The following is a 71,271-nucleotide window of genomic DNA, read 5'->3' on the forward strand; positions in this document are numbered from 1 at the left end:
GTTTTGTTGCTCGCCTTCAGGGATGGGTAGCCTGAGTTTCCTCCTGGACTCCTCATGACTTTGGCCCTCCATTCCCAGGTGAAACCTCAAACACCCAGTGGCAGGAAGAGTAGAGTAGGGTGAACGAGAAAGTGTTGGGAGCCAGGGGTTGTCAGAGTTGCTAGGTCTGTGCCGCAGATGGTGAAAGCCAGGGGTAGAGGGAGAAACTGCCCTGGATGGGGAGGTAGGATCTGCTATTAATTCGCTCTATGACTCTGGACCATCCTGAGTGTCCCCTTCCTGAGGTCTCTATCCTGGACCATCCTGCAGAGAGGCCAAGAATGTCCCAGAGCTGAGGCCAGGGCTGAAGCAGCAGGAGACAGAGACGCACCTGCTTGGGGTGGAAGTTGCCATTGCGGTCGCAGTTGGGGATGGGGATGATGTAGAGATCCTCGTGGGTGCGGCTGGGGGAAGCGGCCAGCCGCTCCAGGGCCCGTTGCAGCTCGCTCTGGCAGGCGCCCTGGGGCTGGAGGAGGGGAGGACAAAATAACTCAGCAGAAGGAAGAGAGGCAGGAGGCCCAGGCTGAGGTCAGAGCTAAGTGGGAACTGAAGGCCCTGAAAGGAGCCTTGAGCCCTGGGGGCTGGGCAGGCCCCAGTGAGGTGAGGAGAGGGCCTGCCTCCAGAAGACACAGCAGGGAGAGTGGGAGGCATGCAGGAGAGGGTCTTGAGCCAACAGCTTCTTCAAAGCAGGAGACGGAAGTGAGGGGACATTGTGGGGAATGGGGCTGTGGGAACCTATGCAGTAAGCCAGGGAGGGGCGATTTCTAAGCAGAAGGAACAGATAAAACTTACAACTGGTAACCTGTAAGACCCTCAGAAGGGACATTAGCCAGACCCTGGAGCCAGGTCCCCAGGCCCCCTGCTACGGCCAGCATTCACCCTTTAGTTACTGAGAAGGTCCAGGGTGGGGAATCTAAGAAAGGCCAAGAAACCCCAGGGGGCTTGGGGCAACTGCTTTTTACCAGTCAGTGTAGAAGTTTTTCAGTATTTAACAATCAGCCATCCCCATGTATATAACTGATGAGCAGGAAAGGAATCCCAAGGAAGGGAATGAGGGCTCTCTCTGGGTCCGGATGACTCATAGTAGTTGCATCTTGCACACAGTAGGCATCCTAGAATGTGTGTTGAATGAACACACTCCACATCTGGTGGTGATGGTGTGGGTGTGTGTGTGTGTGTGTGTGTGTGTGTGTATGGGTGTATGTGTGTGAGCGTCTGTGTGTGTGCCTATGTGTGTGAGAGCATGTGTATGGGCGTGTGGATGTCTATGCACATGCACATTTGTGTTGGAGGTCCTTACCAGAGGCCGGGGCTCCTCCCGGGGTGCCCCATTGACCTTCATCTTGCCCCCATTGGTGCTCCGGTCTCGAATTTTGGCCATGTGCTTCTGCAGGCACCTTCTGTCATGGGCACTGCAGGGGTTGAAGCTGCTGTTGGGGTGGTCACCTTCATCCTTGTCTGCAGTCAGGCCGAGATAAGAAGTCAGCACTGGAAGAAGTCAGAGCATCACACCAACCCAGCCTCCCACCTGTGTCCTCCTCCCTGGGGATTCTCCGGCTCGGTGCTGGAGAAGAGCAGAGGGGCTGGAAAGAGGGAAGAACAAGAGCAGCCCCCCCAATCTCCTCCCCGTCCCCTGTATCTCTCAGGAGAACATTCCTCTTGAAGTCCTTGACTTGTCCCTCACCCCACCCAGGCCAGTGCTCAGATGAGTCACCAGCTACAGCTGCCCAGATGGCAGCAGGGTCCCCTGGGCCCTGCAGGGAGGTCTGAGGCAGGCAGGGGGACCCCTCCTAGATCCTGTCCCCTTTCCATTCAACTCCTCCCACCATCCCCCTCTCCATCTGATGTTTTCCCGGTCACCTTTCCTGATTTTTTTTCTATGTCTGGCTAAGCCAGGCAGGGGATCCCCAGGGCTGTGGACTCTGCTGACTCTCTTCCAAATGGCCAGAATCAGAGTTTCCATGAGCAATGAGAACTCTAGCCCAAAAGGTTCTCCCTACTGGCTGGGTGGGAGAGGATTTAGTATATCCGCCTGCATGAGGAAGAGTGAGTGTGTGTGAGTGTGAGAGAGAGAGAGAGAGAGTGTGTGTGTGTGTGTGTGTGTGTAAAATACAACCTGTGTGGCCCCAGGACCAGAAGAACAGCCTCACGCGTTCCTTCAGTCCCCCACCTTGAAGTCTCCCATTCTTAGACTTCAGACTCCATCCAAAGTCCATAGGGGTTGCTCAAAACCAGAACACTGGGGATCTGGAGACGAGAGTGATGAGGCTGGACCTTCAAACCCTCTGTGAGATCTCCTGAAAGTTCTATCTGAGCTCAAGAAAAACTCCATCCAAATAGGGCATGGTGGCTCACGCTTGTAATCCCAACACTTTGGGAGGCCAAGGAGGGAAGATCACTTAAGGCCAGGAGTTCGAGACCAGCCTAGGCAACATAGCAAGACCCCCATCTTTACAAAATATTTAAAAATTAACCCAGGCATGGTGGCATGTGTCTGTAGTTCTAGCTGCTCAGGAGGCTGAGGCAGGAGGATCACTTGAACCCAGGAATTCGAGGTTTATAGTGAGCTATAATCACACCACTGTATTCCAGCCTGGGTGACAGAGCAAGACCCTGTCTCTAAAAAAAATAAAATAAATAAAATACATTTTTTATAAAAAGAAAAACCCCATGCACAAGACCCAGAACTGTAGCCACAGCTCCTCCCTCCACACAGTCAAAACTGGAATGCAGGGCTGAGCTGGAGAAAGAGGTGGGAGGACCTCTCTGCAGATCAGAGCCACCTCTGACATGCTCAGGCTTGGCAGCTCTAAGCGCAAAGCCCCTGCCAGCATTCCAGATGTTGGCAGCCAGACAGAGGTTACATCTGGTTTGCATCAGGGTTTTTTTTCCTGAGGAGTTAGCGGGTTCCTCCATGCGCGACAGCGGTCCCAGAGCTGCCTCTGGGTCAAATGGTATTTTTTTGCTTAGCTAAAGCTGGGGGTTGGTTCTCTTTTCATTCTTCTAGTTTGGGGGGTGTGGGGAGAAATATGTGGATAAAGACAAACCAGACCAGGAGGAATCTAACCAGAAAGTCTTTGTCAATAAGCTTCCACACCAAAAGTTACTGATAAAATTCACCAAGGAGGGAAGAAGATTTTGTCACAGTGGAAGGCTGGCTTAAAAAGAGGAAGAAAAGGGAACAAATAAATAGAGGAGATAGATATAATCCATCCTTCTGCACATTTAAAATCCCAAGAAGGACAGTCCAGAGGGAACTCCAGTACTACATCAAGTTCCTGAGAGTCAACCAAAGAGAAGACATTATAGCAAGAACACCACCCCCCACCCTCAGCCACGGTAGGCAGCAAAAGAAGAAACAGATAAACTTTAGGAGATGAGGATTGTACCAAGGGGACCATAAGAAGATGGACCCTGAGCCCTTAGTTAGGAACCAGAGAAAGATCTGGGATCCAGGCCCTTCCTTGGAGACCCTCCAAGGGAATGTCTCTAGCCAAAGAAACCTAGGCTAGCCCAGTGATCACCTCCCACCATGCCCCCACCTTGCACAAAGCCAGAAAGTTTGAAGATGGAGTCACCGTGTTTCAGGGGTGCAAGAGGAAATGGAAGACCTGAAAGAATTAGAACCAGGCTGGGTGCTCACGCCTGTAATCCTATTTGGGAGGCCGAGACAGGAGGATCACTTGAGACCAGGAGTTCAAGACCAGCCTGGGCAATACAGCAAGACCCTGTCTCTAACAAAAAAATAAAAAATAAAAGTTAGCCAGACGTAGTGGCACACGTCTGTGGTCCTAGCTACTTGGAAGACTGAGGTGGGAGGATCGCTTAACCCCAGTACATCCAGGCTACAGTGAGCTATGATTGCCCCACTGCACTCCAGCCTGGGTGGCAGAGCAAGACCCTGTCTCTTAAAAAAACAATTTAAGAATTAAATAATTAGAACCAAATGTCAGAAGGACAGAAGCTGAGCTGATATGTGAACAAAGGCCCCACCATGTTACCTAGGTAAGGCTGGAGGAGATCACTTGGACTTGTTTGCCTCAGGCCAGGACACTAACACCAGGGGACACCCTTCCAACCTGGAAAGCCTTTGTTTTTCCTGAACATGCTTTTTTTAACGACCACAAAAGAAAGTACTAGGGGCCAGGCGCGGTGGCTCATGCCTCTAATCTGAACACTTTGGAAGGCCGAGGTAAGTGGAACGCTTGAGCCCAGGAGTTCAAGACCAGCCTAGGAAACATAGTAAAACCCCATCTCTACAAAAAAAAATTAGCTTGGTGTGGTGACACACACCTGTAGTTCCAGTTACTTGGAAGGCTGAGGTGGGAGAATCACCTCAGCTCAGTAGGTCGAGGCTGCAGCAAGCCATGATCGCGCCATTGCACTCCAGCCTGAGTGACAAGTGAGACCCTGTCTCAAAATAAAAAGCAAGCGCTATTTTGTACAGTGATTCATTCCTCTCAATAAATGGGCAGAATGTTCTTTGGTTCAAGGAGTGGAGAAGCGTTTTTAGGAGGTAGTGAGCTCTCACCCTGGAGGAGTGCAGCATTAGAGTGGTAGCAGCCTCAAAAATCTCAAGAGATATGGAGTAGGAGCACGACCATGCTTTCCATGTTGAGTTTCTTTTCTTCTCTTTCTTTGTTTTAAGAGACAGGGTCTCACTATGTTGCCCAGGCTGGTCTCAAATTCCTGGCCTCAAGTAATCCTCCTGCCTAGGCCTTCCAAAGTGCTAGGATTACAGGCATGAGCCACAGTGCTGAGTTTTTATGAGTCAAAGTTCACAAACAACTAACTCTCAGAAGATTATTAATGGATATTTGGGATATTTACCATCAAGGAGGATTGGGTACGCTCACTGAAACCTAGGGCCACATGGAGCACAGGGTGAGCCTGGAGGTACAGCTCATGCTCTTGGGTTGGTATGGCCCCATGTCACATCAGGGTTTACCTGGGAAAAGCTGAGCCAGCAGCCTGCCTGGCTTCTCCATTGTTAATTTCCCCACTAGCTATCCTGCTTATTCCCAGTTCATGTCTACACGGAGTAGAACCCACCAGATAGGGATAGTAGCTCCTTCCTTACTCTCATGGGGACACAGGGTAAATTCCTATTTGCCTACTCACACACAGACAGGCTGGGGCTCAAGAATAAGAAATGTGGCCGGCCGGGCGCGGTGGCTCAAGCCTGTAATCCCAGCACTTTGGGAGGCCGAGACGGGTGGATAACGAGGTCAAGAGATCGAGACCATCCTGGTCAACATGGTGAAACCCCGTCTCTACTAAAAATACAAAAAATTAGCTGGGCATGGTGGCGCGTGCCTGTGGTCCCAGCTACTTGGGAGGCTGAGGCAGGAGAATTGCCTGAACCCAGAAGGAGGAGGGAGCGGGGAGCCGAGATCGAGCCATTGCACTCCAGCCTGGGTAACAAGAGCGAAACTCTGTCTCAAAAAAAAAAAAGAAATGTGGCCAGGCGCGGTGGCTCAAGCCTGTAATCCCAGCACTTTGGGAGGCTGAGGCGGGTGGATCACGAGATCAAGAGATCGAGACCATCCTGGTCAACATGGTGAAACCCCATCTCTACTAAAAATACAAAAAATTAGCTTGGCATGGTGGTGCATGCCTGTAATCCCAGCTACTCGGGAGGCTGAGGCAGGAGAATTGCCTGAACCCAGGAGGCAGAGGTTGCAGTGAGCCGAGATCGCACCATTGTACTCCAGCCTGGGTAACAAGAGCGAAATTCCATCTCAAAAAAAAAAAAAAAAAAGAATAAGAAATGTATACAAGCAATCATGTGTCCAGACACACACTTATCTGCATGTGCCTTACCCATGTGCACTTGGGCACTCTGACCCTGCCCTGGTCAGAGATACAGAGCCAGGGCAGGGCACGCTGACTCCAACAGCTTCTCTGCACCGTGGTTTGTTGACTTTCCATGTAATCTGTAACTTTTCCTTGCCCAACCCTGTTTCACTGGCAGACTGAGGAGCTATCCCAGGATCTACCCCTGGGTGCTAGGATTTTGTGGGGGTAAGGGTTATAGCATTGGGTCTGTTGATAACGTCAACCTTCTCATCTCCAAAACTGTCTAAATACTTGCTATTTCCCTGCTCACACAAGAGTTCTAGCCACCTGGTGTTACTCATCCTGGTAGTGCCCTCTGGAGAAATTCCAATGCCTGTGGGTTCCCCTCTGAGCAGGAGTGGAGTCAAACCTATTTCTCTGAAAAGTCTGACCTCCAAAAAGCTTGTTTGGGAGATGCGACTTCCAAGTAGGCTTGGTCCTCCTACAGCCCCCAGCTTGGAGTTAAGCCAGCTGACATCTGGCTACAGAGAAAACCTCAGTCTTTGCTCCAGCAGCAGAGGAAGGGAAGGAGCCAGAGAGAGAAGAGGCCACACAGCTTTGGCACCACTGGCTGCAAAATTCGTGGCAAAGCCAAAGGATTTCCTCTTTCCTGTTGCCTGATTTCACTCTCACGATTTCTCCCCAGCACCAGTCTCTGGCCCCCAAGAGACACTAGCTATGAGCTGAGCTGGCCCAGCCATCCTGACCAGAAGTTTCAGCTGTGATGCAGACCGTCACTCACCTGTCCTGCAAGAAATGTCTTTTTCCCTTTCCCCTAGACTCTGGCTGGAGAAGCCAAGACCACCAGTGCTGGGTACCAGGCCCTTTCTCTGAGGTCTGGCTCAAGGGGTATCCCCCCCACCATTGTGTCACGCTGCCAGCCTCAGCATAAAAAGTCACATAAGGCAACTTGGCCTGTTCTTCCCACGTTGACGACAGCAAAATGCACCAAAGGCTGCCCTACCCCCTCAACTCCTCTGAATGTTGCCCCAAATTTGCTTCCTTGTCCTACTGTTTCCCTAAGTCCTAGCATCAGCTTCTTCTTCATCACCATCCTCATCATCACTCCAGTTTTTTAAGGTCTGACCCCATGCCAGACACCCCAACCCTGTGAGGCAGGTCCTGTTGCCCTACCCACTTTACAAATGAGGAAACTGATATAGACTGGGTGGAAGGCGGGGAGGAGAGACTTAGCTCTGCAGCACTCTGTCTTTAAGTGGAAAGACTCCTGACACCCGAGGCACCAATCTTGCTGGCTTTGCCCGTACTAAAGAAAAAATGGGAGGCAGCCATGCTCCTCCCTTCCCCTCCCCCCACAGCACAGAATTTCTGGGAATGCCCTTGTTCCCATGACATAACTGGACTCCCAGTACTGAAGTAGGGGGGAAATATTTGCTGCCTTGGCTAAAATTTAATCCAGCCTGCCTGTTCCCTGTCCCAAAGGGACTGAGAGCCCAGCTTACGAACTCCCCATCCAAACACTGATCTTTCCATTGTCCACTCCCCCAGATTCTGTGAGTCGAGGACCAGTACCAGGATGCAGAGCTGTGGACTTTTGACGCCTCATCTCTGGTGGCCTCAGTGGTGTTAGGCCACAACCTGGCCAGTTCATGGAAAGCTGAGACAGGAGGGCAAGGGTGGCTGGAGACGGAAAGGGGAGCTGCCCCCTGGGCAAATAGGAGACAGCTGGACCACAGCAGTCAAAGGAGGGGCATGCCAAGTGGTCCCCACCCCCACCACCTGCTCACACTCAGCCCCAAGAGGAATAGGCAGAAAGAATAGATGGGTCCCCTCAACCAAGCTATTCACAGGCCAGTGGGCCCAAGGCTTGGGACCTAGAGGGGACAGTGGCCTACTGACTGTGTAGGCTAAAAAGGATGAGTGGGTAGGGGCTTGGTAGTCTTATCTCATCCACAGACCCTGCAGGGCTGCGGCAGAACTCTAGGGGGTGCCTTTCACATGGTGCCATGTGGCCCGGGTCACAGAAAGGGATTACTTCTATGATTCTATGATGACTGGGAGGTGTGGGAGGGCACAGGCATAGCTTGCTCCACAGGTACCTCCAGCCTTCCCCGTCTCTCTCTAGGTACCTGCATCCATTGCATGGCTGGAGGACAAGGCAAGGAAGAAGGAGGGAGGGGCACTACAGACCTCAGCTGTGTCATCCAAAGGGGACCTAAAGCCTAGACACCTTTTTTTTTTTGAGATGGAGTCTTGTTTTGTCACCCAGGCTGGAGTGCAATGGCGAGGTCTCTGCTCACTGCAACCTCCACCTCCCAGGTTCAGGCAGTTCTCCTGCCTCAGCCTCCCAGGTTCAGGCAGTTCTCCTGCCTCAGCCTCCCTAGTAGCTGGGATTACAGGCACCCACCACTGCACCCAGCTAATTTTTGTATTTTTAGTAGAGATAGAGTTTTACCATCTTGGCCAGACTGGTCTCAAACTCCTGAACCTTGTGATCCACCTGCCTCGGCTCCCAAAGTCCTGGGATTACAGGCCTGAACCACCGGCCCCCACCCCACCCCCATTTTTTTTAAGAGATATAGTCGTCCAGGATGGGCTCAAGTGATCCTCCCATCTCAGCCTCCCAAGTAGCTGGGACTATAGGCATGAACCACTGTGATTGGCTAATTTTTTTTTTTTTTTTTTTTGTAGAGACAGGGGTCTGGCTGTATTGCTCAGGATGGTCTCAAACTCCTGGCCTTAAGCAATCCTCCCAAAGTACTCGGATTATAAGCATGAACCTCCACAACCAGCCCCTAGACACTCCTGGAGACCAGTTCGCCTCAAAGCCAGGGAACAATCACAAATTTTTCATGCCATGCCCTCCCCAAACCCCTAGGGGGTCTTATTTTCCTCCACTATAGGATGGAGTATTCCTACCCAACCAGAAGATGAGGTATTCCTACACAGCCCTTTGTGGGCTCTTCTGTCTTGCGTTCAAAGTGATGAAAGAGGAGGAGGCTACCGACCATCCTTATCTGGTGCCAGATACCCTCTGGCTGATGGATGATGGAGAGTCAAATGGTACGTGACCCTGTTGTACCCCAAGAACCCAAGGACTCGGCCCTGGGTCCCAGTCTCAGTATCCCTCCTCTACCATTACCACTGGCATCTCTGCTCCAACATTAGCGACTTTCTCCACCAGGACCCCACTTCCCAGATGTGTTGGGTGCCAGGCTGGCATTTCTCCTAGAATTTTTTCTGCTGACCCATCTCTCCCTACCCAGGGGCAGGAGGGGCAGAGAGGCCCAAGGCCCAGACCCCTGGGGTCCACCTCCTTCCTGTTTTCCTTATATCCTGCTTGCCTCCGCTAACAAGCTGCAGAGGATTGAGGAAGTGGAGGGTTTGGGACCCAGGACAGGAAGCTTGGGGCTGGAGTCCCAGCATCCGGACTGCAACAATGGAAGCTTCAAGAACCAGGAAAGAGACAGAAACAGACAGAGGCACAGAAGAGCAAAACAGAGTTAGAGAGGGAATGAGAAACAGAGGCATAGATACAGAAAGGCAGACAAACAGATTCCCAAAGAAACAGAGAAAGACAAAAACAGGAACAGAGACACAGAGAAAGAGCAACAGAAAAAGAGGGAGAGAAGCAGAGCAACTGAAACAGAAACACAGAATAAGGTAGAGAAAGAAAGGCGTGATGGGCAGAAGACATTGAGGAATAGAGAACGCATTACTAGTGAAACCAGAGGTTGAGAGACGAATCAGGAAGAAAAAAAGAGCAAGAGAACAAAGGAAAGAGACTGAGAGTCTAAGAAGAAACTGAGAAAGGTTCATTGAGACACAAAGAAAGTGTTAAGAATGAGGGTAGGGCAAGGGCCTTCTCAGAGTCTCTCTCTTTCTGTTTCTCTGCCCTGGCCCCTCATCCCTTTCTCTATTCCCCACCCCACACACATGAGGCTTCTGCAGCTCTAGGCCGGGAGCCAAGATTTTCTGATGCGTCAAATCACACCTGCCTAGAGAAAAGAACAGGAGGCCTGTATAACAAAGCAGGCAGAGATGCCCAGGCCTGGCAGAGGGACTTCTGTCTTCCCATTACTTCTCAAACAGCAAGGTGACATGGCTCTGGGCTTTAGGGAAGGGCAAGTCTAATGCCCCTCACTGCCAAAGTCCCTCAAATTTGTATGTCCCACACCACCAAAGGACCATGTAAAAAGTTCAGGCCCTGGCTCCCCAGACCCCTGGGGTTTCACCCTCGGCCTGGATCAAGAACGGAAAGCTTTTCCCCCTCCCCCATCCTCCCCAACACACACCCCACCACCATCCTCCTGTCCTCTGGCCCTAGACAGCTGACTTAACTGGACCTTAATCTGCCACTCTTGCTCCAGCAGCCAGGTCTCCCACTGGGACACCCTTATCAAATAGACAACCCTTGGAGGTTTGAGATGGAGCGATGGGACAGTCTCCCTTGGTGTTGGCAACAGGCTGCTAGGGACTCGGTAGCAGTCTCCTTTGTGAGCCTGTCCCATGCCAGCTAGGCTCTGCCACGTACCTGCCTTCTCTTCAACTCACAGGGGATTTTAAAGGGCCTTCCAGGGCGGCCGCAATGGAAAGAAGCCGCTGGGAAGGGAGCGCATTCAGGAGGGAATTGGGAGGCCAGGGGTACCTTACCAGAGGGCTGCTGGCTTTGCCGGATGGCCTCGACCTCAGCCAGCTCCATGCACACGCCTTGCCCGAGCATCAGCGTGTGCAGGGGCTTCTCCACCCCCCGGGGCGGGTAGCAGCGCAGGCCCGAGCCGCAGCGGGGGGTGTACACCCCGCAGGGCATCCCCAAGCCCAGGGCGCAAGTAGCACAACAGCCGCAGCCGGGCTCCCGCACCAGCTCAGTGCAGCCCACGGGGGGGCGGCAGCGCGCCAGTTTCTCCTCGGTGCAGGTCGGGCAGTGGATGGCTTCGTCGCCCAGGCTCAGCCTGGGCCCGGCCGCCAGCAGCAGGACGGCCACGAGGCAGAGCGGCAGCATGATCACGCGAAGACTGGGCGCTGGCGCGCGAGCGGGCGGCGGAGGGCACACGGCTGCAGCGCCCGGAGCGCCTGGAGGACCGGACCCGGAGGGCTCGGGGAGATGGGTCGGCCCGGCGGGCGGACGCAGTCGGAACAGGGAAGTCAGCAGGCGGGCGGCGAGGCGACGGGGCCGGGGGCTGAGCGGAGGCCCGGGTCGGCTCCCCCGGACTTTATACTGGTCCCTGGCCACACCCCCAGCGCCTTCCCAGAGGTGGGGGAGCCGGGGCCGGCGACGGGGAGAGGGAGAGGCGGCCGTTAGGGGGAGGGGGCGCTCTCCCGAGTCGCCGCCGCCGCCGCTGCATCTGAAAGCCCTATTCTGCCGAAGAAGGAAGCGGCGCAGTTTGGAAGCCTTGGCAGGCACCCAGAGCGCCTCTGAACCGGAGCCCGGGAGGGGAGGCGAGGGAGAAGGGAAGCCAAGGGGCTGCTGCGTGGCCCCCTCTCCCGACCTCGGAGGAGTCTCGCCCCGCCCCGCCAACGCGGCCTCAGTCTCCCACCGAGAAAGGGACCTCCTAGCCCGGACTCCCAGCCCCTTGGATTCGGTCTCCCTGGGCAGAAGCCTTTCCACCCCACCCCAGTGCTTCCAGTCTCAACCGCTGCAGACCAAGCCTCGTGAGGTGGGGTAAAGCGTACAGGCACTCAGCTAGGGGCACGGAGGGGCCTAGTGGCCCTAAGACGTAACAGGCTCTTTCCCCTTGCCCTTTGCAACCTCTCCCCCCCCCCGGCCCCCCCCCCCCCGCAATCTCCCCAGGGTTCATTTGAGCCCTGGTCCACCCTGCCTTCCCAGGGAGGGAGGGGCTGCCTTGCCTCTTCCTCCTTACTGGACGTTTGCTTCTCAGGTCCACTCAGACCCCCTCCTGCAGGGAGGCAGGCCTGGGAGACTGCCACTTGCAATGTGCACGTTTTTCATTGAACAACTCCAGTGGGGCACCATTCGTGTGGTCATTATATGTTTGTTGAGCTGTTGTGATCATTTCCCAGTGGCAGTGAAGGATTTTGAAGGGCCTGGAGCAGTGGCTCACACCTGTGATCCCAGCACTTTGGAGGCTGAGGCAGGAGAATCACTTGAGCCCAGGAGTTGGAGGCTGCAGTGAGCAAGGATTGTGCAACTGCACTCCAGCCTGGGTGAAAGAAGAAAACTGTCTCTTAAAAAAAAAGGAAGACCAGGAGCAGTGGCTCGCGCCTGTAATCCCAGCACTTTGGGAGGCCAAGGTGGGCAGGTCACATGGTTAGGAATTCAAGACCAGCCTGGCCAAGATGGTGAAACCTCCTCTCTACCAAATTTACACAAAAATTAGCCTGGTGCGGTGGCAGGCACCTGTTTATCCCAGCTACTTGGGAGGCTAAGGCAGGAGAATCGCTTGAACCCCGGGGACAGGGGTTGTTATAGTGAGCACTCCAGCCTGGGAAACAGAGTAAGACTCCATATGAAAAATAAAAAGAAAAGAAAAAGAAGGCCAGCATGGTGGCTCAGACCTGTAATTCCAGCACTTTGGGACACAGGTAGGCAGATCACCTGGGATCAGGAGACCAGCCTGGCCAACATGGTGAAATCCTGTCTCTACTAAAAATACAAACATTAGCCAGGCATGGTGGCGCGTGCCTGTAATCCCAGCTACTTGGGAGGCTGAGGCAGGAAAATCACTTGAACCCTGGGAGGCAGAGGTTACAGTGAGCCGAGATCGCACCACTGTACCTCAGCCTGGGTGAAAGAACAAGACTTTGTCTAAAAAAAAAAGACAAAAAAAATGTTGAGGAAGGTATGCTTTTTTAATTCACCCAGTGTTGCTACTTGGGCTAGTAATGGGCCTGGTTTGACCCTCTGTGAAATTCTACTGATGCCCCTATTACCCCAGCCTTGCCCAATCCTGCCCAAATTGAGAAGAGCCCTGGAGTAGCATTCGGAGCAAAGTTCCATCTCCTAGGTTCTCTCTCGGGCCCCCCTAATTCATATCATCCTCCCCTACAAAGGCTTCTGCTGTGCTAGAGCTGGTTTCAGGATAAGGGTGACTGTCCAGGAATAATCAGTAACCCACCGTGGATTTTTTTTTTTTTTTTTTTTTTTTTTTTGGCTTGGCCTAGAAAGCTGCAGGTCAGCCAAGCTGAAATGCAGTTCAGGGACCCTCTTCCTGCTTCTTCCTCCAGGACAGGGGTCTTTCAGCCTCACAGGGGTTGGGCTACCTCCTACTTTCTCCAAATGCAGACTTCAAGGATGATTGCAGGGAGATTGCAGCCGGACCTGCAGGACAGACCAAAAAGTTGCAAACTAACGGCACCTACTGGCAACCATCAAGACTGCAAAAGGGCTGGAAAGTGACACCCGGGGCCCAGATTCTGGGATTCTCTCCATTCCATCTCACAGATGAAGTGGGGACACTTCTGTCCCACATGCCCTGGAGAAGGGCAAACAGAACCAGCTTCCTCAAGTCCCTGGGGAAGCCCAGCCTGTGCCTGATTCAGAAAACTGCCCCCACGCCATCTCCCTCCTTCATCATCACTAGACCCCATTCTGCCACCAACTTGTGTGAACTTGGAGTTTGACTGACCTCTGCTGTAACATGGAGGTAGATCAACTCTACCCCTCCTGCCTCTTGAAGCTCTTGTGAGAATAAAATGGAATGGAGAAGAATAGTTCTGCTCCCAATGCCAGACATGTACCCTGGTCAGCAAACCCAAGAGGAGTAAAGGTGCCGGAACACAGAGGCAGGAGTGCAGGAGAGGCCGGACAACGCCACACAACGTCCCTGGGATGAAGCATGAGTGCAGGTAAGTGTGGGAAATCTGAAAGGTTGCCAGACGAGACAGATTCCCACACCTCAACCTCAGCCCCTCAATCCATCCTCTGGTGTCCTTCCACCCCTCATCATTGGGTTAATTCCAAGAAGGCAGGAAGATGCGCGGGAAGAGACCTTCCAAGCACCTCCCACCATTCATGCAACACACATTTATTGAACACCTAATACGCTCAGGCTTTATGCTACGTACTAGAGATGCAGAGATGACCAAGATCATGCCCTGCCCTCAAGGAGCTCACTGCTTAATGAGAGAAGATAGTATGTAAATAAAACACATCTGAGAAGTGTGCAGGGGCCCTGGGAGGTGCTCACATGGGGCGCAGTGGAGATCCAGAGCCACAAGTGCTTGGTTCTACAGGCTAAAAGCCTTCCTTAAAGAGATGATCCTGGGGCCAATGACCTTCCACGCTACAGGAATCAGCAAAGTCTTAGCTCCGGATGACCTGGATTCTGACCCCAGCCCTGTCACTGGGCTCACTAGGAAACCTAAAACAAATTACTTGAGCTCTCTGAGCTTCAGGCCCTATCTGGAAAATGAGACTTTGCAGCAAGAACGAGAGAGAGACCTAGCTATTCAGGAGGCTGAAGCAGGAGGGTCCCTTGAGCCCAAGAGTTCAAGACTGCAGCAAGCTGTAAGTGCCACCACACTCCAGCCTGGGTAACAGAGAGAGACCTGGTCTCTTAAAAATAAAAAATAGCTCTCTTCCTTTCTCCACCATCATGATGTGTGCTTGACTCCATATCTCGCCATGTCTTCTCATAGGGCTTTCAGGATTAAGTGATTCCTGGCCAAGAAACAAAAGCAAAATCGTCCATTTCCCAGTGGATTCAGATGAAAACTGGTAATAAAATCAGGTATAACTCCAAAAGGAGACATTGGAGAAGAACCAAGCTGGGTATATAAGAAATCACACATGAGATGGCACACATATTTATGCTGTCTGAAGGTCACAATCATGTTACCAAATCAAGCTGAAAATGTCACCACTCTCTGGAGAATTTTGCACAAAGTTTCCTCTCTGGATCTGTTATGAAGGTGTTGGTTGGCTGAGTCCAGTAATAAATATGTGAGACCTTTCATTTCCAAAAAAAATTTTTTTAAATAGAATTGTTTCTAAAAAAGAGCATGGGGCCGGATGCAGTGGCTCAAGCCTGTAGTCCCAAGCACTTTGGGAAGCCAAGGTGTGTAGATCATGAGGTCAAGAGATCAAGACCATCCTGGCCAACATTGTGAAACCCTGTCTCTACTAAAAATACAAATATTAGCTTGAGGTGGTGGCACAGGCCTGTAGTCCCAGCTACTCCAGGAGGCTGAGGCAGGAGAATCACTTGAACCCAGGAGGTGGAGGTTGCAGTGAGCCGAGATCACGCCACTGCACTCCAGCCTGGTGACAGAGTGAGACTCCATCTCAAAAAAGAAAAAACATGGATTTGGAGTCAGAGGACTTGGGTTCAAGTTGCAACACAGCCGCTTAAGAGCTTGGCCAGGAATTTCTTAATCCTGAAAGTCTTGTGTTGCCTATAAACCCAGAACTTTGGGAGGCCAAGGCAAGTGAATCAGTTGAATCTCAGGGGTTCAAGACCAGCCTGGCCAACATGGTGAAACCCTGTCTCTACTAAAAATATAAACATTAGCTGGGCATGGTGGCATGCACCTATAATCTCAGCTACTCAGGGGACTAAGGCAGGAGGATCGCTTGAACCTGGAGGCAGAGGCTGCAGTGAGCTGAGATGGCACCACTGCACTCCGGCCTGGGTGACAGAGCAAAACTCCCTCTCAAAAAAATTAATTAATTTAAAATTTTTCACATATATATATATAGAGAGAGAGAGAGAGAGAAAGAGAGAGAGAAATGGGCTTACATTCCACAAAACAGTTGGAAGAAAAAACAAGATAATGAGAAGAGGCTCTGGAACCCAAGGAGAGGGTGCAGGTGCAGTGCTGGTTGTTGGTTTTTTCCTCCTGTCTGATGTCTCCTTGTGGACTGGGAGCCCCGACTAGGACCCTTTCCAGGGCAGAAACCCGGCCCTCCTTCCCTCCCATTTTTCTTAGCCCAGGGCTCTACCAAAAAATGAAACCTCCTCTCCCACAGCATCCTTGTCTGTCCCTGCCTCCTGGGCACCCTGAGGACTGGGAATGAATGGATGAAGAAAATGCTACCACCCTCCCAGCCTCCTCCACCTCCCACCCTAGCCGGCTTGTTGCTTAGAAAGTCTCATTGGCTTCCTTGTTGATACAATTTCCAACCTCTGCAGGCTGGGTGTCTTAGAGAATAGATAGAAAGAGGCTGGGCACAGTGGCTCACACCTGTAATCCCAGCACTTTGGGAGGCTGAGGCAGGCGGATCACTTGAGGTCAGGGGTTCAAGAACAGCCTAGCCAACATGGTGAAATCTCATCTCTACTAAAAACACAAAAATTAGCCAGGTGTGGTGGTGGGTGCCTATAATTTCTGCTACTCGGGAGACTGAGGCACAAAAATCGTTTGAACCCGGGAGGCAGAGGTTGCAGTGAGCCAAGATTGCACCACTGCACTGCAGCCTGGGCGACAGAGCGAGACTCCATCTCAAAAAAAAAAGAGAGAGAGAGAGAGAGAAGAAAGATAGGGAAGCCAGGTGCAGTGGCTAATGCCTGTAATCTCTGCACTTTGGGAGACTGAGGCGAGCAGATAACCTGAGGTCAGGAGTTCAAGACTAGTTTTTGTTTTTTTGGGGTTTTTTGTTTGTTTGTTTGTTTTGTTTTGTTTTTGCAGAAATGAAGTTTTGTCCTATTGCTTAGGCTGGTCTTGAACTCCTGCATTCAAGCGATCCACCTGCCTTGGCCTCCCAAAGTGCTGGGATTACAGACATGAGCCACCATGCCTGGCCTCATGGTCTTTATACAGCCTCTCTCAGACACTTGCAGGCTGAAGAGGGACACTAAACCCCATCTTCTGAGAGCCTCTAATTCAGTGGGGAAGACACAGGTCTTGCCACCAGGGACTGTCAGCCATGTGGAGAAGACCAGCCTGACTAACATGAAGAAACCCCGTCTCCACTAAAAATACAAAAATTAGTTAGGAATGGTGGCGCATGCCTGTAATCCCAGCTACTCGGGAGGTTGAGGCAGAAGAATCGCTTGAATCCAGGAGGCAGAGGTTGCTGTGAGCCAAGATTGTGCCATTGCACTCCAGCCTGGGCAACAAGAGTGAAACTCCATCTCAAAAGACAATATAGGAAAAAAAGCAAGCTCAATTCTCATGGGGAAAGACACAGTCCTGCCCTCAGGGAATCCCTGAGTTGATGGCCTGCCCTAGGGAGCATGTTGTCTGATGGAGGAGACAAACCATATATAACAATGAAAGTAAACACAATGCTCATGGACTATATGCAGGACATGGCTCTAGCGCTTCACTCATGCGTGCGTCACAGCAACCTCATGAAGTAGGTGCTATCATCATCCCTTTCTAAGACAGGGAAGAGGAAGCATAGAGAGGTTTGTAACTTACTCCGAATCACACAGCAAGTAAGTGGAAGAACAGGAACGTGAACCCAGGCAGTCTGGCTCTAGAGTCTGTATGATTAGCCCCTGTGCTTTACTGCCTTCCAAAACAGCTGTCAGAACACTCTAATGCCAACGAGGGCAAGGGAGTCTGACACAGAGTACCAGCTGGGTGGAGGGTCAGGGCAGAGGTGGAATTGGTAGGGGACTAGGCCCCAGGCCTCCTCATAACTTTGGCCTCCTAGCCCCTTTCCTGATTGCCCTGGAATGTCCACTGTGCCCACACTGAGTGCGGGAGCTTAGCTCCCCTCCATGTCAGCTGACATCCAGGTCCCAGACAGGGCACCCCCACAGTCACCCTAGGTGTGGGCTGAGCAATGGCACCAGTACAGCTGCCTTCCTGCCCACCAGGACCCCATACTTGGAGAGACCAGATCAGGAGAGTCAGGTTCTCCATAGAAACAACACAGTGCAGAGGGAGGTCTGGTCCAGCCCAGCCCCAGAGTAAGGAGCCTGAGTCTTTCCCTGGGAACACATGGCTTCAGAGGTGAACATCCAGGCAAGAGAGGGGGATGGGAGAGGAGCGCCATCTGCAGTTGGGTTGCCTGGTATCTGGTTTTCTATCTCCAGGCCAGCCAGCTCTGCTACTTACCAGCTTTGTGACCACTTCCCGTTCCTCAGCTTCAGTTTGGCCATCTGTAAAATGGGGGAGGGGAACTCATTGAATTGTGAAGCCCCTTCCAGCTCTGGCAATCTAGGGATCTAGGACCTCCAGAGTCCTTTTGCATGGTCCAAGGCCCCATGCTGGCATGGCTTCCAACACTCCGGAGCCTGCACTGTTTCCAGGCCAACTGGCACCAACAGGAGCGCTTTCTCATTGTCCAAAGCCTGAGCAGGAGACAAGCCAAGTGAATGATGTTGGGCCCTATGAGAGTTCTGTCACCATCCCGAGAAGTGATGAGGCTAACCCAAGAGCATACAGCTAGCAAGTAATCGAGCCAAGACTTGGGCCAAATACATTCATTCACTCCCTACTACAATCTCAGCATTCTATGACAGTGAGCTATGGGCTCAGAACTTGAGAAAGATGGGGATAGGGAGAGAAGAAGAAAGTGCAACCTGGGAAAATCTTTCAGAGGACACTTGTATAAGCAGTGATGCCCAGGGGATTCTGAGCAGAGACAGCCAGAGGTTGGCTGGGAAATCTTTTCCCCTGCTTCCCTGACATGTGTTGAGTCAAAAGGCAGATGACCTGACGGATCAGAGCCCCAAAATCAGAGAAGACACCCTGTCCACATTCCCAAGAGGGCCTCCAGGCCCTGACTCCTGCTTCCCCCACCCTGGGGAACAAAGTGCCACCTTCCCCTTAGGAAATCCTAAAGAGACCAAGGGACCTCTGAACCCAGAGAGACCTCCAAAAGGGCTTTAGGCTTAGAGGGACCCCCACAGAGGGGTCTTCAGACTCCATAAGCAAACTCCCCAGAGTTTGCTGGACCTCCAGAGTGATCTCCTGCACCCATGCACACAGGGCCCTTACCCCTAGCTGCATGCCTCCCCCTTTCTCCACAAGCAATAGAAGCTCCCAGGTAGCACCAGTCATGCCTTCTGCACATTCCCAGACCTCTCTTCTGGTCCCATCATTGCATAGCCAGAGCCAGGATCCTTCATGCCAACATCTCTGCCTCATCCTTTCTCTCCTCCTCACCCCTGCCCACTTCTTCCCAACCTTCCTCTTCTCCCTTCCCAGAAGAACATCCTGACCTGAAGGGCCTCCCAAGATTGGTGGTGACCAGACGTCACAACCCCACTTGGAGAAGTAGGGAAGGGCCTCCAGGAAAGGTGAATGGATTGCAAGAGAGGAAAGGGATTAACTGCATGCCTCCGTTTCCTCATCTGCGAAATATGCAGCTCACAGGATTGTTATGAGAAACTGTACGGAGTGGGTGGAAAGAGTGCCCTGATTCCAGTTATGCCTCATTTAATAAAGACACATGGAAAAACATAATGGGAAACCACTCCATACCCACCAGATGGGTAAAATAATAAAATACTGACAATACCAGAATGTGAAGTAAGGGGACTCTCATATAATGCTGGTAAGAAAACAAATTTGTACAACCACTTAGAAGCAACCAGTAATTCCACCCTTAGTTATATACCCAGCAGAAGTGTATGTGTGTGTATTCCAAAACACATGTTCAAATGTGTCATAGTAGCACTATTCAGAATAGCCAAAAGTGGAACCAATTGTAGAATAGTTAAGTCTTGACTTGAATATGCTACTGATACATCCAACAATATAGACGAATCATATGTTAGCAAAAGATTACTACTGTATCACTCTATATAAACTCAAAAACAGGCAAAACTAATAATATGATTTGAATGTCTTCAAAACTCATGTTGAAATGAATGTAATCATCATTGTGACAGTATTAAGAAGTGGGACCAGCCAGGAGCGGTGGCTCACACCTGTAATTCTAGCACTTTGGGAGGCCAAAGCAGGCAGATCACCCAAGGTCAGCAGTTCAAGACCAGCCTGGCCAACATGGTAAAACCATATCTCTACTAAAAATATTTTTAAAAATAGCTGGGCATGGTTGTGGGTGCCTGTAATCCCAGCTACTCAGGAGGCTGAGTCAGGAGAATCGCTTGAACCCAGGACACAGAGGTTACGGTGAGCTGAGGTCGTGCCACTGCACTCCAGCCTAGTGACAGAGCAAGCCTCTGTCTCAAAAAAAAAAAAAAAAAAAAAAAAGAAGTGGGACCTTTCAGAAATGATTAGGTCATGAGGGCTCTACTCTCATGAATGGATTAACACCGTTATCACAGGAGTGGTTTAGTTATCACAGGAGTGGGCACCTGATAAAAGGATGAAGTTTACACCTGTAATCTCAGCACTTCAGGAGGCCAAGGCAGGAGGATCACCTGAGCCCAAGAGTTTGAGACCAACCTGGACAACATGGCAAAATCCCATCTCTACAAAAAATACAAAAATTAGCTGGGTGTGGTGGCGTGCACCTGTAGTCCTAGCTACTCTGGAGGCTGAGGTCAGGGAATCGTCACCTGAGCGTGAGGAGGTTAAGGCCTCAATGAGCTGTGGTTGCACCACTGTACTCTAGCCTGGGCAACAGAGTAAGACCCAGTCTCAAAAATAAAAAGTGGTGGCGCACTCCCGTAATCTAAGCATTTTGGGAGGCCGAGGCAAGTAAATCACCTGAGGTCAGGAGTTTGAGACCAGCCCGGCCAACGTAGCAAAACCTCATCCCCACTAAAAATACAAAAATCAGCCAGGCGTGGTAGCACATGCCTGTAGCCCCAGCTACTTGGGAGGCTGAGGTAGGAGAATCACTTGAACCCTAGAGACAGAAGTTGCAGTGAGCCAAGATCATGCCACTTCATTCCAGCCTGGGCAACAGAGCAAGACTCTGTCTCCAAAAAAAAAAAGGAAGTTTGGCCTCCTTCTCTGTCTCACACATTTGCTTTTGCCCTTCTGCCTTCTACCATGGGAAGACCCTTGACAGATTTCAGTGCCATGCTCTTGGACTTTGATCTTCCAAAACCATGTTCCAAATAAACACTTTTTTTTTTTGAGATGGAGTTTTGCTCTCATTGCCCATGTTGGAGTACAATGGCACGATCTCTGCTCACTGAAACCTCTGCCTCTGGAATGCAAGTGATTCTCCTGCCTCAGCCTCCCGAGTAGCTGAGATAACAGCATGCACCACCATGCCCTGCTAATTTTGTATGTTTTAGTAGAGACAGGGTTTCTCCATGTTGGTCAGGCTGGTCTTGAACTCCCGACCTCAGGTGATCTGCCCGCCTCGGCCTCCCAAAGTGCTGGGATTACAGGCGTGAGCCACTCCGCCCAGCACTTTTATTGTTTATAAATTACCTAGTCTGTGGTATTCTGCTATAGCAGCAGAAAACAGACTAAGACAACTAATCTATGTTTTTAGAAATCAGGATAAAGTTTACATTTGAGGAAGGAGTGGAGGTAGCCTTATGGGGTATAGGTAATATTATTTAGTTACATGGTATATTCACTAAGTGAATATTTATTGAGCTAAACATTTCTCTTTTCTGCACTTTACTGTATGTATGTTATACTTCCATTTTTTACTGGAAAAAAAAACAGGCTTTTCCTGTTTTGTTTTGTTTTTTAAGTCAGCCTGCCAGGGCTGGATTCCTGGCATTAGAAACCAGGATAAGTTAGCCTGTGCCTCAATGTCCTCATCCCTCGTATTAAATGAATATTATTATAATGTGGCTATGATGACTAAATGAATGAATCTGTATAAAACACTGAGAATGCTGCCTGCCAAATATTAAGTGCCCAGTGAGTGTTAGTTATTAGCCATGACCAGCTGTGGGTGAGATTAAGAGCATGGAGCCAAAAGGCCTGCGCTGAATGCTGGATTTGCCATTTACTAGCTCTGTGACTTTGGCAAAGTGGCACCCTCTCTCTTATCCTCAAATGCTCTCAGTTGTAAGAGAGATAATGCCAGCCCAACCTGATAGGGCTGTGCAGAAACCTGCTTAGACAATGTATGTAAAGCACTGAACGCAGTGCCTGGCACGGAGAAAGGCTGATCACCATGGTAACCCTATAAACCCATTTTATAGATGGGGCTCCAGGTAGTCAAAACATGGGCTTGGCCAGGTGCAGGGGCTCACACGTGTAATCCCAGCACTTTGGGAGACTGAGGCAGGCGGATCACGAGGTGAGGAGATCAAGACCATCCTGGCCAACATGGTGAAACCTCGTCTCTATTAAAAAATAAAAACATTAGCTGGGCAGCACACACCTGTAATCAGAGCTACTCGGGAGGCTGAGGCAGGAGAATCACTTGAACCCAGGAGGCGGAGGTTGCAGCGAGCCAAGATCTCGCCACTGCACTCCAGCCTAGCAACAGAGCAAGATTCCATCTCAAAAAAAAAAAATTGGCTTAAGGTCACATGCAACTGAATGTCATTCAAACTCATTTTTAGGACAACAGAGCCTGTGTTGCATTCACACCCAGTCTCCAACTGGCATCTCCCCATCTCCACCTCCAGAGGCAGCACAGCCTTGGAGAGTTTTCCTCAAACCCAATCAGCCCCTTTTCCTTTCTGTCCAGTGGCCCTGCTACCACCGAGGCCCTTGTCTTTCCAACTCCAGTGGTCAGATTCTGTGTGTCCAGAGAGGGTTGTGTCTTCCCTGCTGGCCCAGCTCTAGCGCCAACCTGAGAACTCTGGTGCCCTCAGTCAGGGTGCCTCCCCGGCCCCAGATCTAACCTCAGCTGTGGGAAGAGAGGGTCTCAGAGAGAAGCCACAGTGCCTAGCAGGCTTTCCTGCTAGGGGCCAGGGGCCTCTTTCACTGCAGCCTCCTTTTGTCTTTGGTCTGAGAGAGGTGAAGATGACTTGTTTTTTTTTTTTCTCGGAATAACAAACACACCTTTATTCAAGTGGAAGTACAAAAGCACATTCCTAAACCAAATGCATACATGTGATTTTTACATATTCTGCTTTTTAGGGATTACATAATCCTGTTTCAGTCACCACACGTGACTACTGGTCTCTTATACATAAGGGTATCCATGTTTGATGGGAAAAAAACACATGCATTTTTCATTTGCTTTTACATTTAGATCAATTCATTTATATATCAATTTCATTTAGATTCCTACCTTGCCTTGATGAGATCCTATTCTTGCTGATGGCAAAGAAGTAAAATATAGTGGCAGAACTATCCTAGAGGTTAGCCATAGGAGGATTATAGAGCAATATATTTTTATACATTTGTTGAGGGTCCCTAGCGAATATCATAACATCTGAACTATGAAAGCCTCAATTGCAAGTTGACAACTAGAATTTTAAATAACACTTGTCTTATTCACAAAATGTTATAAAGCTTAAGATGGAAAAATATAAAATGCTCTGACATTACCTAAAGAATCATGAACTCTTGTTAGGTATATGATGGTGGCCCTGAACTTGAGCCAACATCTGTAATCACTTTCATCAATCAAAAAAGCCATGTTCTTTTATATAGCCTATAGACTATTAAAATACAAAAATGTGATAATGAATAAACAACTATACACAAAGCCCCCACACTTCAAATACTGTCCTGATGAGGAAAGAATACTGGTGGGGGGGGGCACAAAATTCAAACATTTATCTGCAATCCTCATAGTTAAAAACCAGGAACAGACCTGCCACTCTCTTAAAATATTGTCTCTGAGATTAACATAAGAACAGCATCATCTGTAGGAAGGCTACATCTCCTTATGATGCTGACTTTGTGTTTTCTCTTTTTTTTGAGACAGTCTCACTCTGTCACCCAGGCTGAAGTGCAGTTGCACAATCTTGGCTCACTGCAACCTACACCTCCTGGATTCAAGCAATTCTCCTGCCTCAGCCTCCTGAGTAGCTGGGACTACAGGTGTGTGCCACCACACCCGGCTAATTTTTGTATTTTTAGTTAAGACAGGGTTTCACCATGTTGGCCAGGATAGCCTCGATCTCCTGACCTCATGATCCACCAGCCTCGGCCTCCCTAAGTGCTGGGTTTACAGGCATGAGCCACCACACCCAGCCTGAAGACTGAAGGGAACTTGAGGGTAGAGGAACAGGGCTGGGTAGGCCCAGCAGCAAGGCCTGTTATGCCTGGAACTCCTAATCCACATAGCCTCCCAAAGCCTGGATTCACTCCCGTGGCCCAAGCCATTTCCAGAGACTTGATGTTTGGAGCCAGTAATCCTCAAGATCTGTGCAGGCTGTTCCTTATCCCCACCCAGGCACGATGCTCTAAAGAGCAGCAGAAGCCGGGCCCCAAGCCAGGGGAAAGACAGACAGTCTGAAATGGAAAAGAGCTTTGCTCCCAGCTTGGGATGCAAACTTCGGGGCAGTCTGCACTGGTCTTGCAGTGGAAGCCAGGGTTCAAAGCCCAGCTGTGCCCATATTAGCTGTGGGCCTGTCTCTTCACCACTCTGGACCTCAGTTTCCTAATCCGTAAACTGGGGATACTACTTTCTGCTTCACTCTGGGGGATCATTAAGGAGAATCAAATGAGGCTGTCTATAAAAATGAAAGGCATATACCAGAAAGCAGGTTACAAATTGATGGTATTCTTATTACGACTCTCTTGGGTCTCTTTTGATACTAAGATTCTATGATAATTTAGAGGTAGAGAGAAGAGGAGGGAGTACTAGCAAGGGAAAGACCAAGAGAGGGAGGAGCTGAAACAAAGAATAGGACAGAGAGATGGAAAGGCAGAGAAGGGTGAATAGATGTGATGAAATGAAAAACTTAGAGAGATGGGAGAGATTTTTTTTTTTGCCCGGACTGGGCAACAAGAGTGAAACTCCATCTCAATAAATAAATAAATAAATAAGGCTGGGCGCAGTGGCTCACAGTCTCTTTCTGTCACCCAGGCTGGAGTGCAGTGGCACAATCTCAGCTCACTGTAACCTCTGCCCCCTGGGTTCAAGCGATTCTCCTGCCTCAGCCTCCCGAGTAACTGGGATTACAGGCATGCGCCACCACACCCAGCTAATTTTTATATTTTTAGTACAGACAGGGTTTCACCATCTTGGCCAGGCTGGTCTTGAACTCCTGACCTGGTGATCCACCCACCTTGGCCTCTCAAAGTGCTGGGATTACAGGCATACGCCACCTCCCCCGGCCGATGGGAGATATTTAGAAACAGATATGAAATCAAAGATTCCAGTCTAAACTCCTCCTCTCCATGCATTTATTCATTTGTTCATTCTTCAGAGGAAGGAATGAGGTAGTAGCTATCAAGCTTGACCAAGTCTCAGGGCCCACATCTACCCAACAGGCTTGCTCCTAGCAGCAGCCAAGAGCCCTCTGAGGGCAATGGACCGGAGGATGGGTTTCTGCAGTTCCTCAAGTCAGACCCCTGGGTTCTGAGTCCGAAGTCAAAGGTGGGGGTCAGCCACCTGGAATGCTGATCCCCTGCCCCTACTCCCACCCTGACCCCCACTAATGAAAGGGAGTTTCATTAGGCTCTTTCAGGCCACACTGACGTGTACCCCTCAGTACCCAGCTCCTACCCAGACAAACAAGTAAACAGGCATAGGATAGCGGAGGGAGAGAAGGCGGAGAGCCTGAAAAAGTGAAATAGTCAGGGAAACAGGTGGATGCCGGGTAGAGGCACACAGCACTCCACCCCGTCCTACTCCTCTCTTCCTGGGCCCCACCCTAATGCCTCCAGAGGATGTTACGTGGAATGTTAGAGCTAGGGAGACAGTGACAGGTTCAGGTGACCCCATTCCCCACCATATTAGAGGCATTACTGGCTTTCTCACCCCATCCCCCAGGTCAGCTTGCTGCCCCATTGCCGTCATCTATGGCTCTAGGCCTTGGTTTTCCCATCTGTAAAATGGGGAGGTGGGACTTAGTGATCTAAAAGCCAGCCCAAGGGTGGGCGTGGTGGCTCAAGCCTGTAATCCCAACACTTTGGGAGACTGAACTGGGAGGACCACTTAAGCCCAAAAGTTTGAGACCAGCCTGGGAAACATAGCAAGACGTCTTCCCTACAAAAAAAAAAAATTTTTTTTTTAATTAGCCAAGCTTGGTGGCACAAGCCTGTAGTCCCAGCTTCTCAGGAGGCTGAGGCAGGAAGATCGCTGGAGCCCAGGAGTTTGAGGCTGCAATGAGCCATGAGCATGCCACTACACTCCAGCCTGGGCAACAGAGCTGAGACTAAACAGAGGTGTCTCAGAGAAAAAGAAAGAAAAAAGGAAGTCTTCTCTTCCCTCTACCTCCTTACAATTCCTTCCAGATATTCTCAATGCGTGTATATATGTAATTTTATTTACCCAAATAGAATTATGCTCCACACAGTATTTCCTTCACTTTTTTTTTTTTTTTTTTTTTTGAGATGAAGTCTCACTCTGTGGCCCAGGCTGGAGTTCAGTGGCATGATCTCAGCTCACTGCAACCCCTGCCTCCCAGGTTCAAGCAATTCTCCTGCCTCAGCCTCCCGAGTAGCTGGGATTACAGGCATGCACCACCACGCCCAGCCCAAATTTTTGTATTTTTTAGTAGAGATGGGGTTTCACCATATTGGACAGGCTGGTCTCAAACTCCTGACTTCATGATCCACCCACCTTGGCCTTCCAAAGTGCTGGGATTACAGGCATGAGCCACCGTGCCCGGCCAGGGTGTGAACATTTTTAAATTTCTGATGGATAGAGAACTTCTGTGCAGATTTAGGGATTACTAATCTCTCATCCTGAGCTTCTCCCCTCTGTAACCTCGCTTGCTCTCCTCCCAACTTTGTCCACATTTATTTGCCAGGGGCCACCCAGAGGCTGGGCTCTATGGAACATTTTGGGTTTTCCTGGCCTCCTCTAACTAAAGGCTGGTATCCCTGGTAAAAAAATAAATAAATAAACTGACCAGAACCTGCCAGTTGTCAGCCTCAAGGTAAACAGAGCTTCTTGGCCTAGCCCTAACCACCTGAGTACTCTGGCGTTGGCCCAGCCTCATCCAGAAATTCCCAGTGGGCTCCAGCCTAGCCAGCTCCAAACCCCAAATCCAAAGCCACACTTTTAGTCCAGCCTCCTTCTGCTGGGAGAGCCTGCAAAAGAGAAGAAATGCTGCTTTTTCTAGGGGAGCTTCCAGATCCATGAAGGGGACACAGTACATCCAGGATCCTCTCTCCCCTCTCCAAAGAGCAGAAAGAAGGGAAGCACACAACACCCAGGAGAAAACAACCAAAGAATACTTATCAAAGGAACTCATCCGCATATGCAAATATACACTGAACGACTTGAGGAGGTTCAATTTAAAAGACTGTCAGAGAAGACTCCCTAGAGAGGAGAATTTTGAACTGCTTTTGGAGAAGGAATTTGTGGGACGAGCATGGAAGGAAGATCCTGGAAAGGAGCAGAGGTAGTCATTGCTGACATGTCTCGAGCACTTATTACTTGCCAGGCAATGAATGCACTAAAAAAAATTTATTTTTGTTTATTTATTTATTTTAGCTGGAGTTTCGCTCTTGTTGCCCAAGCTGGAGTACAATAGTGCAATGTCGGCTCACTGCAACCTCTGCCTCCCAGGTTCAAGCGATTCTCCTGTTTCAGCTTCCCAAGTAGCTGAGATTACAGGCACGCACCACCACATCCGGCTAAATTTTTTGTATTTTTAGTAGAAACGAGGTTTCACCATGTTAGCCAGGCTGGTCTTAAACTCCTGATCTCAGGTGATCTGCCTGCCTCGGCAACCCAAAGTACTGGGATTACAGACCTGAGCCACAGCGCCCGTCAGAAGTTCGAGACCAGCCTGGCCAACATGGTGGAACCCCCACTCTACTAACAATACAAAAAAATTAGCCTGAGGTGGTGGCACTCTCCTATAAATCCAGCTACTCTGGAGGCTGAGGCAGGGGAATCACTTGAACCCGGGAGGTGAATTTTGCAGCGAGCCGACATCGCGCCATTGCACTCCAGCCTGGGTGACAGAGTGAGACTCCATCTCAAAACAAACAAACCTTCAGTCTTAGGCATTTCCTTGTCAAATCGGAACAGCTGTTCTAAACCGCAGCGTTCTTGGAGGTGTGCAAAAGTAACCAGTCAGAGGGCATCTGGCCAGCTGGCTGCCGAAAAGGTTTCAGCCCCAGACAGCCCGAGCCCACCCTCAGCTCAATAGGCCATAACCACAAGTTATTCCTTTAAATTTGCCAGTTGCAGTCCAGAGCTGCTCTACTGGGAACCTGAATGCTGCCCTCCATTCTGCATCCTTCCATTATATGGGAACCCCAAACCACAACTATAGCACTTTTACTTCTTTAAATTATTTTTATTCTATTTTTATTTATGTATTTATCTCTCGAGACGGTTTCAGTCTGTCACTCAGGCTGGAGTGCAGTGGAGCAATCACGATTCGCTGCAGCTCGATCTCTGGGGCTCAAGCGATCCGCCCTCCTCAGCCTCCAGAACTGCGGTTAGCGGCTATTTTTTTTTTTTCTTTTTGGGTAGAGATGGGGTTTTGCTATGTTGCCCAGGCTGGTCTCCAACTCCAAGGCTCCAGTGATCCACCCACCTCGGCCTCCCAAAGTGCTGGCATTACAGGCATGAGCCACAGCGCCTTTATTTCTTTGAGAGGAGAGGGGGCGGGGTTCAGGCACACGCCAGAACCTGTTCGCTTCAACCAAGCAGCCAGGCGGCCTGTCTGTAAAGCCGGCACTGAGTTTCCTCAGGAAAACGAAACTAAGGCTCCCATTCCCCTCCCTAGCAATCTTAGAACAGAGAACAGTTTTTAGATTTCAGAAATCTTAAATAGACTGTCAGCTCCTGGAGAATAAATACGCTTTGCTTTTCACCTGGACACTTTTGCCTCAGGAAACCCCTTCCCGCTTCCAAGGCCCGGCTCGCCGAGATTTCCACCAGAGAAAACAAACAAACCCTCATTATTAGCCAGATTCCCTGTCAGTCTCTCCGCTACGACGCCGAGTGGTGCATTTTGAAATCTCTCTCTAGTCCCGCCTCCCTTACTTGATTGGTTTATTCGAACAAACACCTGACCAACTCAGCCGTTGATAGGTGGATATAAAAGACCAGCTACGATTGGTGGTTCTAGACAGAGACTGCGAGATCGAGTCAGGGATTGGCTTGTCTGCTTTGGGCGGGCTAAAGGAAGGTTCGAGTGAGCTCTCCTAACCGACGGGCAGCGGTCTGAGGAGAGGCGGCTTGGTCTGAGGTCGTTTCGTGGGTCCTGCCGGTTTAGTCGCTTTCAGGGGTCTCGAGCCCCTTCACGACCGTCATCATGGAAGTGTCACCTTTGCAGGTACGGCTCGTGGGAGGGACTGGCGGTGGTGTGCCTCAGCTCGGCCCGGGCATCTCTCTGGCCGCCCGTGACGGTTGAAGCTCTGGGGCTGCTGTCCGGCCGGCGACCCGCTTGGGAGCCCATATTCTCCACCTCCCGGTTCCGGGGTGATCGTGGAGAGGCGGAAGCCCTTTACGGTGCTAGCAGTGAAGTGTGTCGGCTAAACCGGCTTCCAGGGTGCGTTGCTTTGTTGCCTGTGTCTAGGGGCCGCATTCCGGTGTCCCGCAGTGGATCCGTGCTACAGCGCCCCGGGCGCGATGTTACTGAGTCGCGTGTACCGATGCCTTCCCCTCCTGCCCGCTGCTTGAAAACGGCCTTGAATGTCTCCGATCTTGGAAAGGGCAGAGCCTAGCACAGTGTTCCCCAGAGCAGCTGGCCGGCCTCCAAAAGCGCCCCTATCCTGAGCTCAGAACCTTCGTGTGGCCGAGGGATTGAACTGATAGCCGCCCAAGCTGCTGCTGCCGAGCTAGACTCTGCCGTGTGCTTGGGACACCGTAAATAGTTTATAATAATAGGCACTCGGTAAATAATGCGTGCAGGAGCTGAAAGAGGTGGGTGTATTTTTTCGGTGACATCTACCACATTGCTCAAGAGAAGAGGTTTTCAGACAGACCGACCCACTTGGTGAGATAACATGTGTGTTTAACCTGACACCTGGGGACTTGGCTGCAGCTAATTTAAATTGTCCTCTTTGTACTAAACTGTCAACTCCACCGCTACCTACTAATAGATTCCAACATGTGTTGACATTTCGTTCCTGGTTTTAGGCAGACTTACGATTAAAAATCCCCTTCTCTCTCTCTCTCTCTCTCTCTCTCTCTCTCTCTCTCTCTCTCTCTCTCTCTCTCTCTCTCTCTCTTTTTAATTGCTAGCCCGTAAATGAAAATATGCAAGTCAACAAAATAAAGAAAAATGAAGATGCTAAGAAAAGACTGTCTATTGAGAGAATCTATCAAAAGAAAACACAGTTGGAGCATATTTTGCTCCGCCCGGACACTTACATTGGCTCTGTGGAATTAGTGACCCAGGTAAAATCAAGCTTATCAAAGGCAATCACCGAGCAGTTGAAATGGATACTCTCCCAGCTGACCTTTCTGTACTTCTCATGTACTGAGTGTCACCGGAACTGGCCTCAGTATGGTAATAGTTAATACAGAAGACTTTACGGTAATCATGACAATAAATATAGAGTAAAAATAACAGTATTTCTTTGCCTTATTTCTAGCAAATGTGGGTTTACGATGAAGATATTGGCATTAACTATAGGGAAGTCACTTTTGTTCCTGGTTTGTACAAAATCTTTGATGAGATTCTAGGTGAGTAAATCCTTTAATATAAAGATCTGTTAGTCAAATCTTTCCTAAGAAGTATCATTTCAAATAAAAATCAAAAAAAGGCCAGGCCACGGTGGCTCATGCCTGTAATCCCAGCACTTTGGGAGGCCGAGGTGGGCAGATCACGAGGTCAGGAGTTCAAGACAAGACTGGTAAACATAGTGAAACCCAGTCTCTACTAAAAAATACAAAAATTAGCTAGGCATGGTGGCTCCGGCCTGTAATCCCAGCTACTTGGGAGGCTGAGGTAGGAGAATTGCTTGAACCGGACCTGGGAGCCAAGATTGCGCCACTGCACTCCAGCCTGGGCTACAAAGTGAGACTCCATCTCAAAAAAAAAAAAAAAATCAAAAAAAGATAAAAGTTTAAAAAAAAAAAAAAATATATATATGATTTCTACCAAGCCTGCTGTAGCCAGGGCTCCTGTCATTTCAATTAGTTAACAAAGGTGAGATGGTTTCCTGGAGCCCAGGAAGTTGAGCTTTCTCCTGGAAACAGTACTATGAACAAAAATTACTAAATTAACAGCTTATTAATGCCACTCTTGTACTGTTGGGAACTTTTTTTCTATATCTTAGAGTTATAGAATGTTTTTTAAAACACTAATTTCTTGCTAATGTGTATTTTATTTTCTTACAGTTAATGCTGCGGACAACAAACAAAGGGACCCAAAAATGTCTTGTATTAGAGTCACAGTCGATCCGTACGTCTTTTGATTAGCTTTTGTTTGTTATGTAGCTCATTGTTATTTTAGTTGCATGTATTTTGATTACTGGTGAAGTTGTCTTTTTTTAAACAGAAGTTCACAAAAGTACACACAAGCAGAATGCTAAAATGAAAAACCTATGGATACCCACCACTTAGATCCAACAGTTGTCAACATTTTTCTACATTTTGTCCATGTTTTTAATTAGTTTATTTATTTAGTTAGTTTGTTTGTTTACTTTTGTTTTACTTTTTTCTTAATTTTTTTTTTAGAGGGTCTCCCTTTGTTGCCTGGCCTCAAGCAATCCTCCAGTGTTGGCATTATGGGTGTGTGCCATGGCAGCTGGGCTATTTTCTCGGATCATTTCAAAATAAATTACAGGCATTATGACACCTAATCCCTAAATATTTGAGCAAGCATCTTCAGTAGTTGCTTTAAGTATTCTGGCATCTGGAGTTTTTTTTCTCATGATGCTATTCAAACAGTAAACCAGTAGGTGGTGGTAGATAATAATTTGATCTAACATTTCTGGGTGTCCCTTTATGAGCAATCAGGGTGCTTATTTTGCTTTTTTGTTGTTGTTGATGTTAGTCTGATTAATTATGACAAAGTATACGTGGATTTTCCTAAGAACTCAATGTCATAGTCTTTAAAAACCGTTGAGCTAGTTTTAATTAGTTTTTTATAGATAATAAGTACTTTCTGGAATAAGAACCATAATGTATATCTAGTTATAACTAAAATATATTACCATCCAAGAATTAACTTAAAATAACTGAAATAAATAAGTCCAAACAAGTTTTCAGCATTTTATTTCAGAGCAAGGCAGTTTATGATTGATACTGTTTTTCTATTTTATGTTTGTTTTGCAATGTACTTTGTCGAGTGGGAACAAGAGATGTATAGATGATCCTCTTAAAAGGGGTATAATAGGCATGGTAGCTCAGTCATAATCCCAGCACCTTGGAAGACCAAGGATCAGTCTAGCCCAGGAGTCGTTTGAGAACAGCCTGGGCAACATAGTGAGACCCTCATATCTACAAAAAATTTAAAAATTAGCCAAGTGTGGTGGTGCATGCAGCTATTTGGGAGGCTAAAATGAGAGGATTGCTTGAGCCCAGGAGATCAAGGCTGCAGTAAGCTGTGATCCTGTCATTGCACTCCAGTGAGTGACAGAGCAAGATGCTGTCTCAAAAACGGAGTAGGAGTGGTATATAATAATGTTTCCAGATTGTCCTTTTCTTTCCCTTGGGCATAAATCATTTCCTTTTGTTTATCCTAACATTTTAAAATTTTATATTTTTTCAACATTATCAGTGTCTACACAGGTGTTGGAAAAATTTTTTTTTCCTCTTGACTCCTATTTCAGGAATGTCAGGAACTAAGCATGGTGGGAAATGTAGTTCATGCTGAATTTCAGAAGGTATATATGAAAAGAGTCAAAGAAATTGAGGGTTGGGTGTGGTGGCTCACATCTATAATCCCAATGATTTGAGCAATTCTCCTGCATTAGCCTCCCTAGTAGCTGGAATTAGGTGCACATGACTGGCTAATTTTTGTGTTTTTAGTAGAGACAGAGTTATACCATGTTGGCCAGAATTTCTGGCCTCAAGTGATCCACCTTCCTCAGCCTCCCAAAGTGCTGGGATTACAGGCGTAAGCCACTACTGCGCCCAGCCTGAATATACATATTTTAGAAATAATTGTATTTAAATATTTTTAAATGTTGAGCATTCATTTAATGTGTTGTACAATACAATTTTCAATCTTGTTTTCTTAGGGAAAACAATTTAATTAGTATATGGAATAATGGAAAAGGTATTCCTGTTGTTGAACATAAAGTTGAAAAGATGTATGTCCCAGCTCTCATATTTGGACAGCTCCTAACTTCTAGTAACTATGATGATGATGAAAAAAAAGTGACAGGTAGAGTATTGAGGGGAAATAACATATTTGTTGCTAAAAATATATATATTTTAAGTAACTATCTGTGGCATGAGGGTTAAAAATATGGAAATAAATCTCTATAATTGAATACCTCTGCCAGTGATTAGGAAATAAAGCTGTCAATGAGATAATAACAATAAAATAGTGTTTCATATTTATTTGCCCAGGTGGTCGAAATGGCTATGGAGCCAAATTGTGTAACATATTCAGTACCAAATTTACTGTGGAAACAGCCTGTAGAGAATACAAGAAAATGTTCAAACAGGCAAGTAAATAGGTGTCTTTTACCTTAATGATAAATGGTAGTACTATAGCCATTTATAATGGCATTAATGGCTGGTTTAATTTAACATAATTTATAAGCATGGAAAATTATTCATAGGCATATATTAGGTTATTAGGACTCATAAATTTATGTTATTTACTAGTTGTGAGATGACTTGAATTTTTCATCTTTCCTATTCTTTACTTCCATAGACATGGATGGATAATATGGGGAGAGCTGGTGAGATGGAACTCAAGCCCTTTAGTGGAGAAGATTATACATGTATCACCTTTCAGCCTGATTTGTCTAAGTTTAAAATGAAAAGCCTAGACAAAGATATTGTTGCACTAATGGTCAGAAGAGCATATGATATTGCTGGATCCACCAAAGATGTCAAAGTCTTTCTTAATGGAAATAAACTGCCAGTGAGTATTTTCCTGGATATTAAGGATAATAAGGGACTTTGTAATCATTGTCAAGTACAAAGTTGATTTTCGCCCCCCCCATATATTTTGTATGTGTGTGTGTGTGGTGTGTGTGTGACGGAGTCTCGCAATGTTGCTTAGGCTGGAATGCAGTGGTGCAATCTCGGCTCACTTCAACCTCTGCCTCCCAGATCCAAGCGATTCTCCTGCCTTAGCCTCCCCAGTAGCTGGGATTACAGGCACCCACCACCATACCTGGCTAATTTTTGTATTTTTAGTAGAGACGGGGTTTCACCATGTTGGCCAGGCTGGTTTTGAACTCCTGACCTCAGGTGATTGAACCATCTCAGCCTCCCAAAGTGCTGGGATTACAGGCATGAGCCACTGTGCCTGGCCCATCCCGTATATATTTTTTACCACTTCTCACATATGTTTCTGAAAAGAGAATGTTACTCCACATTTTCTTTTTCTTCTTTTCGACGGAGTCTTGCTCTGTCACCCAGGCTGGAGTGCAGTGGCTCGACCTCGAATGGCTGCAACCTCCACCTCCCAGGTTTAAGCAACTCTCTTGCCTCAGCCTCTCGAGAAGCTGGAATTACACGCACCCACCACCTTGCCTGGCTAATTTTTGTATTTTTAGTAGAGATGGGGTTTCACCATGTTGGCCAGACTGGTTTCGAACTCCTGACCTCAGGTGATCTACCCTCCTCATCCTCCCAAAATGCTGGGGTTACAGGGATGAGCTACCTCACCCAGCCGGTATGCCACGTTTTTTAATCAGCTCATTTTAAATTTACTGAAGGAATTTCTTTCTCAAAGAAACACCTAAAATGCTTTCATGTCCTTTATTTATTTATTTTACCTTTTTTTTTTCTTTTCTTGATAGTCTCTTGCTCTATCACCCAGGCAGGAATACAGCGATGCAATCACAGCTCACTACAGCCTCCACCTCCCAGGCTCAAGCAATCATCCACTTCAGCTTCTGGAGTAGCTGGAAATACAGGCAGCACCACCATGCCCAGTTAATTTTTTTATTTTTTTAATAGAGATGGGGATCTCACTGTGTTGCCCAGGCTGGTCTTGAACTCCTGGGCTCAAGTGAGCCACCCACCTTGGCCTGTCTTTCTTTAATGATCATTCTCTTAAGCCTGTCAGTGAACATCATTCATTGCATTGGTTTTGAAAAGTCCTCATAGTCTGTCATTCAACCTATTTTTTAAATCTAATGCTATCTCCGGATATTTTTAATAGCTTTTTTAATACTATTATCCTTTAATTCTTATACAGGTAAAAGGATTTCGTAGTTATGTGGACATGTATTTGAAGGACAAGTTGGATGAAACTGGTAACCCACTGAAAGTAATACATGAACAAGTAAACCACAGGTGGGAAGTATGTTTAACAATGAGTGAAAAAGGCTTTCAGCAAATTAGCTTTGTCAACAGCATTGCTACTTCCAAGGTAATTTTATTCTTGAATTATTAATCATGATTTATGTTTACATATAGGTGTTCTTACTGTTTTTAATATATAAAGTGGACTTGAATATTGGGCTAGCTTGGTATAAAGGAGGCTAAATTCGTTTTATTTTTTTTTGATGTTTGATTATTAAAATTTTGAGGATACTGAGTTTTACAGTTTGGTGTTTTTCCTTATTAGGGTGGCAGACATGTTGATTATGTAGCTGATCAGATTGTGACTAAACTTGTTGATGTGGTAAAGAAGAAGAACAAGGGTGGTGTTGCAGTAAAAGCACATCAGGTATGTGCTTTTGGCAGTTTTCTTTTTCTAAAGTCAAGGGAGAAAAAAAAGGCTATGAATAAAGCATGAATACATTTTTAGTAACTTAATATCAACTTCTATTGCAGGTGAAAAATCACATGTGGATATTTGTAAATGCCTTAATTGAAAACCCAACCTTTGACTCTCAGACAAAAGAAAACATGACTTTACAACCCAAGAGCTTTGGATCAACATGCCATTTAAGTGAAAAATTTATCAAAGCTGTGAGTACTTAGAGGGAAATAAAAATAAAAGCACCTGACTTTATTTTCCATTGTGCTTCTCAACTCTGCAGAAACAAAGAGTCTTCCCACAGTGCACTTCTCTGAGTCTTCCAGTCTGAAAAGGAAGTAAACAATGGTTTTTTTAATCTGATTTTACTAAGGACTTAATTACTGTCTATATTTCAGTATTTCCCAATTACATATCACCGTTAAGCTTAGATCACTTTTGAATTAATCTAGCTGCTAAACACCCTCACTTTAAATGCCTGAGATTTGCCCTCAGTCAACACATCCAAAACTGAATTCATTAACTCCATAGTCACTGACTTGCCAGTACAGGCAGCTCCCCACCCTCCAATAAAGAAACAACTTCCTATCTTAGTAGAAAGCCCCAACCAACCTCTAGGTGTATAAACAAGAAAACTGGGAGCCTTCTCTTTATCCAGTCAATAACAATCATCTCTGAGGCTGCAGTAGCTTCTCACCATTATCTCTTTTTTGGTTTACTATAATAGGTTCTTAACCTTCCTACTGGTTAAGTCCTTTTCTTGCAATGCTTTTGAATGACCTTTTTGTGTTCAATAAAGCACACATTTCTGTCTTCACTCTTAATTTGAAATCTTTCAATGACTCACTCAGGAAAAGTCCAAATTCCATAATTTGGCCAACAAGAAAGATCTGCTTTAATCTAATTACATTTACTTCTCCAACTCATCTAAGTGCCACTTTTTCCTATATTGTCCTGTTGCTTTTTAAATTTCTGAAAAGCATAGTGCTCTTCCCCTCCCTAGAGTTTATTCACATGCTAATCCCTCTGCCTGAAATACATCCTTTTCACCTAGCTGACTACTTTAGATCTTGTCCATTCCTCAGGAAAGCCTTTACTTTTTACCCTTTTCCCAGCTAAATTGGTCCCAAAATGATATTGATCATACTTTATTGTCATGTAGCAAACTTTTTGTTACCCATAACACTTACACTGTAACTTATTTTATTTCTTTTTTTTAGGCAGAGTCTCGCTCTGTCACCCAGGCTGGAATGCAGTGGCAGTGATCTCAGCTGACTGCAACCTCCACCTCCTGGGTTCAGGTGATTCTCCTGCCTCAGCCTCCCGAGTAGCTGAGATTACAGGCACGCACCACCATGCCCAGCTAATTTTTTGTATTTTTAGTAAAGATCGAGTTTCACCATGTTGGTCAGGCTGGTCTGAAACTCCTGACCTCGTGATCTGCCCGCCTTGGCCTCCTGAAGTGCTGGGATTACAGGTGATCCACATTGCACAGCTTATTTTTATTTTTATTAAGGTTCATTTGTATTCTACGTTTCTGATAGAACCCTTCTTCCCTAATATGAATCTTCTCATTTTCAGGCAATTGGCTGTGGTATTGTAGAAAGCATACTAAACTGGGTGAAGTTTAAGGCCCAAGTCCAGTTAAACAAGAAGTGTTCAGCTGTAAAACATAACAGAATCAAGGGAATTCCCAAACTTGATGATGCCAATGATGCAGGTATGTATTTAATAATACTTCCAAACTTTAAGTCTTAACAGTTGTTATTCGTTAACAGTATTATACCATGGATATTTATTTTTCCCTTGGCAGAATAACTATATTCAACAGAATAACTTTGTTAAAAATCAACCTGTGGCCGGGCGTGGTGGCTCACACCTATAATCCCAGCATTTTGGGAGGCCGAGGCAGGTGTATCACAAGGTCAAGAGATCAAGACCATCCTGGCCAACATGGTGAAACCCTGTCTCTACTAAAATACAAAAATTAGCTGGGCATGGTGGCATGGTCCTGAAGTCCCAGCTGCTAGGGAGGCTGAGGCAGGAGAATTGCTTGAACCCGGGAGGTAGAGGTTATAGTGATTCGAGATCGAGCCACTGCACTCCACCCTGGCACCTGGCAACAAAGTGAGACTCTGTCTAAAAAAAATAACAACCTGTTTCCTATTATGGAACATTTAGGCCATTTTTAATTTTAGCTTGTTATAAATAATATTGAGGTTATTATTTTGGAGTATAAAACAAGAATGTTTACATTATGATCTATTACCTAACAAATAAATTTACTTGTTATATATTGTAAATTATTTGTGTTTTATCACAAGGCTATAAACAGTATGTTCAAATTAGTATATTTGAGGTTGAACTAAATGTGCTAATATTAACTTGTGTATTTTTATTTTAGGGGGTCGAAACTCCACTGAGTGTACGCTTATCCTGACTGAGGGAGACTCAGCAAAAACTTTGGCTGTTTCAGGCCTTGGTGTGGTTGGGAGAGACAGATATGGGGTTTTCCCTCTTAGAGGAAAAATACTCAATGTTCGAGAAGCTTCTCATAAGCAGGTAGAATATAAAACTATCTAAATCTAGTTTATAATGGAAGACTTTATGCTTATATTTTCCCTCATTGGGCTTTTGAAAGATATTTTGTGACTCAAAATAATCACACAATTTGTGATTATTTTGAGACATTGGGTACATTGTAGCCTATCTTTTTTAACACCACATGCAGGTAGTGTTTTATTCTTTGAAGACTGCTATTGCACTATGTCAATCTGAAAGATAAAGTTCAAAATAGTTTTTAAAGGATGTTAAAACATATGTAATGACTGTCCACTGTACAAAATCTTGATCTTAGAACTTATGATACATCCAGTTGGCAGTAGCACCAAGGTTTTCCAAATAGCCAGTCATCATTTTTCTCTTGTATGCATAGACTTCTTCTGATTAGCTGCCTTCTGCTTTTGTTGCATGATCTCAGAATCCCTCTGCGTTCTCTGAGAGGTAGTCAAGCTATCCTCTTTTCTTTTTCCCTTGATAATTTCCTGGGTTTTCTTCATGTTTTTGTGACGGACAAGTTCTCGTTGATTTCCACATGCCATGCCACTCACCGACGAATCCTAGAAGAGTGACTTGGAAAAGCAACGACACCCTGGCAGGCTGGGCTGCTGTCACCACTGTCGACCAGGAAGACTGAGCCTGTGTGGGCCCTCCGCCCACCGGCACCTCCGCTTTGCTCCGTCAGTGGCTTTGTAGCCTATTTTAACAGACCTTTCTGACTTAGTATATAAGCTAATAATAGCTCAAAATACTGGAGCTCAAGAAAATCCAAGCAACATATACTATTATATTTCTTTGTTCTTTTCAAATGTATAAACAAGACGTTACTTTTTTTGGTATATATGTCCATTTCAGATTATGGAAAATGCTGAGATTAACAATATAATCAAGATTGTGGGTCTTCAGTACAAGAAAAACTATGAAGATGAAGATTCATTGAAGACTCTTCGTTATGGGAAGATAATGATTATGACAGATCAGGTCAGATTTGTTATCAAATTTTTAGATTGTTCAACTAAATTAACCATGTCTTAGTTACAATTTTGTTTTTGGCCATGAAATAAATTACTAGGCCAGGCACAGTGGCTCACACCTGTAATCCCAGCACTTCAGGAAGCTGAGGCTGGCAGATCACAGGGTCAGGAGTTCAAGACCACTCTGGCCAACAACCTTGAACCCCGTGTCTACTAAAAATACAAAAATTACCCAGGCATGGTGGCACATGCCTGTAATCCCAGCTACTCAGGAAGGTGAAGCAGGAGAATCCCTTGAAACCCAGGAGGTACAGGTTGCAGTGAGCCAACATGACACCACTGCACTCCAGCCTGAGCGACAGAGCAAGACTCCATCTCAAATAAATAAATAAATAAATAACTTAAACAGGAGCTTTATTCATTATTTCTAATCAACATCTAATCAGATATGCTTATATCATACGTATGTTAAAATACAGGTTAAATGAGTCTGGATTTGAGCAGACCTTTTTTAATTCCCATAGAAAATTTGACAAATTGCCAGGAAGTCAATTATAATTTTTTTTATTTCTGAACAGTTCTTTTTTTGTTATTTGTTGTTTGAGAGGAGTTTCACTCTTGTTGCCCAGGCTGGAGTACAGTGGCTAAATCTTGCTCACTGTAATCTCCATGTCACGGGTTCAAACGATTCTCCTGCCTCAGCCTCCCAAGTAGCTGGGATTATGGGTGCCTGCCACCACGCCTGGCTAATTTTTGTATTTGTAGTAGAAACAAGGTTTCACCATGTTGGCTAGGCTGGTCTCGAACTCCTGACCTCAGATGATCTACCTGCCTCAGCCTCCCAAAGTTCTGGGATTACAAGTGTGAGCCACCAAACCTGTCGTAAACAATTCTTTTGAACTTTGGTTTCAAATATTTCTAGGACCAAGATGGTTCCCACATCAAAGGCTTGCTGATTAATTTTATCCATCACAATTGGCCCTCTCTTCTGCGACATCGTTTTCTGGAGGAATTTATCACTCCCATTGTAAAGGTATGCTAATTAATAAGGTACCATAATGGATATTTTAAGGCCCTACTCCTCAAACCTGGATATACGTATATAATAAGCCTAGTCATATGTAATGGAATGCAGGGGACTGCATAATGTACAAAGCCATAGTCACTGTTTTTTATCACAGATATCTAAAAATAAGCAAGAAATGGCATTTTATAGCCTTCCTGAATTTGAAGAATGGAAGAGTTCTACTCCAAATCATAAAAAATGGAAAGTCAAATATTACAAAGGTTTGTAATAAAATCCATATAGAACTTCTCACTTTATTATATACCCCATACAAGACTGTATGAGAAAAGTTAGTATTCTTGATTTTATAGGTTTGGGCACCAGCACATCAAAGGAAGCTAAAGAATACTTTGCAGATATGAAAAGACATCGTATCCAGTTCAAATACTGTGGTCCCGAAGATGATGCTGCTATCAGCCTGGTATGTACGTTTGAGTTGTATTTTATATATACATTTCAGTTTTAGAAATCACTGCTTTAGTCAATTGAAACATTTACATTTTTGTATAAGAATGTTTTATAGAGCCGGGCGCAGTGCCTCACGCCTGTAATCCCAGCACTTTGGGAAGCCGAGGCGGGTGGATCACGAGGTCAAGAGATCGAGACCGTCCTGGTCAACATGGTGAAACCCTGTCTCTACTAAAAATATAAAAAGTTAGCTGGGCATGGTGGTGCGTGCCTGTAATCCCAGCTACTCAGGAGGCTGAGGCAGGAGAATTGCGTGAACCCAGGAGGAGGAGGTTGTGGTGAGCCAAGATCGCGCCATTGCACTCCAGCCTGGGTAACGAGCGAAACTCCATCTCAAAAAAAAAAAGAATGTTTTATAGAATAGAATGTCTCCAGTAAGCATATCCCAGAGATGGAATCAGATATTTCAGAAAATTTTGATTTTGGCTGGGCATGATGACTCACTCCTGTAATCCTAGCACTTTGGGAGGCCGAGGCGGGTGAAGTCAAGAGTTGGAGGGAGACCAGCCTGTCCAGCATGGTGAAACCATCTCTACTAAAAATACAAAAATTAGCTGGGCATGGTGACAGGCCCCTATAATCCCAGGTGCTCAGGAGGCTGAGGCAGGAGAATTGCTTGTACCCTGGAGGGGTTTTTTTAGGATCATTGCACTTCAGCCTGGGCAAGATAGTAAAATCTCAGGCTCAAAAAAAAAAAGACCAAAAGGCCAGGCCAGGTGGCTCACGCCTGTAATCCTAGCACTTTGGGAGGCCAAGACAGGCAGATCACCTGAGGTCAGGAGTTCACAACCAGTCTAACCAACATGGAGAAACCATGTCTCTACTGAAAATACAAAATTAGCTGGGCATGGTGGTACATGCTTGTAATCCCAGCTACCCGGAGGCTGATGCAGGAGAATCACTTGAACCCAGGTGGCAGAGGTTGCAGTGAGCTAAGATTGTGCCATTGCACTCCAGCCTGGGCAACTAGAGCAAAAATCCATCTTGGAAAAAAAAAAGAATGGGGGAAGTAGGAGAGGGACAGCGGGGGTGGGGAGTTGAGGAGACAGAGCACGGGGAGAAATGCCAGATATAGGTGAAGGGGAGGAAGGCAGCAAATCACACTGCCACCTGTGTACCTATGCAACAATCTTGCATGTTCTTCATATGTACCCCAAAACCTAAAATGCAATTAAAAAAAAAAAAAAAAGAAAACAGGATTTTTATTGTTTTTCTATTGTTTGTTTGTTCTTTGTGGAAGGATACTTGGAACCTATTAGTACCAGTGACATCTTTTTCATCCTTAAATTTGTAGGCCTTTAGCAAAAAACAGATAGATGATCGAAAGGAATGGTTAACAAATTTCATGGAGGATAGAAGACAACGAAAGTTACTTGGGCTTCCTGAGGTAAAAGTGTTAAATATATCCCACAAAATGGACTGCTTGACTGACCTTTTGGTATTGATAATATAGCAAATTAAACTTACTGAATAGTTATTTTAGTAAAAATTTGAAATGATAGAATTGTGCAGCAGTTAAATTTGCTTTATCTTTAAAACATATAAAATATTTCTGTATTCTATATTTTATAAAGACTTAATAATTATAGAAATAGTAATTCTAAAGGTTTCTTTGTTTGATTTTTGTGTTGAGCATTCTTAAGCATTGGTCTTATGTAAAACTGTTTGGTCCCTCAGGATTACTTGTATGGACAGACTACCACATATCTGACATATAATGACTTCATCAACAAGGAACTTATCCTGTTCTCAAATTCTGATAATGAGAGATCTATCCCTTCTATGGTGGATGGTGAGTTCCACTTTGTTAGTCTGTTTTTATTATAAGATAAGAAATCAATTTCCCAAAAATGGTTAAATTGAGGATACTTATGTTTGCCCTTATTTCATTTTAAAGGTTTGAAACCAGGTCAGAGAAAGGTTTTGTTTACTTGCTTCAAACGGAATGACAAGCGAGAGGTAAAGGTTGCCCAATTAGCTGGATCAGTCGCTGAAATGTCTTCTTATCATCATGGTGAGGTAAACACACAATCCATTTTTCCAGAAAGCATTATATCTTCAGAAATACCTGCATAGTCAGTCTCAAAATAGATTTGGTGAAAGTATAAGCTTATGTATTCATAGTAAAGAACAAGTTAGTAAAACCTATCAATCAATAAAACTGCTTGCCCTTTGATTTCTGAAAGTAATATTCCTGCAGGGATATTTATAAATCTGCAAAGGTCTACATTAAGAGATAGTTAGCGTGTTTATTATAACTTTGTGATGTCAAGATTTAGACCTCTACTGATTGGAAAATTGTTATAATAAATTGTGACACATATATGCATGGAATCAGTGCTATAATTTCAGTAAAACTGTGTGTATTGACACTGAGGAATATCCATGGTCTATTGTCAGGTGAGGAAAAACAGAGGCAGAACAATAACTAAAAATGTCTACAAGAATATGCTCTAAATTGTTCACTTTAGTTATCCCTGGGAATTGGAAAGGGCAACTTTCACTTTTTATATATGTCTGAATTGTTTGACTTTACACCAACACCAACAGATACTCCTTTTTTATTTTGTGATTGCTTTTTGCATTAATTATGTAAAACACTTCTAAAGAACTGGGTTGTCTACAAGTTTCTAGAAATTTAAATATAATGGTTGTTTCGTTGCTTTCAATCAAAATATAGTGGAGATACAATAAATGTTCACCCAACAAACTTTTGTTGAATGCCTGCCATGTACCAAGTATATAGAAATAAATAAAAATAATACTTTTCGTATCTCCAAGGTATAGTAACAATTTAATCTGAAGACCAGTATATACACACAGCTATAGAATAAAGTGATACATGCTAGAATAGAAATGAGCAAAGCATTGTAACACAAAGGAGGAAATAATTCATTTTGCTGAGGATAAGGAGAGGAACTCTGCCTTCAAAGTTGAGTGGGATTTAATAGATAGAATTATTGGAAGGCAAGAGCCCTGAACTTGAGCTAAAAGTCGTAGGTTCAAGTACTACTTCTGCCATCTGTTAATCTGAGGAAAGTCACTACACAACTAAACCTCACAAAATGTTACAGGATTATAGTGAAGTTTGGTCATAATAATATATTTGTATTAGTAAAAGACTCAGCTTAATAAATCTTTTTTTCTCTACAGATGTCACTAATGATGACCATTATCAATTTGGCTCAGAATTTTGTGGGTAGCAATAATCTGAACCTTTTGCAGCCCATTGGTCAGTTTGGTACCAGGCTACATGGTGGCAAGGATTCTGCTAGTCCACGATACATCTTCACAATGCTCAGGTAGGTATCCGTTCACTCTCTGGTGAATTGGCATTTCCAGTTTTGAAACAATGTGAGATTTAGTTGACTATTAATACAAAAACTCAGTTAATCAGAAGATACTGGTATCTAGTGGACAAAGGCCGGGGTGAAACTTATAAATACCCTAACATACACAGGAAAGCCCCCTCATAACAAAGAATTATCCAGTGCAACATGTCAGTTATGCTAAGATTGAGAAACCCTGATGTAGAGTTTGGGACTGAGTAAAGAAGACTTTGATTCTTCTAAATATCACAATTGAAATTTTACTCCTTTACAAAACTATCGAGAGTGATTATGAATGGTCAATTTTCAGCTGTCATCCCAGTCACCCTTTCAGTGGCATTCAACATAGTTACTAATTGCTACATCCTTGAAACTCTTTATTTGGCCTCTATGACAGTAGACTTCTCTGGTTCTCTTCTTCCTTATTAGCTTTCTTTGCTGGGTCCTTCTCACCTTCCCAACTTCTAAATACTGGTTCATCCTAGGGTTCCTTCATCAGATCTCTTTCTACTATCTACACTCAGTTCCCAAATAATCTCACATTTATCTGGTCTATACCTTTAAATTTCCAGTACTGGTCTCTCCCCTGAACTTTTATGTCTGACTGCCCTCTCAACATTTCCCACTCAGATATCTAGTTAAGTATCTCAAACATAAGTATCTAAAACAAAATCCTTAGTTTTCCTGTCTCAGTAAATGAAATGCCATCCTTCTAATTCCTCAGGCTAAAAACCTTGTCATCCTTGACTCCTTCGCTTGACACTTACATTCAGTTCCTCAGCAAATTTTATAGGCTTTGCACTGGAAAAATACTAAGCCACCCCCATCTCATCTGAACTATTGCAATCTAATCTACCGTCTGTCTTTTCTTATAGCAGCCAATTATTTTTTTAAAAAAATAAGTCACTCCAGCTGGGCACAATGGCTCATGCCTATAATTCTAGCACTTTGGGAGACCCAGGTGGGCAGATCACGAGGTCAGGAGTTCAAGACCAGCCTGGCCAACCTGGTGAAAACCTGCCTCTATTAAAGATATAAAAAATTGGCTGGATGTGGTGGTGCACACCTGTAATCCCACCTACTTGGAAGGCTGAGGCAGGTGAATTGCTTGAACTAGGGAGGCAGAGGTTGCAGTGAGCCGAGATCACACCATTGCACTCCAGCCTGGGTGACAGGGTGAGACTCCATCTCAAAAAAAGTAAAAATGAGTCACTCTGATTCAGAACCTTCAACTGCTCAGAGTAAAATCTAAAGACCTGTTTTAGCTAACCAGACATTATGTGATCCATGTCCCCACCTTCCATATCTTTTGATTCCCTCTCATACCATCTCTTCTCCAGCCACACTATCCTCAGCCTATACTCAAATACACTAAGCACATTTCCTCTTCAGGGCCTTTTACTTACTGGTTCCTTTGCCTGCAACACTCCTTCTGTAGATATCCATATGGCTCAGTCCCTCGGTTTCTTTATTTCTTTTTTCTTTTTTGAGAAGGAGTTTTACTCTGTTTGCCTAGGCTGGCACGATCTCAGCTCACTGTAACCTCTGCCTCCTAGGTTCAAGGGATTCTCCTGCCTAAGCCTCCCATGTACCTGGGATTACAGGTGCACACCACCACAGCCAGCTAATTTTGTATTTTTAGTAGAGACTGGGTTTCACTATGCTGGCCAAGCTGGTCTTGAACTGCTGTCCTCAGATGATCCCCCTACCTTGGCCTCCCAAAGTACTGGGATTACATGCTCGAGCTACCACGCCTGACCCCCTCAATTTCTTTTCTCTGCTCAAATGTAATCTTATCAGAAAAGACATAACTTTCCTTAGTACCTCTTCAGTCACTTTCTTACTTTTTCTTCTCAGTATTTAGCCCACCACCTAACAAAATGTATATTCATTGTCAAATTTCTACTGGAATGTGAGCTCCTTGAGAATTGAGACATTATGTCTATGTGCCTAACACATAGAAAGTGCTCAATAAATATTATTAAATGAGTATTAGCAGGTAAAACCAAGATAATTTTCATATATAAGTATGAGATAACATACGTCCTTTTCATAAAAGTTGTGTCAAATTCAGTATTTTTATAAAATAACATTATTTGATTATTTTCTTTAGCTCTTTGGCTCGGTTGTTATTTCCACCAAAAGATGATCACACATTGAAGTTTTTATACGATGACAACCAGCGTGTTGAGCCTGAATGGTACATTCCTATTATTCCCATGGTGCTAATAAATGGTGCTGAAGGAATCGGTACTGGGTGGTCCTGCAAAATTCCCAACTTTGATGTTCGTGAAGTTGTAAATAACATTAGGCGTTTGATGGATGGAGAAGAACCTTTGCCAATGGTAAGTATTCTGTGTGTGTTATAAGAGCTTTACTTTTCCTTGGGTTTCAATTGAGTAGACTGTATGATTAAAGAGGATGCAAACATAAAATTTAATTTCATACTTTATACTTAGATTTATTGTTAAACGCAGTTGTAATTTCTGTCTAGTATAACATTTAGAAAACATTGTTTTTTAAAATGCCAATTTAGCTTCCAAGTTACAAGAACTTCAAGGGTACTATTGAAGAACTGGCTCCAAATCAATATGTGATTAGTGGTGAAGTAGCTATTCTTAACTCCACAACCATTGAAATCTCAGAGCTTCCCGTCAGAACCTGGACCCAGGTAAATAATTGTGAATTTCTTTTTTAGTTTTGTGATCAAAAGAAACACTTTTTGTACTGTTGCTTTTGACTATTCAGGAGCCTATATTTTAGAAACTTCAGGATTATTTCTTTCTTTAGACATACAAAGAACAAGTTCTGGAGCCCATGTTGAATGGCACTGAGAAGACACCTCCTCTCATAACTGACTATAGAGAATACCATACAGATACCACTGTGAAATTTGTTGTGAAGATGACTGAAGAAAAACTGGCAGAGGCAGAGAGAGTTGGGCTACACAAAGTCTTCAAACTCCAAACTAGTCTCACATGCAACTCTATGGTATGTATTTGTTTGGTGAGATATACATTATGTTTCAATTTATATTAAAGATTAATATCTGGCTCACACCTGTAATCCCAGCACTTTGAGAGGCTGAGGTGGGTGGATCACGAGGTCAAGGGTTCAAGACAAGCCTGGCCAATATGGTGAAACCCCATCTCTACTAAAAATACAAAAATTAGCTGGGTATGGTGGCGTGCGCCTGTAGTCCCAGCTGTTTGAAAGATTGAGGCAGGAGAATCACCTGAACTCAGGAGGTAGAAGTTGCAGTGAGCCAAGATTGTGCCACTGCACTTCAGCATGGGCAACTGAGCAAGACTCCATCTCCAAAAAAAAAGATTATTATCAATTTTAAAAGTATATCTTAGTCTACCTTTATAATGTTTAGCCAATTTGTCTATTCTTGACTCTAAACTTGTTTTCCTTTTCCAGGTGCTTTTTGACCACGTAGGCTGTTTAAAGAAATATGACACAGTGTTGGATATTCTAAGAGACTTCTTTGAACTCAGACTTAAATATTACGGATTAAGAAAAGAATGGCTCCTAGGAATGCTCGGTGCTGAGTCTGCCAAACTGAATAATCAGGCTCGCTTTATCTTAGAGAAAATAGATGGCAAAATAATCATTGGTATGTTTTGGGAATAATAACTGCTTACTACGACTGTTATGCCAAACTTTGTTTAAACATTTTTGGTGAGAGTAATGGTGGAGAGAGAGGCAGAATCCATTTAATTCACCTGGTCACTTAGACAAAGATTTCTTTTAAGTATCTGATTAGATATTTATAGTTTGAAAGAGATGGTGTTTCCTTGATTGAGCATCTTGAGAAATCAAGATTTAGTTGACAATTAGACATGAGGAGAATAGAAAGCTAGAAAATCTTGCATAAACTGATTGATCAAGGGAATAATAGTACACTAATCATGCTACCGGAAGAGAAAATAAAAGAAGAGATATTAAGTCTGATGGGAAAAAAAGCAGGAAGATTATAAGTGGCTTATACTGTCTGGGTGTGATGGCTCACACCTGTAATCCCAGCACTTGAGCTGTTGAGCTAGGGAGCTCAAGGCTGCAGTAAGCCTAAATAGTGCCACTGCACTCCAGCCTAGGCACAAGAGTGACAGAATCCCTGTCTCAAAAAAAAAAAAAAAAAAAAATTTAAAGATTTGATCATAGCTTAATATATGATTTGACTGCCCCCTTGTGGTAATTTACGTTTGTCAGTGGTTTAGGAATACTTAATCTGTATACCCAGATGTACAGATTTGTGCAAGACTAAGTTTAATTTCCAGTTGTAAACTTTTGACTGGTAAAACCTTATCCCTTTCCTAAAATATTACTCAAAATAATTATCTCTACTTTTTTTTTAAATAGAAAATAAGCCTAAGAAAGAATTAATTAAAGTTCTGATTCAGAGGGGATATGATTCAGATCCTGTGAAGGCTTGGAAAGAAGCCCAGCAAAAGGTAATCTTGGTTGGCACTTTTCTATATTGTTAAAGACTATGTATTAAATAATTATTATGTTTCACATTTTCTAATAAGGCTACATTTTATTTCATCCTTTAGGTTCCAGATGAAGAAGAAAATGAAGAGAGTGACAATGAAAAGGAAACTGAAAAGGGTGACTCCGTAACAGATTCTGGACCAACCTTCAACTATCTTCTTGATATGCCCCTTTGGTATCTAACCAAAGAAAAGAAAGATGAACTATGTAGACTAAGAAATGAAAAAGTGAGTTGGTGGTAGGATGGTACATGCTGCTTAGTTTTGTTCTAATGGTAAAAGTAAAAATTATATGTTGCATGAAAATGCTGCTTGTGTACATATATTAACTCAATTTTGAAATTATGAAGGAGCAAGAGCTGGACACGTTAAAGAGAAAGAGTCCATCAGATTTGTGGAAAGAAGACTTGGCTGCATTTGTTGAAGAATTGGAGGTGTGTAGTTTATAATGCCCATGCTAGATTTTTTTATTAATGAAATAATATATTCCAACAGTATACCTTTGTCAAGATAGTTCACAATTGGCAATAGAAAGAAAATAAGAGGCATAAGGATAAATCCAAAATAATGTATAAAAGAACAGATCATTGGCCAGGTGCATTGGCTCATGCTGATAATTCCAGCATTTTGGGAGGCTGAGATGGGTGCATCACTTGAGGTCAGGAGTTCAAGACCAGCCTCGCCAACGTGGTGAAACCCCATCTCTACTAAAAATACAAAAAATTAGCCAGGCATGGTGGCGGGCATCTATAATCCCAGCTACTCAGGAGGGTTAGGCAGGAAAATCTCTTGAACCTGGGAAGCGGAAGTTGCAGTGAGCTGAAATTGCATCATCGCACTTCAGCCTTGGCAACAAGAGCGAAACTCCATCTCAAAAAAAAAAAAAAAAAAAGGACAAAGCCACTGGGTGTGGTGGCTCACGCCTGTAATTCCAATGTGCTATGAGAGGCTGAGGCAGGAGGATCACTTGAGATAAGGAGTTTAAGACCAGCCTGGACAACATAGCAAGACCTCATCTTTACAAATTTTTTTTTTAAATAGCCATGCATGCTGGTGTGGGCCTATAGTCTCAGCTACTCTGGAGGCCAAGGTGGGAGGGTCACTGAAGAACAGGTTCAAAGCTTCAGTGAACTATGATCATTTACCCATGTACTCCAGCCTGGGTGATAGAGCATAATTGTCTCTTTAAAAAAACAAAAAACCTTATTTCTTAAACTTAACATGCAAATTTATATTATTGCACTTCAGTATAGATGCCTAGCTCATTGTAATCACTTGACTGGATACGTGTGCATCACTTCCTTTCATATTTTATATGTGAGTTTATACATATATATGTATATACATGTTTTATTCTTAGTTTCTCCCTTGTTTTCCTCAAAAAGGTTAAGTGGGTAGAATCAGGAATAAAACCCAGTCTTCTGTCTCCACACCTTCCTTTTCAAGGTGTGCCTTAATTACATCTTCACTATTGTTTGTAGTATACTAGGTTATGGAACAATTTATAACAAGTTTTTAAGATGTAACAAATGGAAATCAGCTTAACTGTGGCCTTTTAGATGTTGTAATGTTTTTGTTAGCATATAAATTTGCTTTCTTATATCCCTTCTATAGGCTGTTGAAGCCAAGGAAAAACAAGATGAGCAAGTCGGACTTCCTGGGAAAGGGGGGAAAGCAAAGGGGAAAAAAGCACAAATGGCTGAAGTTTTGCCTTCTCCATGTGGTCAAAGAGTCATTCCACGAATAACTATAGAAATGAAAGCAGATGCAGAAAAGAAAAGTAAAAAGAAAATTAAGGTAATACTCTTGTGGTGGCTCACACCTGTAACCCCAGCACTTTGGGAGGCCAAGGTGGGTGGATCACTTGAGGTCAGTAGTTCGAGACCAGTCTGGCCAGCATAGTGAAATCCCATCTCTACTAAAAATACAGAAAATTAGCCAGGCGTGGTGACGGGCACCTGTAATCCATCTACTCAGGAGGCTGAGGCAGGAGAATCGCGTAAACCCAGGAGGTGGAGGTTGCAGTGAGCCAGGGTTGCACCACTGTACTCAGCCTGGGCAACAGAATGAAACTCCATCTCAAAAAAAAAGTAATACTCTTGAAAAAATTATGCATAAAATATTGATGCATAGCTCCACTTAAAATTTAAAAAAAAACTTAAGATTCCTAATCCCATAGTTGAGAATTTATTCTATATTCAACCCTAACTTTCCTATGTACCTGGTTTTTTAATGTATAAATATCTTGAAAAAGTCATACCTGTATCTTTATTCAGAGCTGTTAACCAAAACCCAAATAAAAAAAGCACTCTGACCTTATTTATATTTGACTATATATTTATATATTTGACTGTATCTTTCAAATAAATTGGCAAAACTTAACCATTTTTGTCTTGCTATCTTTTAGAATGAAAATACTGAAGGAAACCCTCAAGAAGATGGTATGGAATTAGAAAGCCTAAGACAAAGATTAGAAAAGAAACAGAAAAGAGAACCAGGTATAGCATTTTAAGGAAAATGGTATAAAGTGAAGATTAAATTGTGTTTCTTACCTGGGACATTCCACATAGATGTTCAAAACCTTTTTGTTGAATTGAGAAACCTGAAAGAAGATTGTATCTGACTTCTGCTTGGACCTCTTTAATATTGTCCTTGGAATTTGATTCATTTTAGAAAATATTTTATAATGAAATAGTTTGTTAATTTGAACTCCTTAATTGGGATCTAAGAAAACACCCAGTTTATTAGATTCTATTTTCTAGCCAATTATGAGGTTCTAGTATATAAAGTTTCTTAAGGAAAGTGACTACATGTTAGTCATGGTTGTATTATAGTATCTCTAGAGTGCAACATATAGGTAAGATAGGTAGTGTTCACTCAGTGAACTAAATAGTATTAACAATTCTGTTAATCATTTGATAATGCCTCTACTATCTCCTTTTTTAAAAACATCTTTATTGAGATATTCACATACCAAATTTGTCCATTTAACATATACCAGTCGGCTGGGCACCATGGCTCATGCCTGTAATCCCTGCACTTTGGGAGACTGAGGCAGGAAGATCACTTGAGGTCAGGAATCATTTGGACCCGGGAGACAGAGGATGCAGAGAACCAAGACTGTGGCATTACACTCCAGCCTGGGCGACAAAGCGAGACTCCAACTCAAAAATAAAAATAAAAATATAAATAATACCATTCAGTGGTTTTAGTATAATCACAGAGTTAGTACAATTTGTCACCCCCTAAGAAAACTGTGCTCATTAACCATCACTTGCCATTTGCCACCAACTTTTCTCCCCACTAGGCAACAACTAAAAAATCTATCTCTAGGTTTTCCTTTTCTGGGCATTTCCTATAAATTGAATCTACAATATGTGGTCTCTTGGGGCTGACTTCTTTCACTTAGCACAATATTTTCAAGGGTAACCCATGTAGTACCCCATGTATTTATTTTTTGTTGTTTTTTTGAGACAGACTGTTGCTCTGTCACCCAGGCTGGCATGCAGTAGCAGCAAGATCTTGGCTCACTGCAACCTCTGCCTTCTAGGTTGAGGCGATTCTCCTGCCTCAGCCTCCTGAGTACCTGGGATTACAGGCACGCACCACCACACCCAACTAATTTTTGTATTTTTAGTAGAAACAGTGTTTTAGCATGTTGGCTGGGCTAGTCTCAAATTCCTGATCAAGTGATCCACCCACCTCGGCCTCCCAAAGTGCTGGGATTACAGGTACAAGCCACTGAGCCCAACCAGTACTTCATTCTTTTTTATTGCCAAATAGTATTTCATTGTATGGCTATGCCACATTTTATCTGTTTATCAGTTGATGGGGTTTTTTGTTTCTTTTTTAATTGAGACAGAGTCTGTCTTCGTCTGCACTCCAGGATGGAGTGCAGGGGCACAATCTCAGCTTGCCACATCTCTGCCTCCCAGATTCAAGTGATTCTTCTGCCTCAGCCTCCCAAGTAGCTGGGATTACAGATGTCTGCCACCATGCCTGGCTAATTTTTTTGTATTTTTAGTGGAGATGGGGTTTTGCCATGTTTGCCAGGCTGGTCTCAAACTCCTCACCTCAGGTGATCCGCCCACCTTGGCCTCCCAAAGTGCTGGGATTACAAGTGTGAGCCACTGTGCCCGGCCTATTTCTACTTTTTGATGATTGTGATTAATACTGTGAGCATTTATGTACTGTGCAAGTTTTTGTGTGAACTTAATTTTTATTTCTCTTGGGTAGATACCTAGGAGTAGAATAGTTGAGCCATGTGATTATTCTATGTTTAACCTTTTAAGGAACTGCTGGACTGTTTTCTAAAGCAGTTGCACCATTTTTCATTCCCACTAACAGTGTATGAGGATTCCTGTTTCTCCACTTCCTCACCAGCATTTGTTGTCTTTCTCTTTGATTCTAGCCATTCTAGTGTGTATGAAGTGGTTGGTATCAGCCTCCCGTACTGTTGGGATTACAGGCATGAGCCACTGCGCCCAGCCTTGATGATGTTTTTTGAAGCACAAATTTTTAATTCTTATGAAGTCCAGGTTACCTATTTTTTTGTTATTGCTTATGCTTTTGGTGTCATATCTAATCTTTTGTTAAACTGAAAGTCATGAAGGTAGGCCTCTGTGTTTTATTCTAAGCATTTTATAGATTTAGTTCTTAAATTCAGGTCTGTGATCCACTTTAAATTAGTTTCTGTATGTGGTATGAGGAAGGTGTCCAACCTGATTCCCTTGCATGTAGATATCCAATTATTTCAGTACCATATGTTAAAAAGATTTATTTCTACAATGTTTATCTTCACCCTTGTCAGAAATCAATTGATTATAAATGTTAAGATCTCTGTCCTTGAGTATCTACTTTTTTTGAGACAGGGTCTCACTCTGTTGTCCAGGCTGGTATTGAAATCCTGGCTCAAGCAATCCTTCTATTTCAGTCTCCCAAGTAGCTGGGACTACAGGCGCTCACCGCCATGACTGGCTAATTTCTAAAACTTTTTTGTAGAGACAGTCCTTTTTTTCCTTTTCTTTCTTTTTTCTTTTTTTTTTTTTTTTTTTTTTTTTTGAGACAAGATCTCACTCTGTCTCCCAGGCTGGAGTATAGTGGCATGATCACAGCTCACTGTAGCCTCAATCTCTTAGGCTCAAACAATCCTCCTGCCTCAGCCTCCCTAGTGGTTGGAACCACAGGCACACTCCACCATGCCCACTAATTTCTGTATTTTTTTGTAGAGATGAGGTTTTACCATGTTGTCCAGGCTGGTCTCAAGCTCCTGAGCCCAAGTGATCTGCCTACCTCACCCTCCCAAAGTGCTGAGATTACAGGCGTGAGCCACCGAACCCAGCCAAGATGGGGTCTTGCATCTTGCCCCAGCTGATCTCAAATCCCTGGGCTCAAGTAATCCTCCCTCCCCAGTCTCCCAAAGTGCTGGGATTACAGGCATGAGCCACTGTGCCCCAGCCACATTGTATTTACGTATGAGATTAAGTGACCAAGCTATATGCTTCACAAAAACAGGGATCATGTCTGTTTCTTTTCATTGTTGTATTCTCAGAACTATCACAGCAGTCAATAAATTTGAAGGATGGATGGATGATAGATGGAGAAAAGTGAGTCAAAGAATATATAAAGGTGATTAATTTCTATCTCCCCTCTAGGTACAAAGACAAAGAAACAAACTACATTGCCATTTAAGCCAATCAAAAAAGGAAAGAAGAGAAATCCCTGGTCAGATTCAGAATCAGATAGGAGCAGTGACGAAAGTAATTTTGATGTCCCTCCACGAGAAACGGAGCCACGGAGAGCAGCAAGTAAGGAAAACTAAAAGAAGATATGCTGTAGGAGTTAAATGGCCAATATACTTCAGGGTACTTTGCCTCCAAAATTACTATATCTTAATAGAGCAATAAATTATGCTAAAGCTTTGAAATATTGAAGCATTTTTCAGGAGATTAAAAAACTAAAATATTCATGAAATGTTATATCAACTTATAAATTAAATGTTTCTCCTACCCTCTGATTTTTTTACATATGTATGTTTTTACTAGCAAAAAACAAATTCACAGTGGATTTGGATTCAGATGAAGATTTCTCAGATTTTGATGAAAAAACTCAGGATGAAGATTTTGTCCCATCAGATGCTAGTCCACCTAAAACCAAAACTTCCTCAAAGTAAGTATCTTATCTAATAGGGGTTTTGTCATGATTATTTCTAATATATTCTTTTTTGCTTAACACATTTAGAATTGGTTGTCAGGATATATATATATTTTTTTAATTCTAGACTTAATAACAAAGAACCGAAACCACAGAAAAGTGCCATGTCAGGTATGTATTTAAGTAAAAATATTGAGACATCTGCCTTACTGGGATTCTCAGATCCAACTGCGTTCTAATCCTGGCTGCATTATCCAAGTACTTCCTTTGGAAATAAATTTGAGTTCTTATTAACATTATGTTGATATTGTTTAGTTTCACATAATAGGTTCTGCATTCAACATACTAAAAGTAATTACAGTGTTTGCCAGGTACTTTGCTTGGTGCTAGAGATGCAAAAAAACTGTTCTTGCTGATAAAAAATTTAGAAATCAGAACAAAGTTTTAAGAGCATGTTTTAAATATTCCAGAAAAGTTACATATTTGGTGTTTCAATAGAAATTCATAGCAGGGACAAAGCAGAAAATGGATTTTCATGTGTTGCTTAAATGTACTATTTTCCTTTCCATTTGAAATAATAGACCTTGAAGGTGGTGATGCTAAGGATAGTGTACCACTGTCGTCAAGCCCTCCTGCTACACATTTCCCAGATGAAACTGAAATTACAAATCCAGTTCCTAAAAAGAATGTGACAGTGAAGAAGACAGCAGCAAAAAGTAAGCCTAAATCTTTGAGATGAGTTAATGTTGCAATTAACTAACTGGTTTCCACAAGTCAGTTTCAATTTTTATTGCCAAAATTTACTGTTGATATTACAAATTAAACCTTTTCCAAATGGAAACAATTTCTTTTAGATCTTTATAATCAAAATTAGTAGTCAAGGCTTGTCCAAAATAGTAAGTCATCTCTATTGATTGTTCATTCAGTTACATATCAAACTCTTTGTTCTACTGTTTTCCCCCTTCTCACTACTGCACTTGATTAGTCAGAAAACAAAAGCTAGGCACAGTGGCTCATGCCTGTAATCTCAGCACTTTGGAAAGCTAAAGCAAGAGGATCGCTTGAGGCCAGTAGTTCAAGGCGTAATATTATGATCAAGCCACTGCACTCCAGCCTCAGGGAGAGAGATCCTGTCTTCAAAATAAGGTAGTCCAAAGGTTTAAAATCAGCACATTTCTCTCAATATCAGACTTCACCTAGTTCATTTCTATGACAAGGTTAGGATTTATAAGCAGTTGCAAATGTTTAATGTGAAACGTATTCTTTTTTTTTGAGATGGAGTTTTGCTCTTGTTGCCCAGACTGGAGTGTAATGGCTCGATTCCAGCTCACTTCAACCTCTGCCAACTGGGTTCAAGCAATTCTTCTGCCTCAGCCTCCCTATTAGCTGGGACTACAGGTTTGCGCCACCATGCCTGGCTAATTTGTATTTTTTTTTTAGTAGAGACGGAGTATCTTCATGTTGGTCAGGCTGGTCTCAAACTCCTGACCTCAGGTGATCCGGTCGCCTTGACCTCCCAAAGTGCTGGGATTATAGGCATGAGCAACCAGGCCCGGCCTAAAACATACTCTTAAAATTGAATGTTTAAGACTGCGTGTGGCCGGGTGCAGTGGTTCTTGCCTGTAATCCCAGCACTTTGGGAGGACAAGGCAGGCAGATCACCTGAGGCTGGGAATTCAACAAGACCAGTCTGACCAAAATGGAGAAACCCCCATCTCTACAAAAAATTATAAAAATAGCCTGGCATGGTAGCGTAAGCCTGTAATCCCAGCTACTGGGGAGACTGAGTCAGGAGAATCACTTGAACCCAGGAGGCAGAGGTTGCGTTAAGCCAAGATCGCGCCATTGCACTCCAGCCTGGGCAACAAGAGCAAAACTGCGTCTCAAAAAAAAAAAAAAAGGGGGGGGAACTGGCCAGGTGTGGTGGCACATGCCTGTAGTTCCATCTACTTGGGGGACTGAAACAGGAGATTCACTTGAACCCAGGAGGCAGAGGCTGCAGTGAGCCGAGATCTCGCCACTGCATTCCAGCCTGGGTAAGACAAAACAAGACTCTGTTGCAAAAAAAAAAAAAAAAATTGGATGTTTAAGAATACTTTGATTTTCTAATATATTTTCAGCTCTCTTAGATTGTCTTTTCCTGTTAAACATACACAGTCATCACATTGCTGAAGAAAGTTCACAATGAGAACAATCCATCTAAGAGTGGCTGTGACTAGGCCAGGCATGGTGACTAATAATGCCTGTAATCCCAGCACTTTGGGAGCCCAAGGCAGGTGGATCACCTGAGGTCAGGAGTTTGAGACCAGCTTGACCAACATAGTAAAACCCCGTCTCTACTAAAAATATGAAAAATTAGGGCCAGGTGCTGTGGCTCAAGCCTATAATACCAGCACTTTGGGAGGCCAAGGCGGGTGTATCACAAGGTCAAGAGATCGAGACCATCCTGGTCAACATGGTGAAACCCCATCTCTACTAAAAATACAAAAATTAGCTGGGCATGGTGGCGTGCTCCTGTAGTCCCAGTTACTCAGGAGGCTGAGTCAGAATTGCTTGAACCCAGGAGGCGGAGGTTGTGGTGAGCCGAGATTGTGCCATTGCACTCCAGCCTGGGTAACAAGAGCAAAACTCCGTCTCAAAAAAAATGAAAAACTAGCCGGGCATGGTGGTGTGCACCTATAATCCCAGCTACTCAGGAGGTTGAGGCAGGATAATCACTTGAACCCAGGAGGTGAAGGTTGCAGTGAGCCAAGATCGCTCCATTGCACTCCAGTCTGGGCGACAGAGTGAGACTCCATCTCAAAAAAAAAAAAAAGCGGCTGTGACAAATACCTGTGTTGAATTGCAGGTCAGTCTTCCAACACCACTACTGGTGCAAAAAAAAGAGCTGCCCCAAAAGGAACTAGAAAGGATCCAGCCTTGAATTCTGGTGTCTCTCAAAAGCCTGATCCTGTGAAAACAAAGAATCGCCGCAAAAGGAAGCCATCCACTTCTGATGATTCTGACTCTAATTTTGAGAAAATTGTTTCTAAAGCAGTCACAAGCAAGGTGAGTGTTAATCCTAGTCAGTCCTTTTGCTGTAGATATTCTGAAGGACATAACTAAGCCCTTGCTCTTAATAATTTGGCATGTCTTTTAGAAAATTGACTCATAATTCATTAGCTTTTACTGTAATACTTAGTTTTAACAAAGTTAAATATGCTACTTACTTGGGCAATGGAAGAGTTGGCCTTAGATCTGCTTCTTATTACTTGATAAAAAGTAGAAGACTCCTTGAATGTAGTCTTGATAAATTTTTTTTACATTGCAATTATGTTGTCAGATTTACATTGTGCAAATTACCTGGACTTTCCTTTTTCAGAAATCCAAGGGGGAGAGCGATGACTTCCATATGGATTTTGACTCAGCTCTGGCTCCTCGGGCAAAATCTGGACGGGCAAAGAAACCTATAACATACCTGGAAGAGTCAGATGAAGATGATCTGTTTTAAAATGTGAGGCAGTTATTTTAAGTAGTTATCTTATTGAGCCCAAGACTGGTTTTAAAGTTACCTGAAGGTGTTAACTTCCTCCCCTCTGAATTTAGTTTGGGGAAGGTGTTTTCATTACAAGACCATCAAAATGAAGTGAGTAGAGCCCAAGTGTCCTTTAGCTTTTTTGTTTTATTTTGTTTTGTTTTTGAGATGGAGTCTCACTCTGTCGCCCAGGCTGGCGTGCAGTGGCGTGATCTTGGCTCACAGCAACCTCCACCTCCTGGGTTCAAGCAATTCTTCTTCCTCAGCCTCCCGAGTATCTGGAAGTACAGGCACACCACCAAGCCTAATTTTTGTATTAGTGGAGACGGAGTTTCACCACGTTAGCCAGGCTGGTCTCAAACTCCTGACCTCAGGTGAGCCAACTGCCTCACCTCTCAAAGTGCTAGGATTACAGGCCTGAACCCCTGCGCCCTGCCCCTTTAGCTTTTTATAGTACTGTCTAAATATTGACCATGGAAATTGTTCTCTGTTTTGTTTGTGTTTGAGCCTGCTTTCTTTTGTCTTTAAAACCTGATTTTAAGTTCTTCTGAACTCTAGAAATAGTTATCTGGTCACTTTAGCATAAAGCAGTGTGTTTAACCATCCATTAAGCTAAAACTAGAGCAGTTTGATTTAAAAATGTCACTCTGCCTCCTTTCCTACTTTTAGTAAATATGAGATAGAGCATAGTTAATTCTCTGTTTTATCTTAGTTTTATACATAACTCACCCTCAGATAGAACTTTATGGTTCTAGTATGGATACTCCACACTAGTCAAATTTTTGTTTAAGCAATGAGAAATTGCTCATGTTCTTCATCTTCTCAAATCATCAGAGACTAAAGAAAAATACTTTGTGTCTATAACTTGACTTGACACAATCAATAGAACGAAGAAAATTAGACCAGTTATGTGATAATTTCAGCTCTTAACTGTCCCCTCCGGCTGCCCCTGAGTCTGAATCTCCCAAAGAGAGCAACCAGTTTCTAAAGGGCACTGGATTGCAGAAGACTGGGGGACAACATTCGCTCCAAGATCTCTTAAATGTTATATTGATAACCATGCCCAGCAATGAGTGATTAGATTAATATCTCCATAATTTCAATTTGTAACTTTTTAAAGACCTGTCTACGTTGTTACATGTGTGTGACTTGAGTGATGTTATCAGTGTTTTTGTAAATATTTACTATGTTTTTCTATTAGCTAAATTCTAACAATTTTGTACTTCAATAAAATGTTTCAAACATTGCAACCCATAGAATGCCTTTTTTAAAATGCACACTACACCCTTTTACTTATTCTAAAATACAGTCTTCACTTCTCTTTCAGAAGCATTTCAGTCATATTCTGACAGAAATTACAGCCTCTGGCTATGGTGATAGGTCCAAGAGATAGGCATTATGACCCAATTAACGCCAATAAGACTTTTCCCTGGGATTTTATACATGAGTACTAAGTTCTTCATCTCCGCCATACTTGATCAGTAAATATGCATGGTTTTTTTTTTAATGGTACCTTCCTTTAACAACTATTTCAATAACCTAGTCAACTACTTGGTGGTATCAGTAAGTTATATTGGGTCTAATCCATTTAGGAAAAAAATCAGATAAATCTCTTCATACCTTATATCAAAATTAAGTTCAAATAGATGAAATATTTAAATGTCAAAAACTATTTGAAAAGTATAAAACAATCTTGACTTACAGAGGGATAAACTAAACAAAACTCAAGGGTAGTATTGACAAAGATAATGGAGGAATTAGCCCTTTCAAAGAAATCTGGGCCACACATGGTGCCTCACACCTTTAATCCCAGAAGTTTAGGAGGTCAAGGAGGAAGGACTGCTTGAGCCCAGAAGAAAGGTTACAGTGACCAGAGATTGTGCCACTGCACTTTAGCCTGAGCTACAGAGTAAGACTCTGTCTCAAAAAAGAAAGGGAATTTGGTTTAACAGAAGACTCACACATGTGCAAAAAACAATGTAAACATAAAAATATGAGTACGAGTAAAAGGAAATCTGAATAAGATCAATGGGTTGTTTCAATGTAAATATTCTGGTTAACTAATTTTGCAAAATTGGGGGGGAGTTGGCAAAGTGTACAATGAATTTCCATTATTCCTTTTTTTTTTCTTTCAGAAAGAGTCCTTGTTTCTGATCTCTTTCTTTTTTTTTCTCTCTTTTTTTTTTGAGATGGAGTCTTGCTTTGTCACCCAGGCTGGAGTGTAGTGGTGAGATCTCAGCTCACTACAACCTCCGCCTCCTGGGTTCAAGTGATTCCCTTGCCTCAGCCTCCTGAGTAGCTGGGACTATAGACGCATACCACCACGCCTGGCTGATTTTTGTATTTTTAGTAGAGATGGGGTTTCACCATGTTGGCCAGGCTGGTTTCTAACTCCTAACCTCGTGATCCACCTGCCTTGGCCTCCCAAAGTGCTGCGATTACAAGCATGAGCCACCACAACCAGCCTGATCCATTTCTTAAAACTGGATGTGAATCTACAATTATCCCCAAACAAACCCCATGCAAAGATGCTTATTGAAATTTCTGCAATCATAAAATGGAAAGTAACCTAAACGTTCAACAGTAGAGGACATCAGGTAACACAATTAGGTTAAAATAATAAATATGGAATACGAGGTGCCTATTAAGAATGATCATGTAGGCTTGGCACGGTGGCTCACGCCTATAATCCCAGCACTTTGGGAGGCTGAGGCGGGTGTATCACAAGGTCAAGAGATCGAGACCATCCTGGTCAACAAGGTGAAATCCCATCTCTACTAAAAATACAAAAATTAGCTGGGCGTGGTGGTGCGCGCCTGTAATCCCAGCTACTCGGGAGGCTGAGGCAAGAGAATTGCTTGAACCCAGGAGGCGGAGGTTGTGGTGAGCCGAGATCACACCATTGCACTCCAGTCTGGGTAACAACAGCGAAACTCCGTCTCAAAAGAAAAAAAAGTGATCATGTAGGTCAGGCATGGTGGCTCACACCTGTAATCCCAGCACTTTGGGAGGCCAAAACGGTTGGATCACCTGAGGTCAGGAGTTCCGAGACCAGCCTGGCCAGCATGGTGAAACCCCATCTCTACTAAAACTACAAAAAATTAGCCAGGCGTGGTGGCAGGCACCTGTAATCCCAGCTACTTGGGAGGCTGAGGCAGGAGAATCACTTGAACTTGGGAGGTGGAGGTTGCAGTGAGCTGAGATCACTCCATTGCACAATCCAGCCTGGCAATGAGCAAAATTTCATCAAAAAAAAAAAAAAAAAGGATGATTATGTAGGCCAGGCACAGTGGCTCATACATGTATTCCCGGGACTTTGGGAGGCTGAGGTGGGAGGAGTGCTTGAGTCCAGGAGCTTGAGACCAGCCTGAGCAACATAGTAAGATCCCCATCTCTACAAAAAACATAAAAATTGGCTGGATATGGTGGTGCATGCCTGTGGTCCCAGCTACTTGGAAGACTGAGGCAGGATGATCGCTTGAGCCCAGGAGGCTGCAGCGAGCCATGATGACAGTGCACTCCAATCTGGGCAATAGAGCTAAACTGTCCCCAAAAAAAAAGAATGAGCATGTATATTGTTTATTGACATGAAAAGATGTTCATGACATTGCCAAGTGGAAAAAGGCAGATTACAAATCCAAGATGAAATCTCTATCTGGTAAATATGCACTTGTTTACAAATTAAGTAGTAGGAGGAAAGCATGTAAACCCTTTTAGAAAGAAAAAGGAATCAATTTTTTTTGGAAATAGAGCCTCATTTTGTCACTGAGGATGGAGTGCAGTGGTACGATCTTAGCTCAGTAGGTGCCTGCCTCCATGCCCAGCTAATTTTTGTATTTTTATTTGTGGATTTTTTAGGGGGCTTTTGGTTTTTGTGGGGGGGAGGGGAGATAGAGTCTTGCTCTCTCACCCAAGGTGAAGTGCAGTGGGGGGATCTCAGCTCACTGTAACCTATGCCTCCCTAATTCAAAATATTCTCATGTCTCAGCCTCCTGAGTAGCTGGGATTACAGGAATGTGCTGCAATTGATTTTTTAAATGAGTTCTAGCCATTTTTCCTGAAACCCAAACAGAAAAAAATTTAGTTCATTCACTTTTTCTTCTTGAGTAATGGATACCTGTTCTTGCCTGTCCAATACCCTTTCCTCAGCAACTTAACTGTGGAAAATTATGTTAAAGTCCAAATGAAAACATTTGAGTCCAAAAGCATTTATTGAAGCATTATTTACACTGATGAGAAATTGGAAACAACATAGATGTCTCACAATAGAACTGTTTAAACTGGGCCGAGCACAGTGGCTCATGCCTATAATCCCAGCACTTTGGAAGGCCTAGGCAGGTGGATTGCCTGAGCTCAGGAGACCAGCCTGACCAACATGGTGAACCGCCATCTCTACTAAAAATACGAAAATTAGTTGGCCTTGGTGGTACACGCCTGTAGTCCCAGCTACTCATGAGGCTGAGGCAGGAGAATCTCTTGAACAAGGGAGGTGGAAGGAAAAAAAGGAAGAAAAAAAAGGAGAATAATTGGTTAAACTGGAACATTCTTACCTACAATGTATTACAGCCATTAGAAATCATGTTTTTCCAAAACATCTAATAGTACAGGAAAGTCCTCATTATGTTGAGTAGAGAGGCAAAAGGATACAAACATGTATCATTTTGTCAAAACTCTTCAAATTATACATTATAAAATATGCATTATGTATAAATTATACCTCAATATGGTGGGGGAAGGAACTGTTTTATACTATGAGGCTTAAAATACAAACCAGTGCTTCTCCAATCGGTGCTTAAAATTTTCTTAGGGATCTTATTAAATTATAGATTCTGATTCAGTAGGTCTGGGGTGGAGCCTGAGATTCTGCATTACAAGTTCCCAAAATGATGTCAATGCCTCTGGTTGGGACCCTACTTGGAATAGCCAAGGTGCAGACTACATACCAGTGCCTCTCAACGTGTGATACCTGGACCAACAGTGTCAGGAACACCTTGGAGTGTTAGAAATTCAAATTATCAGCTCCACTCCAGAAGTACTGACTCAGAAGTACTGTTTTAACAAGCCCTCCAGTTAATCCTGATGCATGCTAAAGTTTGAGAGCCACTGTTATCTGAATCCAAAGGCATTTTGCAAGTTGCAGCAAAATGTCAGCTGCTTTTATCTGGATAATGAGGTTTGATAATTTTTATTTTCGTTGTGCTTTCCTATAGTTTATAAAAATAAATATTATGTTTTCTTGGCTGGGTTCGGTGGTTCACACCTGTAATCCCAGCATTTTGGGAGGCTAAAACGGGTGGAATACTTGAGGTCAGGAGTTGGAGACCAGCCTGGCCAACATGGTTAAACCCCGTCTCCACTAAAAATACAAAAATTAGCTGGGCATAGTGGCACATGCCTGTAATCCCAGCTACTCGGGAGGCTGAGGCAGGAGGATCCCTTGAACCCGGGAGGCAGAGGTTGCAGTGAGTCAAGATTGCGCCACTACACTCCAGCCTGGGTGATAGAGTAAGGCTTCATCTCAAAAAAAAAAAAAAATTATATGTTTTCTTCCAAAATGCTTTTTTTTTCTGATTATATTAATAAAAGTAACATATGGATTCCAGTTGTTTTTTTTTTCTTTTAAGAGACAAGATCTTGCTATCCCCCAGGCTAGAATACAGTAGTGTAACCATGGCTCACTGTAACCTTGAACTTCTGAGCTCAAGCAACCTTCCACCTCAGCCTCCCAAAGCACTGAGATTACAAGTGGAGGGAGCCACTGTTCCCAGCCAGAGTGCGGTCCTAATATGATGTTGTACAGTCAACGCCAGGAACTGATTGCAGGTGTTTTTGTTTTTCACTCATACACTATTCCACGGCAAATCTGAGCAGGATGTCTGCAGGCTGTGTTGAAAAACTTCAAACTTATGTAACAAAATAACATTCTTTTTGAGACAGAGTCTTGCTCCGTCACCCAGGCTGAAGTGCAGTGGCTCAATCTCGGCTCACTGCAAGTGTTCCACCCGTTTTAGCCTCCCAAAATGCTGGGATTACAGGTGTGAACCACCGAACCCAGCCAAGAAAACATATAATATTGCAGTGAGATTCCATCTCCTGGGTTTAAGCAATTCTCCTGCCTCAGCCACCTGAGTAGCTCGGATTACAGGCACCTGCCTCCACACCCGGCTAATTTTTTTGTATTTTTAGAAGAGACGGGGTTTCACTATGTTGGCCAGGCTGGTCTTGAACTCCTGACCTCACGTGATCTGCCTGCCTTGGCCTCCCAAAGTGCTGGAATTACAGGTGTGAGCCACCATGCCTGGCCCAAAAGAACATTTTGATACCTAAAGAACCCAAGATGACCTAGGATAGTGGATAAGTGGATAGCCTCAGTTCCAAATGCTACAGACAAAATCGTATTGAATTCCATTTTTTTCTTTCTCTTTAATTTTTAAAATCATTGGCATGTGATTTTCTTTTTTTAATTTTTGTCTTTTTTTATTTTCTTTATTTTTTTAAGGCTAGTCAAGTGAAGCAGTGGGAGTGGAGAAGGAGCGAAGAAATCTGTAACTGGTTGTGATCAATTAGTTGTAAACACAACTGCACTCGGACCAGCCTTTTTTTTTTTTATTTGAGTTTCTCTTAACAGGAATTGTTCACTTGATCCTCTTTCATTAGAAAGACTGACTTTTCCAATCTCGTCCTAAAACTATTAATAGAATACAGTCATGTCCATCATAAGAAGGAGAAGGCCAGGCATGGTGACTCACACCTGTAATCCCAGCACTTTGGGAGGCCGAGGTGGGTGGATCACCTGAGGTCAGGAGTTCAAGACCAGCCTGACCAACAAGGAGCAACCCCATTTCTACTAAAAATACAAAAATTAGCTGGGCTTGGTGGTGTGTGCCTGTAGTCCCAGCTACTCGGGAGGCTGAGGCAAGAGAATGGCTTGAACCTGGGAGGTGGAGGTTGCAATGAGCCGAGATCACACCATTACACTCCAGCCTGGGCAACAGAGCAGGACTCCATCTCAAAAAAAAAAATAAGGGCAGATTAATCCCAAATCTGTTGCTGGAATGATTAAAACTGTTAAGCTCTGGGTGTGTTGGCTCACGCCTGTAATACCAACACTTTGGGAGGCTGAGGAGGGTGGATCATGAGGTCAGGAGTTCAAGATCAGCCTGACCAACATGGTGAGACCCTGTCTCTACTAATACAAAAATTAGCTGGACGCGGTGGTGCGCACATGTAATTCCAGCTACTTAGGAAGCTGAAGCAGGAGAATTGCTTAAACTCATGAGGGAGGGGTTGCAGTGAGCCGAGATCGAACCACTCTACTCCAGCTTGGGTGACAGAACAAGACTCCATCTCAGAAAAAAAAAAAAAAAAAAAAAAAGTTAAGCAAACAGCAGTACACTGCTGGTAGTGTTTACCATTGAAGGCATTGAATGCCCTTGTCATAAAGTGGTTTTTGTGATGTTAATTTTTCGTTTTAGGTCATGTTTATAAATGAACTAGAGAAAACAGACACATATCTAGGGAATCTCATGTGTTGTCACCTTACACATAAAAATAACATGCATACACAGTAAGTTAGTAATAAATGACAGCATTGTAGAACAGTTTTGTGAGCCAGACGCAGTGGTTCACACCTATAATCCTAGCACTTTGGGTGGCTGAGGCAGGCAAATTGCCTGAGCTCAGGAGACCAGCCTGGCTAACTTGGTAAAACCTCATCTCTACTAAAATACAAAAACTTAGCTGTGTGTGATGGCACGCACATGTAGTCCCAGCTTCTCAGGAGGCTGAGGCAGGAGAATTTCTTGAACCAGGGAGGAGGAGGTTGCAGTGAGTTAAAAAGTAGTCAAGGCGCATGGCTCATGCCTAAAATCCCAGCACTTTGGGAGGCCAAAGCAGGATGGCTTGAGCCCATGAGTTCGAGACCAGCCTGACCTCATCTCTACTAAAACTAATTTGTAAAAATTAGTGGGGCATGGTGGCTTGCACTTGTGGTCCCAGCTACTCAGAGGCTGAGGTGGGAGGATCCCTTAAACCCAGGAGGTGAAGGCTGCAGTGCACTATGATCGTGTCACTGCACCTCAGCCTGGGTGATAGCGCAATACCTTGTCTCCAAAATGAATAAATACAGAGAATTGTTGAGCTTTGCCAGTTTCTTCTGTTGTGAGAAATTAAAATGCTAAAAAATTAGTGGGCACAAGTTCAGTTCTGGGTACCAGCAGGAAGGTCTCACAAAGCTGCTACCTGACCTACTGATAGGTGTCCTCAGTAGGGACAAGTCACCCGTAGGAAATCAAGACAGTTTGCAAAACAATAGAGCTGTGGCCAGAGGTCAACACAGAGTCACACCTTCACAATATTTGACTTGAGTTCTCACCCACATCAAAGGTAGTGCTCTTGGGGTGACTAAGAAATGATTATTTTCATTAATGCATCTTCAGAAGAGCCTTTTTTTGCTTTTTGTTTTGAGACAGTCTTGCTTTGTCACCCAGGCTGGAGTGCAGTGAGTGGCATGATCTCAGCTCACTATAACCTCCACCGCCCGGGTTCAAGCCATTCTCCTGCCTCAGCCGCCCCAGTAGCTGGGACTACAGGCGTGTATCACCATGCCCAACTAATTTTGTATTTTTAATAGAGATGGGGGTTTCAACATGTTGGCCAGGCTGGTCTCGGACTCCTGGCCTCAAGTGATCCTCCCGTCTCAGCCTCCCAATGTGCTGGATTACAGGTGTGAGCAACCGCGCTTGGCCCGAGCCTTGTATTCTTCATTTTTCTGTTTGTACAACTCCCGGTTCAAAAAGTTCATAAGTTTTGTAGCCCAATAAGTTATGCAAGAAACCCACTTACAAGACAGAACTAAAGATATCCCCTTACCAATATGATCTGGGATTCACCAGAACATATACTGGGGGTTGTGGGGAGAGATTTTTGAATCACCATGGGAGAATTATTTATCCAGCCTTGAAGAGTCTCCATGCATGAAAACCACCAATGTACCTTTTCTTGCTGGATGAAACAGGAGTTTAAGCTGGATGGAAAAATGGTGGCATTACCATCTGTGTGGTTGTAGAATCCAGGGAGGGCATACTTAAATTATGTGCTTTATAATTGTCTCTACTAGACAAGAGAGTCTCTATGAAAAGACTAAAAATGAGAACGTAAAAACCTATCTTTGATAAATTACAAACTGAAAAGGTGGAGCGCTCTGGCAGACACCACATTAACTAAGTGATCAAGCTTGGCGCACCAGTAATGAGGCCAAAAGCCGTAATGTGCTCCTGATGTGATGCACTGGGAAGCTCGTGGAGCATCCTTGCCAAAAAGACTTCACTTGAACCTAATCATGAGCAAACAATTAGACAAATTGAGTTATAAAACAAATTCCCACAGGAAGGGGTGAGCTTGGGAATTGCTGCTGATGAAACAGATGGGCTCAACTACAAGAAAAGGAGCAAGCTGGGCCAAGCACCATGGCTCACACCTGTATTCCCAGCACTTTGGGAGGCCGAGGTGGGTGGAATCCAAGGTCAGGAGTTCTAGACTAGCCTGGCCAATATGGTGAACCCCCATGTCGACTAAAAAAAATAAATACAAAAATTAGCTGGGTGCAGTGCTGCTCGCCTGTAATCCTGGCTACTCAGAAGGCTGAGGCAGGAGAATTGCTTGAACCTGGGAGGCGGAAGTTGCAGTGAGCCCAGATTGCACCATGGCACTCCAGCCTGGGTGACACAGTGAGACACTCTGTCTCAAAAAAAAAAAAAAGAAGAACCTGGTCCCAAATCTCAGCTTTGAATCACTAATCCCTAAATCTCAGTCTTCATTTATTTTTAATGTGGAAATCCTCAGTCCCCCTGACATAATCAGACTGTTCAGAGTGGGGTCGATGACTTTGCATCCTTGAGAGTAAAGAAATAATATGGAAATGATAAGATAACCAAACCCATAGTATTTATGATTTAGTGTTAAAAGTCATTGGTTTTGTATTGCATATTTTAAACGTCCCTAACGTTGAAAAGAACATAACATTCTTCAATCTGTCAGATTTGCCTTGTAATTTCAATTTTTTTTTTTTTTTAAGAGACAGGGTCAGGCCGGGCATGGTGGCTTACACCTGTAATCCCAACTCTTTGGGAGGCCAAGGCAGGTGGATCACAAGTTCAGGAATTCGAGACCAGCCTGGCCAATATGGTGAAACCCCATCTCTACTAAACATACAAAAATTAGCCAGGCGTGGTGGTGGGAGCCTGTAATCCCAGGTACTGGGGAGAGTGAGGCAGGTGAATCCGAAGTCAGAGGCTTCAGTGAGCCAAGATTTCACTCTAGCCTGTGTGACAGAGCGAGACTCCATCTCAAAAAAATAAAAAAAGAGGGCTGGGCGAGGTGGCTCAAGCCTGTAATTTCAGCACTTTGGGAGGCTAAGGCGGGTGGATCACGAGGTCAAGAGATCGAGACGATTCTGGTCAACATGGTGAAACCCCGTCTCTACTAAAAATACAAAAAATTAGCTGGGCACGGTGGCGCACGCCTGTAATCCCAGCTACTCAGGAGGCTGAGGCAGGAGAATTGCCTGAACCCAGGAGGCAGAGGTTGCGGTAAGCCAAGATCGCGCCATTGCACTCCAGCCTGGGTAACAAGAGCGAAACTCCGTCTCAAAAATAAATAAATAAATAAAAATTAAAAATTAAAAAATTAAAAAAGAGACAGGGTTTTGCTCTGTCACCCAGGCTGAAATGCAATGGTGAGAACATGGCTCACTGCAGCCTCTACTACCTGGGTTTAAGTGATCCTCTCACCTAGGCCTGCTGTGTAGCTGGGACTCCAGGCATGCACCACCACACCTACGCATTAAAACAACTTTTGTAAACTGAGTAAACCAAATTTATAAACGTAGTCATTCAGGTGCTTTTTTTTTTTGAGATGGAATACTCTTGCTGTGTCACCCAGGCTGGAGTGCAGTGGTGCGATCTCAGCTCACCGCAGCCTCTGCCTCCTAGCTGTTTGTTTTGGTTTTTATTCTCCCTCAAATCATGGGACCCAGCTGTTTGGTTTTTTTTTTTTTCAACTTAAATGCATAATTTTTAGGGGTGATTTTATGTTGAAAGGCTTAAGGAAGTTGACTAAGTTTGTAAATGTAATGTTGTAAAATTTGAAAGAACCTGAATTAGAGCGGGGTGCAGTGGCTCACACCTGTGATCCCAGCACTTTGGGAGGCTGAGGCAGGCAGATCACTTGAGGTCAGGAGTTCGAGACCAGCTTGGCCAACATTGTGAAACCCTGTCTCTACTAAAAATACAAACATTAGCCAGGCATGGTGGTGTGTGCCTATAGTCCCAGCTACTTGGGAGGCTGAGGCAGGAGAATTGCTTGAACCCCAGAAGCAGAGGTTGCAGTGAGCTGAGCTCACACCACTGCACTGCAGCCTGGGTGAAGAGCAGAACTATTCCATCTCAAAAAAAAGAAAAAAAGAACCTGAATTACTACGTTTGTAAATTTAGTTTATTCGGTTTACAAGAGTCGCTTTAATGGGTAGGAAGATATTATTTATTAGAGTTCCACGTCTGCCCCATAAGGTTTTGGAAGTGTTTAAAAATGTAATCAATTAAGTGTTCACTGCTTAGGCAAATTTAACTTCTCAAAATTGTGAGGTAATTAAAAATAATACGTGAAAGTGATTATTCTTATTTTTATACACAAATTATTATTATTATTATTTCGGAGACGGAGTCTTGCTTTGTTGCCCAGGCTGGAGTACAGTGGCTCAATCTCAGCTCACTGCAACCTCTGCCGCCAGGATTCAAGCAATTCTCCAGATTTAGCCTCCTGAGTAGTTGGGATTACAGGCACACGCCGCCATGCCCGGCTAATTCTTTTGTATTTTAATAGAGACAGGGTTTCACCGTGTTGCCCAGGCTGGTCTCGAACTCCTGAGGACAGGCAATTCCCCAGCCCTGGCCTCCCAAAGTGCTGAGATTACAGATGTGCGCCACCGTGCCCGGCCCCAAATTATTAAATATATAACTAGATAACAAACTGTGTAAGTTGGACCTGAAAGCTTAAAAGGAAAAAATTAGATTTTTTTTTTTTGAGACGGAGTTTCACTCTTGTTACCCAGGCTGGAGTGCAAGGCACGATCTCGGCTCACCGCAACCTCCGCCTCCTGGGTTCAGGCAATTCTCCTGCCTCAGCCTCCTGAATAGCTGGGATTACAGGCACGCGCCAGCATGCCCAGCTAATTTTTTGCATTTTTAGTAGAGACGGGGTTTCACCATGTTGACAAGGATAGGTTCGATCTCTTGACCTCGTGATCCGCCCGCCTCAGCCTCCCAAAGTGCTGGGATTACAGGCGTGAGCCACCGCGCCCGGCCAAAAATTAGATTTTTTTTTAAAAAATTAAAGTTTTAATCAACTGGAAATAAATTCAAACTCAAAGATACTGATTTTGAGCACAAAAGTCCCTTTCAAACATTAGAAACTCGCCGGGCGCAGTGGCTCACGCCTGGAATCCCAGCTCTTAGAGAGACAGAGGCGGGCATACATCCTGAGCCCAAGGAGTTCAGACCTGCGTGGGCAATATAGCTAGAACCCATTCTCCACAAAAAAGGAGGGGGGAAAAAACGTGTAACTCAAGCATTAGAAACTCAAACTGATAGTGAGGTACGGGGCGAGACTCGACTCTGAGGGCGTGCCTCGGATACCGGACAAAACTGAGGACTAGCTAAAACAGGGAGGAGCGGAAGCAGCTTTCCATCAGCTCCCACCAGCAGACCATGTCAGTTTCCCATTGCCATGGCAACACACAGGGGAGTTACCGCCCCTTTCCATGGCAACAACCTGACCACCGGGAAGTTACCATCCTTTTTCTAAAAATTGTGTGCATAAACCTCCCCTTAATTTGCATATGACTAAAAGTGAGTATGCATGTGACTGCAGACCTGCCTCTGAGCTGCTTCCCTGGACGCAGTGCCTATGGGGTAGCCCCGCTCCTCATGGAGCAGCGCCTCTGCTGCTGCTGTGCACCGCTGAGTCAATAAATACTGCTTAACACCACCAGCTCACCCTTAAATTCTTTCCTGAGCAAAGCCAAAATCTCTCTTGGGCTAAGCTTCACTTTTGGGTCTTGCCTGTCCTGCATCAACAGGAACAAGCCAGATTACTCTATTTCATAAAGAATGGGGAAAAGGCACGTGACAAAAGAGGAGCGGGAGATCAGTGTGGAGTGCAGGAGGACAAAAAGGAGGAGGAGCAGGAGGAGA

General features: G+C 44.4%; 2 protein-coding genes and 1 pseudogene across 4 annotated transcripts in view; 1 reads left to right on the forward strand and 2 right to left on the reverse strand.

Annotated features, from left to right (window-relative positions):
* IGFBP4 (insulin like growth factor binding protein 4) overlaps positions 1–11,024 on the reverse strand; it is a 14,617-nt gene extending 3,593 nt beyond the window's left edge. The window contains exons 1-3 of one of the 2 annotated variants that reach the window (XM_002748562.6): positions 10,492–11,024; positions 1,340–1,497; positions 371–505 (exon numbers count right to left, since the gene is read on the reverse strand). In XM_002748562.6, coding sequence (XP_002748608.1) covers positions 371–505; positions 1,340–1,497; positions 10,492–10,840 — 642 coding nt within the window. In that variant the 5' untranslated portion in view covers positions 10,841–11,024. The remainder of the gene's footprint in view (positions 1–370; positions 506–1,339; positions 1,498–10,491) is intronic. The other variant, XM_035300589.3, reaches the window with a different exon arrangement.
* A 17,779-nt stretch (positions 11,025–28,803) lies between these two features.
* TOP2A (DNA topoisomerase II alpha) lies at positions 28,804–59,271 on the forward strand. 2 transcript variants are annotated; one of them, XM_078373648.1, is made up of 36 exons: positions 28,804–28,952; positions 29,196–29,615; positions 29,864–30,019; positions 30,217–30,307; positions 30,965–31,028; positions 32,812–32,957; positions 33,146–33,243; positions 33,456–33,668; positions 34,956–35,129; positions 35,328–35,429; positions 35,537–35,674; positions 37,044–37,182; positions 37,867–38,024; positions 38,877–39,002; positions 39,918–40,028; positions 40,177–40,282; positions 40,373–40,482; positions 41,824–41,916; positions 42,207–42,321; positions 42,427–42,548; positions 43,683–43,831; positions 45,972–46,203; positions 46,395–46,529; positions 46,649–46,849; positions 47,282–47,477; positions 48,224–48,315; positions 48,418–48,582; positions 48,705–48,788; positions 49,969–50,151; positions 50,762–50,852; positions 54,009–54,161; positions 54,399–54,522; positions 54,635–54,678; positions 55,089–55,223; positions 57,356–57,555; positions 57,869–59,271. In XM_078373648.1, exons 3-36 carry the CDS (start codon positions 29,879–29,881, stop codon positions 57,995–57,997), a joined length of 4,560 nt encoding a protein of 1,519 aa, XP_078229774.1. In that variant the 5' UTR covers positions 28,804–28,952; positions 29,196–29,615; positions 29,864–29,878; the 3' UTR covers positions 57,998–59,271. The 2 variants fall into 2 exon arrangements, with proteins under 2 accessions (XP_078229774.1, XP_002748606.1); XM_002748560.5 differs by lacking the exon at positions 29,196–29,615.
* LOC100412130 (small EDRK-rich factor 1 pseudogene) lies at positions 38,328–38,686 on the reverse strand (annotated as a pseudogene).
* Positions 59,272–71,271: the final 12,000 nt, after the last annotated feature.

This window comes from Callithrix jacchus, chromosome 5 (assembly GCF_049354715.1).
Source record: "Callithrix jacchus isolate 240 chromosome 5, calJac240_pri, whole genome shotgun sequence".
Classification (NCBI taxonomy): domain Eukaryota; kingdom Metazoa; phylum Chordata; class Mammalia; order Primates; family Cebidae; genus Callithrix; species Callithrix jacchus.

Bases quoted from the DNA above. Each gene is read 5' to 3' on its own strand.
- TOP2A (XM_002748560.5), top strand. From the start codon at position 28,932: ATGGAAGTGTCACCTTTGCAG. The intron at 33,244-33,455 runs GCAAGTAAATAG...TTACTTCCATAG, and splicing joins ACAAGAAAATGTTCAAACAG to ACATGGATGGATAATATGGG. The intron at 35,675-37,043 runs GTGAGTACTTAG...TCTCATTTTCAG, and splicing joins GTGAAAAATTTATCAAAGCT to GCAATTGGCTGTGGTATTGT.